Below are 72089 nucleotides of genomic sequence, written 5' to 3'. Positions count from 1 at the left end.
GATTCTGTTGAACAGTGTTGAACTAGATGTTAAAATCCTTGACCTTCTCTTTGGTTTCCATTTTCAAACAGGATAGTTCTAAAACTAAAGTCGCAGGTGTTTTGTCATCACCAAACCTGTCTAAAAAGACCCATTGAAAGGCACCCCATGAGGTGATCAATCCTATTCTAAAGCTAAAGTACCATGTGGAGGCCACACCAATCAGAGTAAAAGGGAATAAGCGACATACTACATCTTCATCGGCTACCCCCAACATGTGCATGGCTAGGAAGAAAGAGTGAATATGGTTATTAGCAGTGTCTCTCCACTCAGGGTCGAATTTAGGCAATACCCTTTCTGCGTTCTTGGGTAAGGCATGCTGCTACCCAAGTATCGCTATGGCATCCTATGCAAGTCAGGGAGGGAGTGCTCCCGGAGGAGGCGATAGAGGCGGATTCCCACCTGGAGGGGGAACATTGGCCATATTATGGATGGGGAGGTTCTGGTTGAAGGTTTCCCCCAAGTGTTCTTTGTTAGGATTTTCCAAATCAATCCAGGGATTACCTTCATAGGGGGAATCCTCAGGAATTTCTTCCCAAGGAGTGTCGATACTTTGCAAAGACTCTAGTACAATATCTTCAAGAGAAGGGGTTGCAGATGTCTCTTCGTTTATGTGATAGATCCTTGGTTTTATTTTCATTTTCGGAGGTAAAGACTGAAAGATGGGGAGATGAGATAGGGAACGAGCATAAGCACAAGTAAGTACTCTGACTGGTTGTTCTTGAGTGACAGGGTACTCCCACAGTCTCTCTTCCTTGGGTGACCCAAACATGGGACTTAGAGGGACCTCTATTTCTTTGAAATGAGGCTTTTCCAAATGGGAGGAAGGATCTTTTTGACCTTTACGATCCATGCATTAATTTTTTTCAAATCCATGCACGACATTTATAGATGAAATTATGAAAAGTTGTGGACAGTGGTTCAGGCCCTCCTTATAGCGCCAATTTTTTGACGCGACAAATTTTCGCTATGCCAACAAGAGCAACTAACCCAATCACAGACCCCATTTAGATCTACTTTCGTTTGGAATGGCTAGTTCCGACAGGTTTTAAAGGACCTCGTAAACTGTTAAAGGTGTTGAAAGATTTCTCCCCGGAGGAAGACTTCCATTAAATCAACAAAAGAAACAACTAACCTATATGTATCAGATCCTATCTATACTGATTCGAACTACTTAAGCTAGTCCTAACTATTCTAATCTATCCTGCAGGAGCATAACAAAAAGATATTAAACATCATGTACAAATTCCAAGTCCTAATGAATCAATTACTGGTTCACAGATGAACAAGGCTGTATTAAATCTTAATTGCAATCTAATTACTCATACAGAAATACACATTCCTTTTCGTACAAATAAAACTTGCAACTGACGTTTAATATAGTTTTGAATCGGGGACCGCTCATGAGTTAACGATGATGAAGAATTACATTCAAGTAAGAAAGACTAGTCATAAGCTATATAGTTATCAATATGCACAAAGAAAACACATTCATATTTATGCTAGCAACAACACCCTGATTCTAAACACATGAAAGAAGAGGAAAATAAATCTGAAAAAAGGCTCCTTCTTGACCCAAACAGTCTTCTTTATTAGCACAATAAATTGAAAATTGTTCTGCCCAAAAAAAGTCCTCCCTCCATCTCTGGGGGTAATACTTATGCAGGAAGAAACTAACCCTATGTATCCCCCTGACCCTCCATCTTCCTGGCTTATTAAATATACAAATTAAAATATACAGATGTAGAACAGTCCATCAAACTGTCGACACATTGAGGCTACATTTGCTGGGGAACTTTTATTTTCTGGGGGTAATGGAAGGATGTCGATTAAAAGAGCATGACTGCGTGTCATCTCTTTGCACCTATATGGAGTGAACATTATTTCCTGAAGGAAACTGAAGACACTGCGCTCATCATCCCACATTTGGCATGATTTAAGGTGTATTGGGAGGTAATAACATCTTGATGGATCAACATTGTCATGTGTGCTTCCTTTGAACATAGAGCATGCCTCCATTATGCACTATGGTAGTTCATATCCCTTTCTTGCAAAGTATGTCTTTGCAATATTGACATTGATGGTGCAGAGGTGTCATTTTGATATAAATCACATTTATCCGTTATTGGGTCCACTTGAACTCTCCTTTCTTCTCTTGGTCCTCACCTATAGAAATAGTTCATATTAGATATGATTATGAGCAATATGACAGACATGCCCACAAACAAACTGTTCCTTCAGTCACAGTTTCCATTTAATCTCACAATGAAGAGCAATCGTAATTACTAAGCCACTAAACCTGGACCATTCATTTTATCATATTTTCCTTTAAAAAACCTGGACCACAACACTATATCAGGACACATGGGAATACACAGGAAAACCCACAACTGAACCATAAGGCCGGACTTCAAATACTATGCACCCAGCTCTATAGTTATTGTTGGGTATGCTCATTACCCCTTCACATATCGCATGTCGCTTTACTATCGCCCACTGCTGATTGCAATTTGCAATTGGGGGAAGCGGACCCGAAAAATATATATGTTGTGCTTAATAGTCCCGGTGGGTCCACCATATCGCATCGTACCTTACGTATAAACCTTGGGTTCTGTCGATTGTGATTTTCGATAGGCCAGACTCAAAAATTATATGCATTATGGTTAATAATTCTGGTGGGTCCGCAAATGTCACAGAGCACCTTATGTACAAACCTTGGGTTCCGCCAATTGCGATATGCGATAGGCCGGACCCGAAAATATATATGCTACGGTTAATGATCCTGACGGGTTTGCCATATCGGAAAATGTTTGAAGCTTGGGTCTATATACTGGTTGAGAGCACTGATTGCGAGATGTGATGCAATCGGAGACTTGATCGCATTGCAGTTATTCATGGGAGTTGGACCTTTAGCCTTTGCCAACGCAAAAATCGATATGCGATGGAGGCATGGACAAGCGATTGTGATAAGTGATGAAGGCATGCATAGAGAGATGTGTAAAGACTGAGGAAGTGCGAAAAGGGTAAGTTATGCATATTTGTATAGTATTTCTATTATCAAAGAATTGATATAGAAATAAGGATGCGATAGAAGGTTTTGAGGGTTGAGTCCATATACACCCATAGTAAAGAGTGGGGGCCAGTTATATGTGCGGGCATAGAGTACCATGAATGTTTATGAGGATTGAGAAAATTCCCGTGAAAGAACATGAATGAAGGGATAGAATGGGTTATAAAAAAGTCATTCCGAAAAGATTTATAAAGGGGGCATGATCATTTAACTTAGAAGACATAATTCCATGTAACAACTCCAGTTAGAAACGAAAGGTCAAACGTCTAGGGGACCCATTCAAATTTTTCACTAGAGCAAGTTTTAATAGGGTGGTGGTTGTGGCCACAACACCGCCTAAGAAGAATGCAGCTTCCATTGGCAACAGCGATCAACCGAAAAAATCTACAGAGAGTTCCAATATGGTTTTGAACATTGAGAAAATTGGTACGGATACATACTGTAGGTTCCACCACAAGCATCATTTGGAAAAGACATGCCCAAAATGGAACCAAGGAATGAGTAGTATTGTTGCGCAGTTGTTTGACATAGTCATGGTTGATGAACAACTTGAGCCTAACGATGAAGAAGAAAAAGAAGATGCTATAGTTGATGAAGCTCCAAGCACCGAGCATGTAGTAAACATGTATCATCATGTTCTTGTAGCTCATGAAAACACTGCTGATAAACAGCCTCTGAGTGATGGTCTGACCCAGAAGCACGATAAAGGGGCCAACCACTATGATTGAGATGCTGAAACAAAAATTTAGGGAAAATCTGTTAAGAAAAATGACTCCTCCAACCAACTCAACACAAAAAACTCAGAGCAAGTCCAGGAAGACAGTCCCAATGAAAATTGTTTCGACTAGAAGTAAAGACAAAACCATTCCACCAGAAACCATAAACTCAGTTCCACCCTGGGACACCTCAATGAGTCTTCCTGTAATAGAATACAACATTGTAGAAGACATGAAGAAGGTTTGTGCAAACATATCTCTGTTTGAGCTTACAAAATCATGAACCAACGAGGCATTCTTCTAAGAGAAATTGGGAAACATTCTACTGGTGATGCTACCTCTTCAAACAAGGGCTCTACTAAGTCTTCTGACACTCTCACATTTGTGCTCAATGCACTCCACTTGGAGGAAAACTCACTCTAGCCACCATTCTAGTTATCATTTTAAATATTTAACTTTAATGTACACAATTGCTTGGTTAATTTCAGTGCATCGGTTAGTGTCATGCCACTCTCTGTGGCTAAGAAGATTAATGCTAAATGGAGTAAGATAGATGCATATATCATCCAACTAAACAAAACTAATGTTCCAATATTTAGTGAACTTAAGGATGTGATCATTAGGTAATCCTCTGATGAACAAGTTCATCAATGCATCAACATTGTAATTTTGGACATCCCGGAAGCATGTACGGTATTACTGAGAAGAGACTGGTCAAGCAAGCTGCAAGGATACTTTTCCATTGAATGGTCACACTTATGGCTTACGTATAAGGGCAGGAAAAATCAAATCCAGCTACTATAAAAAAGATACATGAATCACAACATTACTCCCTTGAATGGACATAACGAGTTTTTGGCTTTCACAGAACTTGTTTTCGGCAATTATTTTCTAGAGACTCAGTTGGGGTGCTATCTTACAGAGCCATCCCCAGTCCCACCAGACACATAGTTGGACCTCCTTCCATGTCCAAATGGAGATAAAGAACTTTGTACAATAAGTAGTAGTAGTAGTACTAGTGCGGTAACCAGTCCTTGTACAGATGATATGTCAACCATCTACTTCAATGGATCCAAAACACAAGAGGGCTCTCGAGCTAGTTGCATTTTAATCGGCCCGTTGTAGATAAAACACTTGATCTCTGGTCGCTTGGAATTCAAGTGCACGAACAACACTATAGAGTATGAAGCACTCGTCAAGTCCCTAACCACCGAAATGGTTGAACTCAAACAGAGGACAAGCGAGACCACCATGAGTAGCAGGCACCCCAGGCACCTACCTAAGAAGAATCCAACTTCCATTAGCAGCAGAAATAAACCGAAAAAAAATATACAAGGAGTTCCAATATGGTTTTGAACATTGAGAAAATTGGCACGGATACATACTCCATGTTCCACCGCGAGCATCATTTGGAAAATACGTGCCCAAAATGGAACCAAGAAATGAGTAGTATTGTTGCGCAACTTATTGACATAGTCATGGTTGATTAACAACCTGAGCCTAATGATGAAGAAGAATAGGCTGCTATAGTTCATGAATCTCCTAGCACTGGGCATGTGGTAAACATGTATCATCATGTTCTTGCAGCCCAATAAAAAACTGTTGATAATGAGCCTCCGAGTGATGGTCCAACTTAGAAGTAGGATAACCCATACAAATTGAGAAGTTAGGGGCCAACCACTATGATTGAGGTGCCGAAACAAAAATTCAGGGAAAATTTGTTAAGAAAAATGACTCCTCCGACCAACTCAACACAGAACACCTGTAGAAAGTCCAGGAAGATAGTCCCAATGAAAAGTGTTTCCACTAGCAGTAAAAACAAAACCATTCCACCGAAAACCATAAACTCAGTTCCACCCTGGGACACCTCGGTGAGTATTCCCGCAATAGAATACAACATTTTAGAAGACATGAAGAAGATTCGTGCAAACATCTCCTTGTTTGAGCTTACAAAATTCATGAACCAGTGGGATATTCTTCTAAGAGCACTTGGGAAAACTTCTACTGGTGATGCTACCTCTTCAGACAAGGGATATAGTAAGTTTGCTAACACTGTCTCATTTGTGCTCAATGCACTCCACTTGGAGGCAAAATCACTCTGCTCACAATTCTTGTTATCATTTGGAATATTTAACTTTAATGTACACAATTTCTTGGTTGATTCCGACGCATCAATTAATGTCATGCCACTCTCCGTGGCTAAGAGGATTAATGCTAAACATCGTAAGACAGATGCAAAAATCATACAAATAGACAAAAATTATGTTACAGCAATTGGTGAACTTAAGGATGTGATCATCAGGTTATCCTCTTATGAAAAAGTTCATCAGTGCATCAACATTGTAATTGTGGATATCCCAGAAGCATGTGGGGTATTGTTGAGAAGAGACTGGTCAAACAAGCTGCAAGGATACTTTGCCATTCACTGGTCACACTTATGGCTTCTGTATAAGGGCAGGAACAATTAGATCTAGCTACTGTCAGAAAGATACATGAAGCACAATGTTACTCCCTTGAATGGACATAATGAGCTGTTGGCTTTCATGGAACTTGTTTTCGGAAATTATTTTTTAGAGAAACAATTTGGGTGCTATCTTGTAGAACCATCCCTGGTCCCACCAGACACACAGTTGGACCTCCTTCCATGTCCATATGGCGATAAAGAACTTTGTAAAATAAGTAGCATCATCAGTAGTAGTAGCCGTACTAGTGTGGTAAGTGGTCCTTGTACAGGTGATATGTCGACCATGTACTTCAATGGATCCAAAACACATGAGGGCTCTTGAGCTAGTTGCGTTTTAATAGACCTGTTGTAGATAAAACACTTGATCTCTAGTCGCTTGGAATTCGAGTGCACGAACAACACCATGGTGTATGAAGCACTTGTCTTGGGCTTACAAAAATCCATTAACCTCAATGTTGCTATCCTAAAAGTGCTAGGTGACTCTAAAATCATTGTGTGTTAGGTACATTACACTATACAATGTGTGTCACCTCATCTTATGGGTTACCAACAAGAGGTATGGAAACTTATTTCTCATTTACATGCTTTCAATATCATTTTAATACTAAGAATGCGTAATGAAGTCGTGAATGCCTTGGAAAACGTAGCTACTAGGATGTTATCATTAAGGGACATATTTACTATTAAAATTTTGTATAAACCATATGTCCCAAACAATGTAACTAATTTAAATGTTTTTTAGGATGACCAACATATACTATACTTTATGGCCAATGTTGGCATATTCAAAGATGCAACAATTGATGAGGACGAGCATGAGCGGAATCTGCAGGACACAACTAGTACAAGCAAAGGAAGCCTGGGTGTGGTATCACTGGAAAAGTTGTATGACCTGCAGAACCGTTTTTGAGGACCTGTGAATGCCAAAACCCTTAGTTCTACATTATCACATGAGAAGATCAATTTGGGGATAGAAAAATATCTGAAGTATGTAAATTTAGGTACTCATTGTACACCACAAGAGCGACAAGATTTCTTTCGCTTATTCAAGCAGTACCATGATGTATTTGTGTGGATGTATGATGATATCAAGTTATATGACACATGACTAATCTAGCATGTGATACCAATCAAGGAAGGAGATTGTTTTGGAGAATTTGATATCTACTGATAAACACTAATTCCCTAGATAAGTAGACATATCTAGAACAATAGTTTAAAGTGTTTTAGTCTTTTCCTATAAGCAATAGATAAGATGAGAAGATGAGAAGACCTGCTTGTAGTTCTGCTTTCCTCTCACCTCCATTGTATCGATCCCATCACCCCTTCTTGTACTTAATACACTTGAGAAGTACCTGTAAACACAACAGAAAACAAAGAATCGATTAAAGCAAAAGATCTATTGAATATAAGTTAATGGAATCAAATACCTTTCACACATATAAGAATTATAAAACAATACAAACATATGGGAGAAAGGTTCAAACACTTTATTGAATATAAGAAGGAATTACAACCATTTGTGTATGATTCAAAGCCATTCCTCCAACTTGGATCCCATCCACATCACATCAAAAGCATGACAAACTTATAGCATTACAATACTTGCTTCAAATCCAAATCTCATAGCAGCATTATCTCCTTACAATTCAACATAATCTAGCCCCTGATCACTTAGATGAGTGGTCAATTTATAGGAAGATGAAGGAGGTTTTTTCATAAATGGTGGCACTGAATGGCCTTCCATACTTATAATTAGTTCCGTGGAGGTAGGAATGAGAGGATAGGATGCACCTTGACTCATTCGTCATCGATTTTCGAGCTCATAGGAGTTGATAAGTGAGGGAACCTTCTAGATGACTCCAAAATATAACAATATTCCCTAAACCCTATGTGAATTTTGCTTAATCTCGCCTAGTGCAGGTGAAAGAAAGCCTAACTTCTCTGCAGAGCACCCTGGCATGGACTTAACTTCTCTGCAACACACCCTTACATGGGCCTACCTACGCTGGTCCCTCTAGAGACCATTTCTGGATGTCTTCAAGTCATGAAACTATCTGGGAAGGAGGCATTCAAAGGGGTGACTTGTTTAGGGCATGTAGCAACTGAAATTAGGGTTTGATGATCCCTAAAACACTAATCTAGATGATGGGATTGATGTGCTCAAATGGATCTATAACCGCTGCCCCCTAAAGCATGAATTTGGAAAAATGCCAATGTTGAATGAAATGATTTACGATGTGATGAGGAGGTATCGAAGTGGAAGGTGACCTGCATCAATTACAATACAAATATCTTGTTTTTTTATTTTTACATGAATCGTTGAGGGAAGGCATACCCATGCTAAGCTTATAAACTTTCATTACATATACATAAATAGTCGTCTATAGGTATAGACCCATGATCGGAATGACTATCAATGTAAATCCATTGTACATATGATTTAGTACACCTGAAATCGCATCCCGGATGGATGAAACTAGATCTGGGGTGTCACACGGAATAAGTCGATCTTGCGGACAAGATAGACCTTCCTAGAATCTAAAGAAGACCTAATGACAAGCAAACCAACCAGACACTATCTTTCTCTAAATATGCTTTGATAAACAATAGCAAACAAGTGTCTTTAGGGCCTACCTTAGGTCCAACGCTAGCTTGTGGATGCCCTCGCTCCTTCGATCCAAATGAGCTCCTTTTCACGAATCTGCAAACACAAACAAGGAAAACAAATTAAATAGCACCTAAAAATCCAATTGCATAAAACATATTTAACATGAAAGTCGAGTCCATGAAACAAATAATATAAGATACTTGTTGAGAAAAATGAGTTTGATTGTATTAATTCAAAAGAAGAAGAACCTTACAACCTTTGCCTTGACGTTGTACAAGCTCCTCCCAGGGTCCAGCAAGAAGTCTCCTCTACTTTGACAAGTTTCACTCACTCCCCAATGAAGCCAAAAAGATGTGTGATATCCCCTCTTAAGCTCAACTAGGAAGTCTTGATTTCACCAACATTTACCCTCAAAAATGTTCAGCTTCTAACCTCCCTAGCAACCAGCCCAATGCCTGTATTTATAGTGCAATGGAGGGAGGTTACTAGGTCCTCCTTCAAAAGGATAAAGCCCTCCTTCAAAGGGATAGCTCCTCTCATCAAGGGATTAGCTCCTTCTCTTTTGGGATGCATGAACCACCTCAGAGCGAACAATCCACGTCAAAATTCCTTCTAGAAACCTCTAGAATTAACCCAAAGTGAGTTTTTTAAGATAAAACTTGCGCCTTTTGACTTTCACAGGGGTCCGCACCTACACCGTTAGGGACAGAGCGGGCAGGTCCGCAGCTTTTGTACACAGAAGGTGCGGGACCGCAGGTGACCATGAGAGAAAGTGCAGAACCAGAGTTACATTGATTTTTAATGTCTTTCCCTCATTTCCATAGCTTGATTTGAAGAGCTGAGGTCTGAGACTTGCTTAGGAGGACAGTACAAGTGATGATAGACCCATACTGACTGCAAATAATCATGGCGACGATATTTTTGTGTAACAGATTGCCCCCTAAAGTGCGAAGTCTGTAGTAGATGAGGATTTATTATCATTTAGGAAGAGTGAAGTACTTTATAATTTCGAGGATCATCTTGTGGAGAACCCGGTTAGAACCTGTAAAAACATTCAATGCAAGATATATATATGAGATCATATCATCGCTAAGGTAGGCATTCCCATACTCAGATAAAAATTGACTAGAAACTAACTACTGTTCTAATACAGGAATGATCTTCTAAAACATCACAAGTATAGACTCATGTGGACATAGTATGGATGCAGCCATCTGTTTATGAATAGTCCATTATATAATGAATACAAAATTCCTCGTAGCCTGGATTGTGGAAACTGGATCCAAGGTCTTCATTTCTATTTCCCAAAACAGTACGATTCTATCCATGCGAATAAATGTGTTGATATCGAACATGGTAGAAACCACTTGATTACCAGTCAATGATGTAAACTGTTAACAAGTGTGAGAGAAACCACCAGTAATGTCAATGGCCCTCAAAGTACCCAGTATAGTCCATGAGATGCGAATAAATGTGTTGATGTCGAGCATGTCACGGAATCCTTTGATCGAAAGTCAATGATGTAAACTATCGTCAAAGGCGAGAAACCTGTCATTGATGCATGCAGATCTCAAGGTACTGACGATTCCTAGATCATCTTTCTAGATAATGAGCTGATGTCGATAGAAAGCGATCCATCGTAGGCAAGCCCACAACACGAAATCATAGATCAAGTTGAAGAAATTTAGTTGCAAGGACTGACTCAGGGATGGTCAAGATGGATGATGGATATTTTGCAAATGAATGGCTTATTGGCAGTGACCTCTTGAACACATAACGACACGACAGAGGGCTTGGTGACAATTGACCCAAAGTTAATACCCAGAAACCGGCTAAAGACTTTCAGTGTGGTTTGATCAACTGTTAGGCAAAGGATTTCCCAACCCAGGTGAATAAAAGTGTCGTGTTCAAGAGTGGTTACAAAGTATGACAAACAGGCTCATTTTTCTCTCTTTTCCCCCACCATTTCTGGCAAGTACCTCTTTATTTTTGACAAGCTTGAGGAGGATAACGTTTGCTTGATTATAAGCTCATCCTTCAGATGATTCCAACTTAGTTTAAATTCTAACACTAAGAAGGAGTGGTTCGTTCCTGTTTGTAATTGAACAGGTCCTTTACTGTGAAATTTTAACGAGTCCAGTATAGGAGAAACTCGGCATTTTTCAATTTTAAAGAGTCTGAAAAAACTTAAGAAGACTCCAGGGTTGACCTTTTTCGTAAATTTGTGTCTCCTAAGCCCGAAAAAGTATAAAATAATACTTGAGAGAACCGCTTGATCTTTTACGACCAAGGAGTACTTTTCGTTATTACTGTCTTTGACCCGAAAAAGTAAAAAAGCGATCAATGACACGTCATTTTATAACCAACATCGAATTTGAAATGACAAAAATACGGAAATCTTTTCATGTTTTTACGGTCGGAAAAGAGTTGTAAGTGGACCGTCTTCTAATTCCGTTTTAACGAGTCTAAAAGAAACACTCAGCAATATTTTCATGTTTTAGGAGTCAGAAAATAGCTTAAAGATGACTCTACATGTTTTTCTGTTGAAAATGATAGATTTCGCCTGAATAATCCTTTATTCTGCACAAAAACACAAACATTACTCATACCTGTTTGAAATGGATAAAAACGTCGCAAAGTACCTTTTCAAAGTGAAACATAAACAAATTTGCGATTTATTTACTCAAAAAACATATAAAAAGGCCCTTTGTCAATTCATTTTTACCGTTTGAGTTTGGGTGAGAAAATAGTGTTTTTGCTCAGAAAACTTCCCGTGAAGATTTCAGAAAGTCCAACCGTCAGAATCGAGCGCCGTCTTCTCCAAGTAATCCACATCATCCTACTCTTCATTTTTAACCGATTAATTTTTTTGTTTTGGTCCTTTATTTTCATTTTTGGGAGGGTTTTTAGGCGCAAAACCCGCGCACGGGGGCCCACAGGTTTACCATTGCGGGCCTGCGGACCCCGACTTTTTCTCCATTGGGAAAAAGCTCGGGGTCCGCACCTTCCGTGTAGACAAAGTGTGGTCCCACGCACTGTGTCTAACGTGGAGGGTGTGTACCCCGCCGCAAGGGTTTTGAACCCAAAAATTCTCAAAAATGGACCAATCAAAATATTTTCTAGCAATTTAATTAATCTTTATACTTGATGCAGAGAGTACATCATGCTAGATTGGCGTGAACGAGAGCATGAGGACGTGTATGTTGCCGCATGGAATCATCAGCCTTCACTTGATGCTTTGAGGGCGTGCGGATTGTACAAATTCTGGGCCATTCCTGGCATGAGGGCTTAGGTGGATTTCTTACAGTGGCTGGTTGACAGATGGAGCATACAGGACCAGTGCTTCTTCATTGGTGGACACCAGCTTGAAATCGAGCTGACGGACATATATTTCTTGACTGGTTTGCCTAAGAGAGGCGAAGACTTGACTCTGCATGGGACTAGGCCAGGTGGCCAGTCTGTCGATAGCCTCCGGCTAGAGTACTGCAACAGCCAGGCTAGAGACAAAGGGATAGACATAAAGATGATATCCCGTCCTGAGCTCATGGTGATTGCATTCACTGTCACCAGACTTTGCGGAGCTGCCGCATTACATATTGCCACCGGATCCCAGATGCGTATGGCAGTTGATTGCTTTCGAGGCACCATCTTCAACTGGTGCGATGCCGTGTTGGCCAATGTGAAAGGCCAACTGACCAGGGCCAAGAACGGACAACTAAAGACCTTTGGTTATAGGGCTTTGGTCGTGAGTTTTGGCCTGGAGAGGGTTCCTATGCTAATCCCACAGCACCTTACTGTTGGAGCTGGGCTTCCTCGAGAGCCCAAACTGATGCGATCGGTCGCAGTCATGGCCCGTCACCCAGACTAGAGGGCAGAGGTTGCTCGATTCAAACCTGAGTATTTCCAATGGCTGGAAAACCAGGTCTTTTCCATTTAGGACTTCCCTTACGCTGGGATAGATTTTCGTGGTGACCGAGACATGGTTCTTCCACCAGGAGAGCAGTGGGACGAGTCAGGTAAAATCTTTTTCAATATTTTTTTTCTATTTAAATTTTTTTTGTTATTTTTCCATCGTCTGAAAACTGATAGTAAAAACTTTGAAATGCAGATGTGGGTCCACAGCGACCAGCCACTCTCCGGCCTTTCGAGAGGAGGCAACCAGTTGCACCCGCGCCAGCCCCGTAGGATGAATCAGCAAAGGTTTTGACCGAGTTGGACGGTCATCTCGAGCGCTTGATAGGAGATATTCCTGAGACCACTATAGACGACATTCGTTGTCGACTTCAGCGCTATGTGATTGGAGTCCCGGGACCTTTTAGGAGGTTCCTTTGCAAGGTGGCCCATGCAGTGGTTTCTTATAGAGATCGTCACCAGTGATAGGATGATCGCCTATTGTGGGCATATGTGACATTTTTGTTTTTTGTACTTATCATTTTTGCCGATCATAAGGTGTTTTTCAACCTATGATCGAAGATGATGTATTTTTGACACACTCCTATATATATATATATATATATATATATATATATATATATATATATATATATATATATATACATATATATCACTCTTACCGGCTTATATTGTAAATCATGTTATGGAATGGTTTTAAATTTACATGTATGATTATTGCAAATGTCTATTTAACATTCGAGAAGCGATTGCATCTGCTAATGTATTTAAAGATCTCGGAATATGCTGATATTCAATGTAATCAAATTCACGTTCCAAGAGACGCACTCTCAAAAATAATCTTAATAACACTGGATTTCTAATGGCATACACTCTATTAAGCTGTAATAAACGAGTTCAGAATCTAACCTCACTATCAAACTCCGAATCCCAAATGAAATAGATTCAAAAAATAACTCAATCACTGCACTGTATTCAGCAATGTTGTTTGTTGTTTGACCGAGGCTTACCCCATGCATAGATACTAACTCGTCAGAGGGCGAATAGATAACCCAAGCTGCGGAAGAGATGTTCCGTGTATTATGACAAGCACCATCAGCGAAACCAATGTATGTTTGGAGAGGCATCGACATCTGCAATATCAAGGGTAAAACCAAGATGAGCAGGAATAATGACGAAAAAACACTCTCTAAGCTAAGCACACTGTTTAAACTAAAACACACTAGCTAGAAAGAAAAACTATCCTAACTAAAAATCTCCATACCCATTCTTTTAAGCATAATACCTCTTCAAGTAAAGGCCATTTTTGGGTTTACCCAAAGAGTCCCCATCAAAGTCTACCAATTCATAAGCCCCTTTGGCTAGCTTTCGCTTGACAACATAGGGACCATGCCACATAGGAACGAATTTTCCAGCGCCTAATTTATCATTAGCTTGATCATAAACTAAGACCAGACCTCCTTCCGAAAAATTTCGAGGGGTCACATTTCGATCATACTGAGCTTTCATTCGTTTTGCATATGTCTCGATCGCCAATGTAGCATCACGTCGATTCTCATCAATTGAGCTAAGTATAACAAACGCTTTTCCTCTTCGGAAGTGGCTGGAAGTAACTCGATGGCCATTTGCAGTGACGGGATTTCACATTCAATGGGTAACACGGCTTCCAAACCATAGACTAGTTGGAAAGGAGTGAACCCTGTTGATGTTTTTACTGAAGTTCGGTACGCCCAAAGCGCTGAAAATAGCATGTTGTGCCAATTCGACCGATGAATCCCAATGATTCGTCGGATCATGATAACTAAAACTTTGTTGATGGACTCAATTAGACCATTCGCTTGTGGATAATAAGGGGTTGAACTATCGTGACGTAAACCAAGCTGGCCTATAAGTTCGGTCATCATAACATGTTGAAAATGACGCCCATGATCAGTGATTATCGCTTGCGGGACACCAAACCTAGCAATTATATGATTGAACACCAAAATTGCAGTTGTCTTGCCATCTGCCTCGAATGTAGGCATCGCCTCGACCCACTTAGTAAAATAATCTACCGCAAGGATGATATACGCATGCCCCCCGGCCGAGTGAGGGTTACATGTAATAAAATCGATACCCCATTTGGCAAAAGGACCAACGGCAATTATAGGGTGGAGAGGAGCAGGTGGAGCGCGCATCTTACGATCAAAAATCTGGCAGTTGTGGCATTTTCCGACCGCCGTGATACAATCTTTAAATAAAGACGGCTAGAAGTAGCCAGCGCGCAATATCTTTTGGGTTGTGGCATACCCAGACATATGACCGCCACACGCTCTAGAGTGACAGTCATTTAGAACACTTTTAGATTCCTCGTGAGTTAGGAAACGTCGAAAAATAGAGTCTGCCCCACGGCGATAAAGAGTATCTCCAATAATCCTGAATTGTTGGGACTGGAATCGAATTTTCCGACGTTCTGACCTTGAAATTTCTAGCCGAAAGGATTGGGTCTGGAGATAAACGATGATATCCCAATACCACGGATCTAAAGTGCTGATTAGAAACAAGGATTTGTCCGCAATGGGCTCCTCCTCCACAGTTTCCGTGTCAGCACGCGGGAAGTCACACATTAACTCCGCAAAAACTAAAGATTTCTTAGACTTAGATTTCTCAAATTCCAAGTCGAACTCTTGTAGGATAACGATCCATTTAGAGTACTTGCCCCCTGACAATTGCTTGGTCAAAATGTAGATCATAGGGTTGCAATCCGAAATTACCGTAGTTCTACGTAGTAAAATGTAGTGACGAAAACGTTGGACAGCTTGAACGGTTGTCAATGCCAATTTCTCCACATGTGAGTATTTTAGCTCAGTTGGATTTAACATTCGACTAAGGTAATATATCACATGTTCAGTGCCGAATTCATCTTCCTGAACTAAGACCATTCCAATGGTGGAATGAGAGGCGGCAAGATACAAGAAGTAATCCTGGTTGTAATTGGGAGGATGCAACAATGGTGCATGGGTCAACGCGTGTTTGAGTGCATCAAAAGATTTCTGAGCTATCTCATCCCAATAGAATTGAGTGTTTTGCTTCAACAACCGGGTAAAACCCTTTGTAACCTCGGCATAGTTAGGAATGAATCGTCGTAAAAAGTTTGCTTTCCCCTGCAAACTTTGGAGTTGGCGAAGACTCGAAGGAGGAGGCAATTTGATGATAGCTTCGACCTTCGAGGGATCAATGCGAATGCCGGCTTTCGAAACTACAAATCCCAGCAATCGACCCATTTCTATACAGAAAACACATTTGTGTGGGTTCAACCGAATCCGATAATGCCTACACCTCATAAAGATTGCTCGTAAATGGACGAGGTGATCAACTCGATGTAAGGAATGAGCAGGCAAATCATCGAGATACGGTTGCACAATGTGCTTGATGTCATGAAACGCATAAGACATCGCCCTTTGAAAAGTTGCTCTGGCATTCTTAAGCCCAAAAGGTAATTTGCAATAAGCAAATGTCCCCCATGGAAAAATGAAAGCCGTTTTTGGTTGATCGGCAGGTAGAATGTTGATTTGATTATATCCGGAAAAACCGTCCATAAAGGAAAATATTTCGCTGCCGGCACAATCATCAATGATTTGATCGATATAGGGGGTTGGGTAATTGTCCTTTGGACAGGCTCGATTAATGTCCCTATAGTCGATGCATATTCTTATTGTTCCCTACTTTTTGTTAACTGGAATAATATTCAATACCCAATCTGTTAACGGGATCGGATAAATGAAACCTGCTTTCAACAATTTTTCAGCTTTTGCTTTAATTGCAGCAGCTTTTCATGGGTGAATCTAACGCAAACGTTGCCGGACGGGTTTAGCGTCTGGGTAAGTCTTGATCTCATGAACAACAATCATGGGATCAATTCCTGGCATTTCCTCATAGGACCAGACAAACACATCACGGAATTCTTGAAATAGGGCCTTATATATTTGAATTTCATCATCTGTACACGAGGCACCTATATGAATGTTCTCAACAATTACGAGCTTAACCGAAATGTCAATAGGAATAGTTCGAGAGATGTTCCCCAAATTTAACTCTGAATCGGGATGTTTCATTGGATTGTGAGGTTCCTTGACATATTCAGTTGTAAAAATTGATGAGAAATCAGTTTCAAAACGATCATCCTCAGGTAAAAATGAAGATCTGTGATGGAGATCTTCCCATGGTAAATCATCTACACATAGGATTTCACGAATTTGCTCATCTGAGTGAACAAGTTCAGAAAACGTGGTTAAATCCGAGGTTGATGTGAAAAGTGATTCCTCACGGACCACATTCATTAAGTCATTTTTGGTTGAACACGGGTCAGTAAAAGACTGCACGGCTTCATAGGCAATTTCATATGGACTCAAAGGCATGGAATTGCCAAATGAGTCTATCTCAGATTCAGAAGGGACGATCCAAGGATCATCATAAACAATGGTGTCTGATGTAATCATATGAATGGTTGCAAATGAAGATGATGCGTTGATTGGAGGAAAAGGAAAAGCTCTCAGTAAACCGACATCTTTAACTAGTCCTACTCCAACATCCTTATATGGGATAGTCATTTTACCAACATGTTGTATACTCTTCGAAGAGGCTGGGTCGAATGAAAAGTAAGCCAGCTGGTCTATTGTTATGATATTTCCATTATGTGGAAACTTTATTACTCGAAAGACCGATGAAACGACCATTGTCATAGCGTAAGACCAACTTCGACCCAAGAGAAGGTTGTAATCTAGAGGGGCATCAACCACCTCCACATCTAGACTAATGGTTTTTCCTTCAACCCCTATAGGCAAATCCTATAGAATGCCAAAAGGAGGAAACCCACGGCCATCAAAGGCCTTTAGAATCGTCAGGGATTGATTTAGTGAAGGAGAACCAAGCAATCTCCAACACTGTATCGACATAATACACGTTGAGGCTCCCTCATCAATTACAGTCCGATGAATAGGCCTGTTTTTGAATATCACTGGAATCTGGAAAGCCATTTGATGAGGCAAATGTGGTGTACTATTTTCTAGATCGAAAATTATTAGGTTCGGGTCCTGAACATCAACAGCTCCTATAGCCGATAAAAGTAATTTACGTTGTGCTGGGCATGATTGTAGCACTTCCAAAGCCGACATTGCCGAGGGTGAAACAACTAAATCCTCAACAATGTTATGATTCTGAGCCGCTCTCACATGTGGATTGAAGCTGACTTTCGAAGTATACCCTTGGTGGGCGGTTTGATTACCAAGTCCGGATTAGGTTTCTCGATCTGTAGTGGATCGGAACCGGGAGCTGAGGTTGATGGATTAGAATGAGAAGATTCTGCTTCTTTACCATCAACAGGACTCTTACTACCATAATCTTGCAATCGAGTCGCAATCCTAACATGGGACATCATTAGTATGGGTTCTTCATTGGCACTCGAGGATGAACCTATCATCTTATTGTCTTGAGCCAGAAAAGGATCCTTCAAAACAGCAGGAGTTTGGGAACCCTTGACAATTTTCGCAACCTCTGCACGATGAGGGCAATCTCTTGTAAAATGTTCATTGTCAAAATGAGACAAGGATAACGAGGTTTGCGCTTTTCATCATTGGATTCCGCCTTTTCAGGTTTCTCCTTTGAACTTTTGTCCGTTTTATTCTTCTTCTTTCCTTTCTTCTTCCCACCGGATTTTGATTTGGCTGTAGATGATTCTACAACGTGAATATCGGCGGAAATCTCTACAAAAGAATCTCCTGTTGGGGAATCAGGCAAGGTTATGATAGGGGAAGAATTCTTGGAAGACTTCTTCTTACTTTTAGTGCTAACCATGCCAATCATACCATCGGCGGCATGAGATCCCGAAGGAGCTGCAGCGATTTGATTTTGCTTGGGAAGATCGGGGATTTTTTCGTGTAACGTACCCGATTGAGTATACACCAAGTCAAGGTACTGTGCTTGAGCAATGACTTGCTCCTTAGTAACCACTCCGGCTTTAGTAACATCTTCAGTGATCTTTGGCAACAAAGATTTTACAAACCACTCAGCCAAGATCTGATCCGGAATAAATACCTTCACTAAACGACGTCGACGTCTCCACTCATGAATATGATCTGAAATGTATGTGGATGTCGATTGTTTTATCGAAGTTAACAATTCCGTGCCATTGTCATATCAGACTGGCAACTGAAAATGAGTTAAAAACGAGGTAGCTAACTGACTAAAATTATAAAAAGTGCCTCGTGGTAACTCAATGTACCACTTGGCCGCGAGACCAATTAGAGTGTGCTGGAAAAGTCTAAGATGGATTGAATCATCTATGATGGAGTTAGACGCACACCAGAGGTGGTAAGTCATCACATGGTTCGACGGGTCCTCTCCTGATTTACCTTCGAACTTGGGAATGTCACTCGGCAACTTATTCGGCATTGGCGGCCAAAATGGAAGATAATTAATGGGATCGTTCATTAGGCGCGACAAGTCAGGCAAGTCCAAAGTTGCGATAAAAGATAACTACCGATTAGGATCCCTGAAACTCTGGGTCATGAGACCAGCCCCAGGAGGAGGATATCCAGGATAACTAGGAATAGGAATCGTGTTCTGGATATTGTATCCTCCCGGAAAACCAGGATTAACCAAACCGTACTAGGGTTGTTGAGGTTGTTGATAAGTGTACCCAGGGTACAGTTGATACTGATAAACTGGCTGCTGGACAGCAGGACTGAATTGGTATTGTCCCTGGTACGGTTGATAGGTGAATTGCGGTTGACTTGTGACAACCGTACTTAAACCAGGTTGTCCTATAGGCATCTGAACCGAAGTTTGAACCGTAGATCCAGACGGTGGTAAAGATGTCTGAGGAGTAGATACAGGAATAGTAGAAATCAGAGCTATTGATACTCCAGAAGTAGGTGAGGTAGATTGAACAGATGTAGCGGCAGTTGTAGCAGTTGTTTGAAGTGGAGTACGAGGTGTACTGGGCCCAGGCTGAGAAACTACCGAAGGTACAGAAGTTTGAATGTTAGACTGGACTGGTTACTGGGGTGTACCAGAAACTAGGGGTTGTCCAGTTTGAGATGACAACTGTACACTTGGCTGCAACACCTATTGGGTTTGCGATGGATCCCACACTATATTCATTCCAGGGTACTGACCCATAACAGGTTGAGAATACTGAGGACCATAACCGGGTTGAGGGTAGGATTGATAATTGAAAGGTACATTTCCCATTCCTTGAACATACGTTTTACCTTGGGGTGGTTGGAAACCTTGGTTTGAGTATTGACCTTGTGGTTGATATCCTTGAGGCACATACTGATACTTGTTGGAAATAATACTGAGAGGGGGGGTGAATCAGTATTATCAAGTTCTTTTAATAAATCTTCCTTATTTATACTTTGAATTATTTTTGCATGTCAGTACCATAAAATAATGAGCATGAACAAAGAAAAACAGATAGTCACACCAAAGAACACCAGATGTAAGGTGGAAACCCAATGTGGGTGAAAACCACCTGCTGCAATATGTCTCTATCTTCTTTCAAATTAGAAACTCCTTTTACAATGGTTTTGTACTGGTGCAGTCCTTTACCAGTACACAGGCTGCAACCTGCAGAGAGCTACAACTCTCTCTCGTTTTCCAGTCTCTCCTGGAAGGGAGCTACAACCCCCTACTTCTATTCTTTCAAGGATCACTTTTCATAAATTTTCAAACTGGATCCATACACATCAAGAGATCATCAAGTACAAGTAAATCACCCAGTCAACTATAGTAACCAGATCAACAATAACAGTAAACTAAACCCAGAACACCTTATCAACAGAGAAAAGTCAGCCAACAAAAGATCTTAAGACAGATACGCAGTTTTTCTTTCTCTGGCCTGCTAGCGTACACACATCACCTTCTTCTCCCCTGCGTATACCTACAGAGACCCTTCTGCCGCACCGCGTACCCACGCATTGTTTCTTCAATCACGCTGCGTACTGTTACTGTAGGCACGCACCCACAGATACTATTGCGCCGCGTACTGCTACTGTAGCCATGCACCCATAGATGCTATCGCGCTGCGTACCCATGCACCTACGGCTTCTGAAGCACCGCGTACTTTCCCTGTGCCCACACACCTGAACCTCTGTCGCGCTGCGTATCCACGCACTGCGCCTTCTTCTGCTCTACGTACCCACGCAATTCTCCTTCTTCTGCTCTGCGTACCCACGTACTTGCACTGTTAATCACCTGCGTACCTCTGGTTAGGGCTGAATTGGCAGTCCACCAGTGTGCTACAGATCGTCAGATGCCCAGATCTGATCATGCGCTCGAGAGATCACCCTTCATAGATTCGCTTTCAACTTCACTTTTATATAGATCAAGATTTTAAAACAATAACCCAATATTTCAGATCTTCAGATATTCAATTTTCAAAAGATGCTTAGCCAAGTGATCTCCTTTGCTTTATATAGGCAAGCTCTTCCTAAAATCATGGATCAATACCATAGATAACCAATACAAGGGGCCCAAAAACATGGGGCTCAATAATAATAATAATATAAAACAATACCACGGGCCAAATCCATAGAATCAAGAACGGCGGGCTAAATACCACGGGCCAAACATATGAAATCCCACGTGAATGCGCTTCTCTGCCTTGAAGTAAGTGAACTGGGGGTACGCACCTTCTGAACAGGTGACCTGCATGTGCGGCCACAGTCCCTTCACGACGTACCTGCGGGTACGCACCTTTTGAACTATTCTCCTGCGTACTTCTTAATTTCCAACATTTTGAGAGCCTGATCAGAGCATTGCCACTTGAGGGTGTTTCCATCAAGTACAACATCTATAACATAGAGCCATACCAGAATCATAATGCCAACAATCTCCCCCTTTGGACTTGATGGCAACCTCAAAATCTTCAACGTCATTCTCCCCCTTTGACATCAAGGGCAAAGGGTTATGCTCCCCCTAAGAACGTGCTCCCCCTGACTATAAATCAGATATGCAAATAAGAACCATAAGCCACCAAAACACCATAAATGACCATGAAAGAGATAGAGACATATTGCAGCAATATTCAGACCAGCATCCATGATGTACTTCCTCCATAATTCCAACAACGCATTATATGCTCCCCCTGAACCTGTGCCATTCGATCTTCAACCAATCCGCGACCCAGCAAATGTATGCATATACCCCAAATGAACCTTGCGTACAACCAACTATCAGAAGAGATTCAACAAGATGATGCATCAACAACCCCCAGCTTTTGCCTGAGGTATTCAAAGGTCTCCCTGGGCAATGGTTTGGTGAGTATATCAGCAACTTGTTCCTTAGAAGGAACATACTCCAACTTGACCTTTTGTTCTAGTACTTGTTCCCGGAGAAAATGATACTTGATCGGTATGTGCTTGGTCTTTGAATGCATGACTGGGTTCTTTGAAATGCTGATTGCACTTGTGTTATCACATAAGATGGAGATAGGTGGTGTACAAGTGATTTGAAAGTCCTGCAAGGTCTGCATCATCCAAAGGAGTTGAGTGCAGCAAGATGCAGCAGCAACATATTCTGCTTCAGCTGTAGACAAGGCAATCGAACTCTGTTTCTTGCTGAACCAAGATAATAATCTGGAACCCATAAAGAACGCACCACCACTTGTGCTCTTCCTGTCATCCACGCTTCCTACCCAATCTGCTTCTGTATAAGCATGAAGTGTGAGATCTGTATCTCTAGGATACCATAAGCCATAATTTTGAGTCCCTTGAAGATATTTAAAGATTCTCTTCACTGCCTGAAGATGAGTTTCCTTCGGATTTGCTTGAAATCTTCCAACTATTCCCACTGCATGCATGATGTCTGGTCGGGTACCTGTCAAATAAAGTAGACTTCCAATCATAGATCTGTAGGTTGGTTGATGCACTGCTGCTGAGTCATCATTTGCACTGAGGCTACATCCTGTGACCATGGGTGTACATACTGGTTTTGCATCTTCCATGCCATATTTCTTCAAAATCTGCTTGAGATACTTGGTTTGAGACAAAAAGATCCCTCCTTCTTTTTGTTGGATTTGCAAACCAAGAAAATATGTCAGTTCTCCCAGCAAGGACATTTCGAATTCTTTCTGCATCACCAAGGTAAAGCTTTGACTCATAGCTTCTTCATTGCTGCCAAAGATAATGCCATCTACATACACAACAAGTATTAGCAATTTGTCATTTTCAACTTTTATGTAAAGATTGTTGTCTGTTGATCCTTTTGAAAAACCTTGTTGATGAAGATATTTGTCCAAACGATAGTACCAAGCCCTTCGAGCTTGTTTGAGACCATAGAGAGCATTTTTCAATCTGCATACAAGATTTGGATCATTTCCAAGAATGAAACCATCTGGCTGCTCAATGTAACTTCTTCTTCAAAGTCTCCATTCAGAAAGGCTGATTTCACGTCCATTTGAAATACTTTGAAGTTTTGAAAGCTTGAGAGAGCAAGGAACATTCGAATGGCCTCAAGTCTTGCAACAGGAGCAAAAGTTTCTTCAAAATATATTCCTTTTTGCTGCGCATACCCTTTACAAACAAGTTTAGCCTTGTTTCTAATTACTTCTCCATTTTCATTCAATTTATTTTTGAAGACCCATTTTTTCCCTATAACATTCTTATCCTTTGGTCTAGGAACCAGCTCCCAAGTGTTCTTTTCGATCTACTCAAGTTCTTGATCCATTGCTTTCACCCAACATTCATCTTTGCATGCCTCTTTCACATTTTGTGGTTCAGTAGAAGAGAGTAATGCCAAATAGCTTGAAGCTTCTGCAACTGTTCTTCTTGTTTGTACACCTGCTTCTTTCTGCCCCAAAATCTGAGATTCTAGATGATTCTTCTGAACATATCTGGATGGAGTCTTCTCTTCTATCCTTATATGCTCCTCTGGTTCTTCTTGTGGTTCTTCTTCTTCATCATTCTGTCTTTGAGGGTAGTTTTCATCTTCTTCGATATCTTCATGATTTACTTGCCTAGGAATGTATCCCTTCTCATCAACCACTACATCAATGTTGTCAACAATTCTTCCAAGTCTTTTATTGTAGCACTTGTATGCTTTGCTGTGTGGAGAATAACCAAGAAGAATGCCTTCATCTGCTCTAGGTTCAACTTTTCCAAGTTGCTCATCAGTATTCTTAATATAGCATTTGCTCCCAAAGATTTTGAAGTGCTTTACCGAAGGAGTCTCACCATACCAGAGCTCATGAGGAGTTTGAGTGTTGTTCACCCGGACATTTGTTTTGTTGAGAATAACCACCGCAACATATGCAGCTTCACCCAAGAAAGTTGCGGGAGTTCCAGACTCATCAAGCATAGCACGAGCCATTTGTTGGACTGTTCTGTTCATTCTTTCAACTACTCCATTTTGCTGAGGAGTTCTAGCTGTAGAGAATTCTCTTCTTATCCCATGTTCTTCACAGAAATCGAAAAATTCATTTGAGGTAAACTCCCCACCTCTGTCGGATCTGAGGCACTTAATTTCGTATCCTGATTCATTTTCAACCAAGGCTTTAAAGGATTTGAATTTTTCGAATGCTTCATCTTTGTGCTTCATAAGTCCTAACCAGACAAACCTGGAGAAATCGTCAATGAATAATATCAAGTATTCTTCTCCTCGAGGTGTCCTTTTCCTTAATGGTCCACATACATCTGTATGTACAAGCTCAACAGGCATGCTAGCTGATCCTTCCTTCTCTGGAAAGTTGGTTCTAGTTTGCTTTCCAAACTGACATGATTTGCATATGGTGTTGTCTGGAATTTTGATATCTGGAAGACCGCGAACTGCCTGATATTTGCATGCTTTCCTTATTTGTGAAAAGCTTAGATGCCCCAACCTCCGGTGCCATAACCAGTGTTCATCATCCTTGCTTAGATAGCATTGTTGTTTTCCTTCTTCAAATATGTATAGATTATTTGGAGTTCTTTTACCTTTGATCACCGTTTTACCTGTATCAAGATCACGAAAAAAACATCCATTTGTTCTAAATATCACCTCGGTTCCTTGATCACACATCTGGCTAAAACTTAGAAGATTATGTTTCAATCCATCAACATACAAAACATTTCCAGCTTTGAGCTTTTCTTTTAACTGAGCAGTGCCTTTTCCTTTTATAGCTGCAAGAGTATCATTTCCAAAAGAAACTTTCTTTCCCTTTTCTAGAGCAGAATATGATTCAAGTTTTTCTTTATCACCTGTCATATGCTTCAAACATCCACTGTCAATGTACCATAGATTTTCCTATCCCTCTGCATAAAATGCTATTCCACATCTTTCTGTTTGTGGTTCCTTTATTCTCCATGTTTTGGTGCTTGAGGCTTGTTCCTTTGTCTGCTGAAACCTGCTCCTGCATTCAGAATCTTCATGACCAAAGTTATTGCAAATAGAACATTCAACTTCATTTTCAAGAACCGAAAAGTTGTTATAGGTCCTCTTTGTAATCCCGGTCATACTTCTTTGTTTTTGAGCTTCTCTAGTCATGATCGTTTTATATGCAACACATTGAGCTGCTTTGTGACCAAAGTTATGGCAAGAAAAGCATTGTCCATTGAAGAAACTTCTGCGGTTATCCAATCTTCCGGCCAAACGATTGTAATTTCTATTGTCATTCATTCTTGAAACAAATTGAGAGGATTTTACCTGTGGCTGGTTGTAGCTTTTGTTCATCCTTAAGACGGATTGCCCATGATTTGCCTGATAGTCTTTATTTGTAATTGGTCCCTGCTTTACCTGGTGATCTCCATTGTGCTTTTGCTCATTCCTTCTTGCTACATCAAGATAACTCTTTGAGGTGGATGCTTGAGAAGTTTCTCCATTATAGCCCAGACCTGTCTTGTTTAGAGGAGAACGTTGTACATTGATGATCTCATCCAAAGTTTCAAATCCTTTGACAAACTTAAGATTAATAGCCTTTGTTTTCTCAATCTCTTTTCTAAGACCAACAATTTCACCTTCTAACTTTTCAAGATATTTTTATTTTTCATCAATTTGAAGTTGTAGAGTATCAATTATCCTATTCTTTTCTTCTATACATGTCTTGAGCCTAGAAATTTCTTCATAAAAACTATCCACATCTATAGCATCCATGTAATCATCATCCTCAAATGCCATTAAAAGTTTATAGTCATTACCTCGTTCATCTTCATCACTATTTGATAGACCATCACTATCTTCATGAGTGTAGTAGCTTTTCTTATTTGCAATCTATTTCTTGTTTCATCTAGCAGGTTCCTTCCCTTTATCCTTATAAGGACATTTCGCAGCATAATGACCTACTCTTCCACAAGCAAAGCATTTAAAAGGTAACTTACCTCTGAACCTTCCAAAACCCCTTTGAAGATTTCTGACAAAATTTGATTCTTCTTCTTCTTCTTCTGGCACGTGACTTGCTTCATAATAGTCTCCTTTGTCTGAAGCCTTGAAAGCAGCTTCTCTTCTGTCTGATGGACCTCCCTTTCTCATTTCATAAGCAGTTAGAATTCCGTGTAGCTGAGACATAGTAAGAATTCGTAGATTTTCCTTTTCTTCTATTGCAGACACTTTAGATTCAAACTTGGGGGACATGATCTTAGAACTTTTTCAACCACAATAGCCTCTTTTATTTCTTCACCCAAGTTTTTCATGCAATTAACAATCTCATCTACCCGAAGAAAATAGTTAGCCACACTCTCATCATTATACATTCTGAGATTCTCATACTGAATCCTGAGGGTTTGAATTTTGGCACGCTTAACCTGTTCATCTCCTTCATAGCTCAAGACAATCTTGTCCCATATTTCCTTTGCGGATTTATATTGCATAACCTTTACGAATTCTGTTTGAGATAGGCATCCTAGCAGAGTATTGACTGCTTTAGCATTTGTTTCATATTTCTTTTTCTCGGCCAAATCTGTAGGAGTAGCTGAAGGAAAAGTGTAGCCTGTATCTATGATATCCCAAACTTCTGTACCAAGAGATTGAAGATAGGCAGTAACTCTTACCTTCCAATAATTGAAGTTTGTCCCATCAAAGATTGGTGGCCTGATTGATGCTTCCCTCTCGTAGTTGCTCATGATGAATGATATTCCTCCAAGCGATCAAGCTTCTCTGAAGGACCTGCTCTGATACCAATTGTTGGAAATAATACTGAGAGGGGGGGTGAATCAGTATTATCAAGTTCTTTTAATAAATCTGCCTTATTTATACTTTGAATTATTTTTGCATGTTAGTACCATAAAATAATGAGCATGAACAAAGAAAAACAGATAGTCACACCAAAGAACACCAGATGTAAGGTGGAAACCCAATGTGGGTGAAAACCACCTGCTGCAATATGTCTCTATCTTCTTTCAAATTAGAAACTCCTTTTACAATGGTTTTGTACTGGTGCAGTCCTTTACCAGTACGCAGGCTGCAACCTGCAGAGAGCTACAACTCTCTCTCGTTTTCCAGTCTCTCCAGGAAGGGAGCTACAACCCCCTACTTCTATTCTTTCAAGGATCACTTTTCATAAATTTTTAAGCTGGATCCATACACATCAAGAGATCATCAAGTACAAGTAAATCACCCAGTCAACTATAGTAACCAGATCAACAATAACAGTAAACTAAACCTAGAACACCTTATCAACAGAGAAAAGTCAGCCAACAAAAGATCTTAAGACAGATACGCAGTTTTTCTTTCTCTGGCCTGCGAGCGTACGCACATCACCTTCTGCTCCCCTGCATATACCCGCAGAGACCCTTCTGCCGCACCGCGTACCCACGCACTGTTTCTTCAATCACGCTGCGTACTATTACTATAGGCACGCACCCACAGATACTATCGCGCCGCGTACTGCTACTGCAGCCACGCACCCACAGATGTTATCGCGCCGCGTACCCACGCACCTGTGGCTTTTGAAGCGCCGCGTACTTTCCCTATGCCCATGCACCTGAACCTCTGTCGCACTGCGTATCCACGCACTGCGCCTTCTTCTGCTCTGCGTACCCACGCAATTCTCCTTCTTCTACTCTGCGTACCCACGCACTTGCACTGTTAATCACCTGCGCACCTCTGGTTAGGGCCGAATTGGCAGTCCACTAGTGTGCTACAGATCGTCAGATGCCCAGATCTGATCATGCGCTCGAGAGATCACCCTTCATAGATTCACTTTCAACTTCACTTTTATATAGATCAAGATTTTAAAACAATAACCCAATATTTCAGATCTTCAGATATTCAATTTGCAAAAGATGCTTAGCCAAGTGATCTCCTTTGCTTTATATAGGCAAGCTCTTCCTAAAATCATGGATCAATACCATAGATAACCAATACAAGGGGCCCAAAAACATGGGGCTCAATAATAATAATAATATAAAACAATACCACGGGCCAAAACCATAGAATCAAGAACGGCGGGCTAAATACCACGGGCCAAACATAGGAAACCCCATGTGAACGCGCTTCTCTGCCTTGAAGTAAGTGAACTGGGGGTATGCACCTTCTGAACGGGTGACCTGCATGTGCGGCCGCAGTCCCTTCACGGCGTACCTGCGGGTACGCACCTTTTGAACTATTCTCCTGCGTACTTCTTAATTTCCAACATTTTGAGAGCCTGATCAGAGCATTGCCACTTGAGGGTCTTGCCATCAAGTACAACATCTGTAACATAGAGCCATACCAGAATCATAATGCCAACAATACTGGGGTTGATCTTGAGGTATAAATTGATACTGGGGTTGACCTTGGGGTACATATTGAGTCTGGGGTTGACCTTGAGGAACGTACTGTCCCGTAGGTATGTACTGTCCTTGAGGTTGCCCCCCAGATGCAAATTGTGTACCTTGAGGTTGCCCCCCAGGCATTAATTGAGGCTGCCCCCCAGGTGGTAACTGGCCACCTTGAGGTTGAGGATTGGGAATAGAACCTGACATCATAAGAATGTCTTCTATGCTCAACGGCTTTGTACCATTGTTTGCAGTTAATAACCCTTGCTCAATGGGTTGAGGAGATGCTCCCAAAAAAATACCAGAAAGAGACTGATACCCGGAGGGAACAGAAGGACCGCCATACAAAAAGGATTTGGGCGATTGAGTAAACATGGATGACTGTCCTGCCATATTGACGGGAGTATAAAAACCTCTAGGTGTTGAGTGATAAGGAGCACGAGGTGGTGAAAAACTTAACCCTGAGTTTTCTAAATAATTAGTCAAAGAAAGATACCAAGAACTACTCCTAGGTGGACTGTAAAAAATTGATTCACGCTCCCTTAGTTCAATGACAGGTTGATTTTCAGGGATAGGGATGCCTACTTCTTCTTCTTCTGAAGCAAGTTCTTCAATAGAAATAAGTCCATAAGGAAGATCTTGAGTGATTACTCTCTCTACCCTAGGTGAACCAGGACCACTAAAAGTTGGAGAAACAAACCCCGATGTCGGATTAGCAGCAAATTCACTTTCAGGCTTGGATATTTTGGGTTCTTCACCTATATCACTAGTAGATGAAAAGCTACCAGCAATTTTGGAGACAGACACTGGCTGTGGATTATATTCTGCTACTGGCGTTTGAAAATCAGGATGTACTATCAAAGAAGATTCTCCTTCTTCCGGTGACCCTACTCTACTGTCTCTAGGAGTTACGAGGACTTTTAAGTCTTCAAGTTGGCTCGGTACTTCCTCAGGAGGTTGGCCCCGAAGTCTACGGGACTTCCTCAATAACTCAGCCATGTTTATAATCTCAGGAGACTGGCCCCGAAGTCTACGGGACTGTCTTGGTAATTCAGGCACAGTTAAAGACTTTTAACTACTTCACACACAAACAAAGTAAAATCTCAATAAAAAGCACCTAAGGTCTCTAAAGAACTAAACAAATTTGAATCACATGCCTAAAGAATCTAGGAGATCAAACACACACAAACAGTAACTTTCCGGACCGAAAACACTAGTTGGTGATGAAATCCAACGTCGCAGAGTTCAGTACAGAAATGGCAGTTGGAACAGTTACCCCGGCAACCTGCTTAATGAATAGACTGGCACAAGTTCCTCCACTTAACTGTCTCGAGTGAAGTGAACCCCCCAGAAAATCCAAGTGAGTCTAGCCGACGTCTGCTCTAGGTCAGTGGGATCTTCCCACCACTGTCACCTCAGGAAGAGTCCTAAAGAATATGGCCACTAAGGTTACCAACTGAGACAAATACACCTGGGGGAGCAGTCTACGATCCGATACGCACGCAAGGGCAGAGTAGCAAGCTCAATCCCCTTGAAGGCTCCTTGACATAATCCAAGGTTTACCAACAAGTGACCCCAGGCTCCTCGACAATGGTTAATCCGAGGTTTACCATTTTTAATACGTGAATATCTGGCGTCGTTCCCAATGAGGAAGGATTGATTCCCACACTGGTTCAGACACGATCTCGTGCTTCTCCTTTAAGAGGAGCTTCCCTAGAGCATAAATGCAACAATTGGATTCTTCCCTACCATAAGATACAGCTACTTGTTTGTTTTTACTGTCTTGGATAGTTAATTACTCTCCTACTCGAAGACACTAGCCTAAGCTAAGTTGGTGTATCAGATCCCTAGAAATAAAAATGTTACTAGGTGAATTTTACTTTAAGCGTTAATTTTAGTGGTTTTTGTTTAAGTCCAAAGGTGCGGAGATGAAACTCGTGGTATGAAGACGACTCAAAATCACTAAAAATGCACCTAAGATGATTTAAACACTCTTTTTCTCTTCGATGAACTTCTAAACTAAGAAAGAGTTTGAGAATGCAAATACTTTGTAAACACAAATCTTTCTCAATTAAACAAATTAAAAGAAGAGCTTTTCCTTTCCAAAGCACTCAAAACGAGACAACTAATTATTTCACAAAAATTTCCCTTTTTCGTTTCAAAGCATTCAAACACTACAAAAAACAAACTTTTTTCAAAAGAGATTTTTTTATATTTTGTAAATAAAACACTCAAAACTAATGAAAATAACTAACCTTGAGAGCTACAAACTATAAAAACCTATTTGAAGTCAAAGCCTACTAAAAGTCCTTTTTAAGGATGTTTTACTCAGCTAGATGCAAGCTAAGGACTAATTTATGCAGAATCACAAATCAGTCAAGAACAACCAATTTCGTTTTCTTTTTGAAAATGAAAATCCAAACTCTCAAACACAAGCTTTTCGAAGTTTTGTAAAGAGAAAACTCAAAGCAGATTCCTCAAACAAGGGGAGATTTCATTAATGGTCAGACTCATAAGAAAGTTGGTAGACACTAAGGTGATCTGAAGTCCCTACAACCTCTAAGCTCAGAGCCACTACACAACCAAAACGAAAAACAAACCCAACAAGCAAAACTCCTAGGAATTTCACCTAAAACCCTAACACTAACGAAATCAATCCAAGGAAAGCTTCTGACAAGTTATATGCGGGTCTAGGCAGTGGATAACAATTTCTAAAGACAAACTAAGCTGACTGATAGAGGAAATTTTAGGGTTTTCAAAATTTTGACAGGGTCCACAAGCCCACAGTTGGCACAGGTGCGGTCCCGCTCTGTGCTAAAAGCCAAGCTGCGGGTAAGTACGCACTGTGTCAAACGGCTAGGGTGCAGTCCTCTCCCAAAGCTATGAAAAACGAAAAATAACCCTGGATCTACAAACTCTACCCAATTTTACACACAACAAGCCAAAAACAGAAACAAAAATAGAGTTTCTCAGGTCAAAGTAAAAACAAGGAAAACAATCAAGTCCCCAGTAGAGTCGCCATTTTGTCACACGGAATAAGTCGATCTTGCGAACAAGATAGACCTTCCTAGAATCTAAAGAAGACCTAATGACAAGCAAACCAACCAGACACTATCTTTCTCTAAATATGCTTTGATAAACAATAGCAAACAAGTGTCTTTAGGGCCTACCTTAGGTCCAACGCTAGCTTGTGGATGCCCTCGCTCCTTCGATCCAAATGAGCTCCTTTTCGCGAATCTGCAAACACAAACAAGGCAAAAAAATTAAATAGCACCTGAAAAGCCAATTGCATAAAACATATTTAACATGAAAGTCAAGGAGTCCATGAAACAAATAACATAAGATACTTGTTGAGGAAAACGAGTTTGATTGTATTAATTCAAAAGAAGAAGAACCTTACAACCTTTGCCTTGACGCTGTACAAGCTCCTCCCAGGGTCCAGCAAGAAGTCTCCTCTACTTTGACAAGTTTCGCTCACTCCCCAATGAAGCCAAAAAGATGTGTTATCTCTCCTCTTAAGCTCAACTAGGAAGACTTGATTTCACCAGCATTTACTCTAAAAAATGTTCAGCTTCTAACCTCCCTAGCAACCAGCCCAATGCCTGTATTTAGAGTGCAATGGAGGGAGGTTACTAGGTCCTCCTTCAAAGGGATAAAGCCCTCCTTCAAAGGGATAGCTCCTCTCATCAAGGGATTAGCTCCTTCTCTTTTGGGATGCATGAACCACCTCAGAGCGAACAATCCACGTCAAAATTCCTTCTAGAAACCTCTAGAATTAACCCAAAGTGAGTTTTTTAAGATAAAACTTGCACCTTTTGACTTTCACAGGGGTCCGCACCTACACCGTTAGGGACAGAGCGGGCAGGTCCACAACTTTTGTACACAGAAGGTGCGGGACCACAGGTGACCATGAGAGAAAGTGCGGAACCAGAGTTACATTGATTTTTAATGTCTTTCTCTCATTTCCAAAGCTTGATTTGAAGAGCTGAGGTCTGAGACTTGCTTAGGAGGACAGTACAAGTGATGATAGACCCATACTGACTGCAAATAATCATGGCGACGATATTTTTGTGTAACATGGGGTCTTCTATTTCATTCAATAGTTCACTCAAGTATGATTCTAACCATGCAAATATGTGATGTGAAGTTGAACATGGCAAGACACCATCTGATTACCAGCCAATGATGTAAGTCATTAACAAATGCGAGATAAGTCACCGATAATGATAATGATCCTCAAGGTACTGCAGTACATTCTGCATGGTGTGAATGGATGATTTGATGTCAAACACCATACAAAGTCTTTCGGTCAAAGTTCATTGATGTTTGCAAGCCTCAAGGTACTGGAAGGGTATTTCTAAGTCAACTTCTTGGATAATGTGTTGATGTCAACAAGAAGAAACATGTCGCAGGAGGGCCTTGATGTATCCCACATCAATGACACGAAATGAGTGTAATGATTTTGGAGACATATTTGACTGAAGACATAAGGTTCAGGAATGGTAGTCATGAAAATGAAGGTTTATGAGTATTGAAAAGGATGAATTTTAACTGAATGACTTCTCTTGAACATGTCGGTGCCACTGAAATGAATTGGTAGCATTGACCCAAAACAAAGTGATGGATGGTATGATAGACCAATGGTATGATAACCATCGAGCTAATAACCCAACCCAAATAGTCATGGTGATGGAGTGAAAGTGTCATGTTCAAGAGCGCCCTGCTACCATAAAGTGGTTTCCCCATTTTCCCATTTTCCCCAATCATTGTTGACTAATACCTCTTTATTTTTATCAAGCTTGAGGAGGATAACATATTCTTGTTGTATAATTGCACCCTTCGGGTGAATCGATCGTTGTTTGATGTTTTAACAAGTCTAGAGAAGGTGAAACTCGGTCTTGTCTAGATGGACAAGTTTGTCGCTATTTGATGTTTTAATGAGTTTAATGACAAAGATAAATTAGTCCTTTTCATGTTTAAAGAGTTTGAAAAGGGACAAAAAGAAAACTCCACAAGTTATTTTTCATAAATTAATCTCTCAAGCCTGAAAAAACATAAAACAATACAAGAGAGATGTCGTTTCCAATCCATTAATGAGCTGGAAAGGACAAGCACTCGGCAATCTTTTCATGTTTAGAGAGTCTGAAAACAGCTTAAAGAGGACTCCAATTTGAGGAACGAGTGGTGTCTAGGATAGAAACTGGTTCCAGTGATGTTGGAACTTCTCAAAACATGTTGATTTAGGTGAAGAGGCTCACTAATAAGACTACTCATTGCAATTGTTCCTCAAAAAGGGTAAAAAAACCAAGTGAAAGCATATGATCAGTTGAAGGGATGGTGGTGATGGGATGAAAACAACCAAGGCTCATCTGAAAAAAAAGGTTGATAGAGTGGAAATCACGAGGGTTAAAAATGGAAATGGGTTCATTTTTACACAATATTGAACCATGTGGAACCATGCTTAGATTCAATTTCATGTTTACACAAGCTTGAAATGAAAATCTATGCTTGAGATTAGTTTACATGCCCCCAACATGATGAAAGGGAGAGTTTCCTGTAACCAGATGGAAGTCGTTGCGATGAAGTAGGATGATTATCCAACACCTTTTTAGCTTCGTCCAAATAGGGACAAAGGTGAATGGGGTGATTCCCTTCACATAACCTACAGGGAAACTTAACTTTACCACTAGGTGCATGCCCCCCAAGCTTCATTACATTCACCTAAGTAGACTACTTCTGCCTATTAGGTGGATGGAATGAAGGTTCTTTTATGAGATCAAGTGAAATACTCGACTGGGATTTTAGGAGATCTAATTAAAGACTCAACTTGGGACTTGGGTCCTTGTTTCATTTTTTAATGAGCTTGACACAAGACAAGGAACTCTACTCAGATTCCTTGTTTCATTTTTTAACGAGGTTGACACAAGACTAGGAACTATCCTCATACTCCTTGTTTCATTTTTTAACGAGGTTGACACAAGACCAGGAACTATCCTCATGGGCATGTTTCATTTTTTAAGGAGGTTGACACAGTAAAAGAACTATCCTTATACTCCTTGTTTCATTTTTTAACGAGCTTGACATGAGACAAGGAACTATGCTCATACCCTTGGTTTCATTTTTTAATGAGGTTGACACAAGACAAGGAACTATCCTCATATCCTTGGTTTCATTTTTTAATGAGTTTGACATAGTAAAAAAACTGTCCTCATAGACCCTTGTTTCATTTTACAACGAGCTTGAGACAAGACAAGGAACTATGCTCATATCCTTTATTTCATTTTTTAATGAGGTTGACACAAGACTAGGAATTATCCTCATATTCCTTTGTTTCATTTTTTAACGAGGTTGACACAAGACAAGGAACTATCCTCATGGGAGCTGTTTCATTTTCTAATAAGGTTGACACAATAAAAGAACTATCCTCATATAATGAGGTTGACACAAGACAATGAACTATCCTCATATTCCTTGATCACGACTCATAAGAGGTCATGACTTCCAAGAGGTTCTCATCAGATGGGAGAACAATGCTTTGGAAGGGATCTGTAGCAAGGAATCCAATAGAGAGATCTGGTTCCAATTCCACCAGTACATAATGTACAACATCACTAAATTGATCGTCAGTTGATGTAGGCATGGAACAGGTTGCCACATAATTAACCCGTGGTGGGGAGGATACCATTGGTACAAAAGGACCATTTAAGGAATATGGTTCACTGGAAGCCATATTTGGACGAGGAAATGAAAGTTGCTCCACGGTGACAATTCTACCTTCATTAGGGAAATAAATCACTCAAAAGAGTGTTGAAACAATAGCTCCCATGTCATAAACATAGTCGCGCCCAAGAAGTGAATTGTAATCTAAAGGGCCTAGGACTACCATCACATTCAGATAAATGATTTTTCCCCCCAAAGTAATAGGAAACTGAGGAAGCATCCCTAATGGATGACTAGTTCCTCTATTAAAAGCCAACAGATTCTAGGTAACAGTCACAAGTGGCAGCGAACCGAGCGCTTTCCAAGCAGTGGAGGAAAGGATACTCACAAATGCACCTTCATCTATAATAGTGCTAGATACAATCATATTACAAACTTGTACTATGATCTGGAAAGGCACATAAGAAGGAAGACAGAATCCTACCAGCTGATTCCAATCAAAGGTGACCACACTACTTGGAGGGTGTATCGTAGAAATGGGAGAATTAACCCCTTGAGTTACAAGAACGGGAGGATTTTCCTCTTGTCTTGATGGAACAAGAGGATTGCCTCCAAGCTCATTTGAATCTGAAGAAACAAAAAGAACCTAGGTGGTATCATATTCACTCTATTTGGGAAAGGTACGATTAATAGAAGGTGAAATCGAGTCAACTGTTTCCTTGACCTGTTGATTTGGGTTAGGTATAGACTCATAGGATTCACTTTCAGAGAGAGTGGGTTTGACCGACGGTTGATTTGAGTCAATCAATTCATCAACTAGTGAAGGATTAAGGGAGAGTCTCCTGTAACCAGATGGAAGTTGTTGCGGTGAGGCAGCATGGTTATCCAACACTTTTTTGGCTTCATCCAAATAGGGACAAAGGTTAATGGGGTGATTCCATTCACATAACCTACAGGGAAACTTAACTTTACCCTTCTTTCCATGAACTTTACTACCACTAATTGATGGTATGTCACCAACATGGTCTCTAGAAGTTGATGACATAGGATGATGTGAACGATAAGACCATTCTTCTAGGATCTAAGGAATATCAGGAAAATTTTGAAGAAGATGGACACCCACGCAAATTTTTCATGGATATCGAATTTTGTGAGGCTTGATGGATAGTTTCTCATCAGATATTGCATTTAAAGCAATGGTTGCTTGGCTGCCCCTCTATTGAATTTGCTTCTTCTTCTTCTTCTTCCCTTTCTTCTTCTTCTTAGCCACCTGGTTACTAGTACCAATACTTTCACCAGGCGAAGAGGAAGAAGGGGAGGAAGAAACGTTTGAGAAAAAAGGCAAAGGGTCAACTTTAGGATCAACTGGAGGTTGATTTTGTCTAGTCAGAGGAGTACTCGGTTGCAGAGAAATCACGAAATTTTGAACCAAGGAGGTTGAAAACAACCATACTAGTAAGCCAATGGTAAATCTCGGAAGGGACAATGTAACCATATAAGGAGCACCAATATTTCCGAAAGTAGGAAAAGGACTAGGATTCCCATCAGAATGAATTCCTTGATTGGTGGACTCTGGATTTTTTGCCATCTGTTTCAACCTAAGATCAACTAAGGAGTGAGCATGGAGGATGTTATCCGTGTTCAATTAATTTTATTTTAATCAAAATAAAATAACAAAACAAAAGAGGGATAATCTAGGCAAAAGGTTTACCAAGCAACTGTGAACTACATAATACCTCCTGGCGAACCAAGAAGTAAGGGCGGGCAATCTCCCTGAATTTTGTGTTCGGTGTATCACAGTTTACAAGGTGTTTGATTCGGTTACCTAAGGATGGATAGAAACGTAGTGTTGTCCTCCCATATATACCCTAAAGCACGTGGAGGCCCAATCCATATTAGCGATGTCTAATGCAAAACCGCACAGTCAGAGCATTCCCATATACTTTACGTACTGTAACACCACCCTATATACCTAAAAGTACGTGGACGAGCTACGATATACTCACATACGTGGAATGAGGTATCACACTCGGGATGTATTGCAGACAAGTTAGCGATAGCTGCTATGTTTTGTGACGCTGGAACACGTCTCTAGCCTACAACCACTAAATGTTTTTCGTTAGGTGACAATGCTCCATTAGGTAAATTCAGATAAATTTTAAGTTGATCTTCTTTAGAATTTTCCTTTCAGGGTTCACCACTTGATGTATGTTTGCAATTCCTAAAATGCAACTAATATGATAAGCATTCTTTCCATTCAATTTAACAATGAAAATCTTAGCTATTAGGGATAGAGGAATCAAATTTCTTTTGATCAAGGAGAAAAGAGCACAATCTAATGCAATTTCCCTACACTATTCCTATGAGCACACACAAATATTTTCAATGCAACATGCATGTATTTCTTTTCGATTTCCTTAATGTGAATATGAACAAAAGTAAATATGTAAATACAATCAATCAATCCTTCATAAGAACGAAGACTTTGACGACAGTTCTGTTTCAAAGGAAAAGAAGACTTTATGACACTTTCTTTTGAACAAAGATTAATAAACTATATTCTAAATTTGACTATAGACTGATAGTGATAAAGAAAAAATTTAAGAAACATTAATCAATTGAGTCAAAGTAGGTCTAGATAAGGAGATAGAAAGTTGTTCTCTAAGACATAACATTCATTGATCAATCAGCAAACAAACAAACAGAGAAAAGTTGGCAAAGACACATTCCAAAGGTGAAAATTTTCCCTAAGGTGGATTAGCGCAAGTCAGAGAGGGCCTAACTGTGCTGCAAAGCACTTTATCTCACTCAAGGGTGCTCTACAGAGCATTATCCCCTGACCAAGCCTGCGCTGATTCCTGAGAGGCCACTCAAGAGTCATCTAACCTCAATTTTTGACTAAAATTCAATGCAAAAGGGCTGAAATACAATCAATGAACACAAGTAAGGTCTACAAGGATGTCCTAGGAGGTGGATAAGATACTAGGAAAGGTGATCTTCCCCAGTGGAGTCTCCAATTCATTTTGGAGAATTTGGTATCTACTAATAAATACTAATTCCCTAGATAAGTAGCCATATCTAGAACAATAGTTTAAAGTGTTTTAGTCTTTTCCTATAACCAATAGATAATATGAGAATATGAGAAGACCTACTTGTAGTTCCTCTTTCCTCTCGTCTCCTTTGTATTGATCCCATCGCTCCTTCCCATACTTAATATGCTTGAGAAGTACCTGTAAACACAACAGAAAACAAAGAATTGATCAAAGCAAAAGATCTATTGAATATAAGTGAATGGAATCAGATACATTTCACACATATAAGCATTATAAAAAAATACAAACATATGGGAGAAATGTTCAAACATTTTATTGAATAGAAGAAGGAATTACAACCATTTATGTTTGATTCAAAGCCATTTCTCCAGCTTGGATCCCATCCACATCACATCAAAAGCATGACAAACTTATAGCATTTCAATACTTACTTCAAAGCCAAATCTCATAGCAGCATTATCTCCTTACAATTTAACATAATCCAGCCCTTGATCACTTAGATGAGTGGTCAATTTATAGGAAGATGAAGGAGGTTTTTTCATAAATGGTGGCATTGAATGGCCTTCAATACTTAGAATTAGTTCCATGGAGGAAGGGATGAGAGGATAGGATGCACCTTAACTCATTCCTCATCCATTTTCGAGCTCATAGGAGTTGATAAGTGAGGGAGCCTTCTAGATGACTCCAAAAGATAAGAATATTCCCTAAACCCTATGTGAATTTCGCTCAATCTCACCCAGAGCAGGTGAAAGGAAGCCTAAGTGCTCTACAGAGCACCCTGGCATGGACTTAACTATTTTGCAGTGCACCCTTGCATGTGCCTACCTGTGTTGGTCCCTCTAGAGGCCATTTTTGGATGTCTTCAAATCATGAAACTGTCTGGGAAGGAGGAATTCAAAGGGTTGACTTGTTTAGGACATGTAACAACTGAAATTAGGGTTTGATGAGCCATAAAACACTGATCTGGATGATGGGATTGATGTGCCCAAATGGATCTGTAATAGGGCTAAGCCGTTTCAGTAGAAATTAAGAAAAGTTCATCCAACACTTGAGCCCCTCATACAAAAGATATTGAGGAAGTTGATAGATGCTTAGATCATTTACAATGTGCGACATTTGACATGGGTATCTAACTTGGTCCTTATGAGGGAGAAGTCTGGGGAGATCTTCCTGTGTGTATATTTCCACAATCTTAACCACGCTTCAAACAAGGATAATTATCCAGTACCATCCATGGAGAAGATATTGCAAATAGTATCTAGGATAAAAAAAAATTCTTTGTTAGATGGTTTCTTGGGCTACAACCATGTTTTGGTAGCAAAGCTTGATATGATAAAGACTACATTATGTACTAAGTGGGGCACATTCGCATTTCACCGAATGTCATTTGGACTCGTCAATGTCGGTGCAACGTTTCAACATGAAATGGACATCACCTTCTATGGGCTTATTGGATAGAGTGTAGTGGTCTACCTCGATGATGTAACAGTGTTTTGCAAACAATGGCAAGACCACTTGTGCCACCTTAAGAAATTTTTTGAGCGATGCTGAGAATACAAGATATTCTTGAATCCCAAGAAAAGTATCTTCGTAGTTTTTGAGGGTAACCTTCGTGGACATATTATTTCTAAAAGTGGGATCAAGGTAGATCCAGACTGGGTTCAAACCATCACGTAGATTTTTCCATCCAGTGAACAAGAAGGCGATGTAGTCTTTCCTGGGGAAGGTCAAATTCCTCAGAAATTTCATCTTCAACTATGCTCAGGTTGTCAAACCCATATAGGAGATGATCAAGAATGATTTAGTATATAAATGGGATAAAATGGAAAAGGACGTGTTCACCCATATTAAGCAAGCGATAACAGAAGCACCAATGTTGTACAATCCAGACTTTAGCAAGGACTTCTTGCTCTACACTTTTGCTTTTGACACTTCTCTTGTAGTTGTGCTCACTCAGAAGGATGAGTTAAACAATGACTAGCCTATCTCCTTCATGGGTGTGAGCCTACAAGGACAAAAAATCAACTACCCTGCTATGGACAAGAAAGCTTATGCAATATACAAGGCGGTGAAGCACTTCATACCCTACCTATTGAAAAATAATTGTATTATCTTTGGTTCACACCCAACAGTCAAATCACTGCTTGTTCAGCAAGAGCTAGGTGAGAGAAGGGCAACCTAGATGACCAGACTACAGGAATATGATCTTGACATCATAACCAATTCACACCATCAAGGGTCATGGTCTTTGCAAGTTAGCAGTAGAAGTAGTCAACGTGCAAGAGGAAGAAGAACAACTCACAAGTTGTGAGCAAGAAATCGAAAACGGTACAATGTTGAGCGAGCCTCTCTCGCTTTAGACAAAAAAATTGGTACGTAGATGTGCAATGGTACCTTGATCATGGCACCATGCCCTCCCATTTCTCTATGTGGTAGAAGAGGGCACTCCAATTCAAAGCATTACCATATCAACTAGGGCATGGGGTTCTTTTCAGAAAGCACCACAACGTGATATTTCTCACGTGTTTGGAGGCACATGACTCAGACAAGTTTTTACATGATCTCCACAATGGACTAGTCAGGGCACACTTCAAAAGAAACACTATAGTACACAAGGTCATGTGGGCCAGATACTGCTAGCCTACATTATTCACGGATGCTCATTCCTATGCCCGCAAGTTTCCGGTTTGTCAAAGGTACGCCAACTGAAATCAGAAGTCAACAACCCCGTTGTAGTGGAAGAATCGTTCCAACAGTGGGGTTTGGATATAATTGGATATATTGACCACTACTGATTATTTCATATGGTGGATGGAGGTAGTTTTTCTAAAACAAGTGAATGATCAAGAAGTCATCAACTTTCCGCAATAGGATATCATCTCCAAGTTCAATGTTCCTACATCACTTATTTTTTACAGTGCAACGTACTTTTCTTCGTTAAAGATTTATGATTTTGCATTGGAAAATGGTATTATTTTCAAAAATTTTGCTAACTATTATCCACATGGGAATGGTCTTTCCGAATCCATGAATAAGAACCTCATCTGTATCATCAAAAGGACCATATTATCTTAGCAACAAAACTGGCACTCCCCTTTGGTGAATGCCTTATGGGTTGAATAAGTCATGCCTAAGCCTTCTCTGAATACCTCCACTTACTTCCTGATGTATGGAAAGGAAGCCATCCTCCCACTAAACATATACTTTCCTGCTCTCCAGTTGTCCCAAGAATCCTAGGGCAAGCCATGTCTCTTAGTTCAGCATAGGATGGACACTTTTCACAAGCTAAAGGAAGAAAGGCTGAAAGAAAAAGAAAACTTTTTGACTCCATCAGAGTCATATCAAGAGATGGTTTGACAGAAATTCTGTAGGGAAGACTAGCTTCAATGTGGGTGACTTAGTCTTAAAGTGGGACAAAGCCCACAAGGAAAAAGGCAAGCACACTAAGTTTCAATCCCTGTGGATTGGTCCTTACACAGTCCATGAGAAGCTTGGCCAATACATGTATTATCTTCAATCACTTGACGGGTGATCCGAATTGGATCCATAGAATATTGTCAAGGAACCGTGATTGTATTAGGAGGGAACAAATCCCTAAGAAACCCAAAACAGTGATCAAAGACACCCTGAACCAGTGGCAATGGCAGCCAACGTGGAACGACAAGGACCTCGGTCAAAGCACGCTGACCGAGGCCCATGGAGATCGCGCATAAGGCCAAAGTAGCCCTTGGGAGCCCCAGAATGGGAAAAGGAGGTGGAATTTGATGCGCGATTAGCCGAACAGGTCTGTGAAAGAAAAGACTGAGCACTTGATCGCGTGGGGAAACCGGAGGATCGCGGGCGGAAAAGGGAAAAGCGCTAAAGTACAAGGCGGGACCCGCGCTCTGGAAAACTGGCAGTTTTGATCGAGGCGCCCTTAAACAGTAAGAGGTTTTGGACGAGAGTAGAGTGATTCCATACACTGATCGACACATAGCAGGCAGAGTTGAGAGAAAACCACTGTTGATCGCACGCTATTGGTCAAGCAAGTCAACCACACGAAACATACGTATGGCGTCGGATCTGGAGGGCCCAGATCAGACGGCTGAGATCGTGCCCGATGGAGGAAGCGGAACCAACAAGGAATTAAGCCGCATTTTAAAAGGGATTTGGAATCTGTTTGACCACCATAGCGAAGGAAGAACGTATCCACGATGTAACTGAAGACATGAACCGATGAAGCAAGCTGGCACCGTTTAGCAGAGGACAAGTGGCCACTCCCTGAGCGTTCATGATGACGCCGAGCAGGGAACTCCAAGTGCAGATGCAAAAGGTGAAGAGACAGAGGCGGAATAGGAACCGAATAGGCATAGGGTTCGAATGACTAAAGCCATGAAGAGAGGAAGAAGATAGTCAGTAGAGAAGTCAAGAAGAGACAGAAGTCGAGAGATGAATAAGTGGAACAGTGAACCCAGAGAGGAGGACTGAACACAGAGAACAGTAAAGCAAAGTAGAAGAGACAGAGGGCCGAGCTGACCAAAGGTGGCATCGAGCACCAAAGAGCTTGAAGATTCAAGCCATCCCATAGGGAAATCTGTCTAGACTTAGCATCAAATTTGGTTCTTTCTGCTGTTGATCCGAATTGGATCCATGAAAGACTGTCAAAGAACCATGACTCTATCAGGTCGAAAAAATCCCTAAATAAATCCAAAACAGCAATCAAAAACACCCTGAACCAGTGGAAATGGCAGCCGACGTGGAATGACGAGGACCTCGGTCAAAGCGCATTCACCGAGGCCCATGGAGACCACGCCGGAGGCCAAAGTAGTCCTTGGGAGCCCTAGAATGGGAAAAGCATGAGGAATAGGGCCATGAAGGAAAAGCCCGAGCACTTGGCCATGCGGGGGAACCAGAGGATAGTGGGCGGAAAAGGGAAAAAGCACCAAACACAAATGTCGGGACCCGCGCTCTGGAAACCAGTGGTTTTGATCGAGGCGCCCTTGAACGGTAAGAGGTTTTGGACGAAAGCGGAGTGATTCCATACATCGATTGAAGTGTGGCAGGCAGAGGTGAAAGAAAACTGCCATTGATCGTGAGCTATCGGTCGAGCAAGTCAACTGCGTGAAACGTGCATATGGTGTCGGATCTGGAGGGCCCAAATCGGATGATTGAGATCGCACCCAATGGAGGAAGTGGAATCGACAGGGAATTAAGCCACATTTTAAAGGGATTTGGAATTCATTTGACCACCATGGTGGAGGAAGAACGCATCCACAGAGTAACTAAAGAAACGAACCGACGAAGCATTACTGGTGCCATTTAGCGGAGGACACGTGGCCACCCCCTGAGCATTCATGATGACACCGAATACAGGGAACTCCAAGCGTGGCTGTAGAAGGTGAATCGACATGTGGAAGAGGAACCGAACAAGCATAGGATTTGAATGGCTAAAGCCAGGAATAGAGGAAGAAGACAGTTCAGTTGGAAGTCAAGTTAGACATAGAGAGACAAAAGTGTAACAGTGAACCTTGAGAGGAGGACTAAACACGGAGAACATTAAAGCAAAAGCAGAAGGGACAGAGGGCCGAGCTGACCAAAGTCGGCATCGAGCACCAAAGAGCTTGAAGACTCAAGCCTTCCCATAGAGGAATCTGTCCGGACTGAGCATCACATTTGGCTCTCTCCACTATAGACCGAAAGGTCACAGAGCTTGTAGGAAGAAGAAGAGTCTGTGTACTCCAAGTGGCTTGGGGAATCCAAGAAACCACCCTGCCAAGCAAAACATGCTTTAGGAGAACTCACATTGAGCCCCTGTATTGTAAATTCTCTGTTTAAAGACACAATAAAACAAGGCCACCACTAAAAGCTGGACCGGAGACGTAGACCTGGAGAATAGGGTGAACTCCTTATTAAAATTGCTTGTGTCTTTATGTTTGCTTACTGTATTTCTCTGCTGTCTTTTCCATTTTAATGTCTGTGTATTGGCAATCTGATCGATCTGTTGCTTCAATAACATAGAACGCACACACTAGCACATGAGTCTGTAATACCTTAGTTTAATAATTCTTTAACTGATGTCACTCATAGAGTGAATATCAGTTCAAGTGGTATCAGAGCTATAGGTTGTAAGGTTAAACAAGCTTGTGTTGGTTTAGATGTGAATTCTCACAAGATCAAAGCTCAAATTAGGAGAAGGAGAGTTGGTGGAAACTAATCCTGAAATGGGAGAGTCTATCCTCAAAGACCATGTCAGAGGAAGGTCCTATAGGGCCAGACCCTCAATTCATAGAGAGTTTCCTAGCTATAAATTCTATGGTTGAAGAAATGTATAGATACTTTAGAAAGCAAAAGGTGGAAGATGCATCAAGCTCTAAGCAAGAGAAAGAAGAAGATGAGTCTCACTTCCATGACAACTCCAAAGGGAAGGGGAAAGAGGAACACTTTCTCACACCTCCTAATAGCCCTGTGCATAATAAGAAAGCATCTTTGGTTAAGTTAGATGTTAAATTTGATTTTCCTATATATGATGGAGAGCTAAATGTTGAAAAGTTGGACAACTGGATTAGACAAATTGATGTGTATTGCAGGGTACAGAACATAAACTCAGACAAGAGTAAGATTTAGCTGGCAAGCCTACGCCTAGGTGGCACTGCCTTGGTTTGGTGGGAAGGTAGAATCCAAGCTGATATGAAAAGACATGGCAAGACCATCTATGTCTGGAGTGAATTTGTTGCTGCAATCAAAAAGAAGTTCTATCCTTTGGCCTACATGCAACAAGCCATGATGAGCTAGCAAACTCTTCAACAGTTGAAAGGGAAAAGTGTGCAAGGGTATACTCAAGAGTTCAGAAAGATAGCATTGATGTTGGGTATCTCATTAGACTCACCAGAGACTCTTTTGAAGTACATTGGTGGTCTACACAGCTACATGAGGCATACCATCCTCATGTTTAATCCCACTAGTATAGATGAGGTATCTATACAAGCTACTCATCTAGAGGCTAGAGGAATGAATGGAAATCCAGAAGTTGGGGAACCATCCCAACCAACTGTAAACAAGAGCAACGAGAAAAGAAAACAGTAGTGGAAAGTAAGGAAGGCTAACATTGCACAGAAAGCCAAAGCTTCATGCACTCACTGTAAAAAGGAGGGGCATGATGATGAGAATTGTTGGATTCTGCATCCAGAGTTGAGACCTAAGAAGTCCAAGGGCAAGAAGAAGAAGACAGCTGCAGCTATTCAGAGAGATTTGGGGTCAGACTCAGGAGATGAAGCAACTATACCAGCCACATGTATAAAAGGTTGTCTGCTTTAGAGAATGTTGAAATCAAGAAGCAGGTGCAATAGTTGCTCAAGAAGGGCTTCATTAGGCCTAGCACATCACCATGTGGGTCACCGATCGTTTTGGTGAGAAAGAAAGATGGCTCGTGGAGAATTTGCATAGACTACCGAGCACTAAATAAGATAAAAATAAAAAATCGTTATCCCCTTCCTCGCATAGATGATCTTCTAGATCAATTGAAAGAAGCTGTTTATTTCACCAAGCTGGATTTGCACAATGGATACCATTAGGTCAGAGTTGCAGAGCAAGATGCATGGAAGACTGCTTTCAAAACAAAGCAGGGATTGTATGAATGGCTGGTTATGGCTTTTGGCTTAACTAATGCCCCTACTACTTTCATGAGATTAATGAATGATGTACTCAGACCTTTTCTTGATGATTTTGTTATTATGTATCTGGATGACATTCTGATTTTTAGTAAAACATGGGAAGAACACTTAAAGCATGTTAAGTAGACATTAGATGTTTTGAAAAGAGAAAAAATTTATGTTAAACTCTCAAAATGTGAATTTGGAAAAACATTTCTAAACTACTTGGGTCATATAGTAGGGGGAGGTGAATTGAAAATAGATCCCTCTAAAGTGGCAGTCATTGTGAACTGGCCTAAACCCAGGTCTACTACCAAAGTGAGAATCTTCCTAGGAGCAACACAATATTGGAGGAAGTTCATTTCTAACTTCTCCTCGATTGCAGCTCCCTTACATGCTTTAACAGGATTGAATAAGGTGTTTCAGTGGGGAGGCAAACATCAGAAAGCCTTCGACACCTTGAAAGAAAAAATAAGTATAGCACCTGTACTAGCACTGCCAGATTTACAAAGACCATTTGAGATCCAAACTGATGCCAGTGACTATGCCATGGGAGCAGTGTTGACACAGCATGGCAAACCCATATGTTATCATTCTGAGACTTTTAATTCTGCAGTAGTTAACTATCCTACATATGATAAAGAATTGTATGCATTAGTTTAGAGTGTGAAAAAGTGGAAACATTACTTAATGGGCAAAGAGATAGTAATACATACTGATCATCAGCCACTTCAATATCTACAGTCCCAAACTAAGTTGCAACACTCAAGGCATTACAGATGGATGGGTTTTCTACAACAGTTTCACTTAGTCATCAGATATAAAAAGGGCATACATAACAAGGTTGCAGTCATGTTATCTAGACCCATTATAAATGCATCTACCATACTTAAGCATAATTCTATGTTACATGAAAGCTACATAGAACAATATGCTCAGGATATGGATTTTAAAGATGTATATGCAACTTTGAGTCAAGGAAAAAGAGTAGAAGAATTTGACTATCATATAAAAGACCGACTCTTATATCATTGTGGGAAACTCTACATTCCACAAACTAAGAGGATATTGCAGTAAACATCCTAAGCTTTGGGATGAACACTTGTGTTATGTGCAGCATGCTTACAACAGAGCCAAACACTCTTCTACACAGATATCTCCTTTTGATACCTGTTTTGGTTTCACACCAAGGTCTCCTTTGGATTTTGTCTTTGGTAAAGATACCATGGTTGATGGCCACAGTGATGTGGACAAGGCAACTGGGTTCATTGAACAGATCCAGGAGATCCATCAGGTAGTACAGGAATAGCCGGAAAAGAGCTAGGCCAAGTATAAGGCTAGGCATGATAAGCGTCGAATGGAGCATAGTTTTCAAGTTGGAGACCAAGTATGGTTGTATACTAACAAGGACAGGATGCAAGGTGAAGAGCTATCAGGTATGGACCTTTTAGGATACTTGAGAAGATTGGTGAAAATTCTTTTCGCCTTGATTTACTAGCTTATATGCACATCTACTCAGTCGTAAATGCAGATTGCTTGAGATTGTTTGAACCTTCAATGATTGAGGACCCTGAAGAGAAAAGTCAATTTCCTTCTATTGATGACCTGCTACCGGAATACCTCAACAAGTTGCAGGAAGACACATTGTTGGACAGAAAGGTGAGGACAACGCACAGGGGAGAAGTCGAGTACCTCAGGATTGGGCTCAGAGGTTCAAAGCCTAGCAATGCAAAGTGGATAGAGATTGGAAAAGTGAAGAAACAATATCCTCACTTAGTCAATGCTTGAAAACCAACTTTTAGTGGTCCAAAATCTTTTTCAGTGGGAAGGCCGTGATCCGAATCAGATCCATGAAAGACTATCAAAGAACCATGACTATATCAGGTCGAACAAATCTCTAAATAAATCCAAAACAACGATCAAAAACACCCTGAACTAGTGGCAATGGCAACCGACGTGGAACAACGAGGACCTCGGTCAAAGCATGTTGACCGAGGCCCATGGAGACCGTGTAGGAGGCCAAAGTAGCCCCTGGGAGCCCCAGAATGGGAAAAGGAAGTGATTTTTGATGTGCGCTTAGCACTAATCACACATCGCTAGGCGAACAGGGCCATGAAGGAAAATCCCGAGCACTCGGTCAAGTGGGGGAACCGGAGGACCATGGGCAGAAAAGGGAAAAAGCACTAAACACAAATAGCGGGACCCGCGCTCTGAAAACCGGCGGTTTTGATTGGGGTGCCCTTGAACAGTAAGAGGTTTTGGACAAAAGCGGAGTGATTCCATACACCAATCGACGCTTGGCAGGCGGAGGTGAGAGAAAACTGTCGTTGATCGCACGCTATCAGTCGAGCAAGTCAACCGCAAAAAATGTGCGTATGGCATCGGATTTGGAGGGCCCAAATCAGACGGCTGAGATTGCACCCGATGGAGGAAGTGGAATTGACAAGGAATTAAGCCGCATTTTAAAGGGATTTGGAATCTGTTTGACCACCACAGTGGAGGAAGAACGCATCCACAAAGTAACTGAAGAAACGAACCGACGAAGCATTACTGGCGCCGTTTAGAGGAGGACACGTGGCTGCCCCCTGAGCGTTCATGATGACGCCGAACACAGGGAACTCCAAGTGCAGCTGCAGAAGGTGAATCAACAGGTGGAAGAGGAACCGAACAGGCATAGGATTCGAATGGCTAAAGCCATGAACAGAGGAAGAAGACTGTTCAATTGGAAGTCAAGTTAGACACAGAGAGACAGAAGTCGAGAGACAAAAGTGTAACAGTGAACCCTGAGAGGAGGACTAAACACAGAGAACAGTAAATCAAAAGTAGAAGGGACAGAAGGCTGAGCTAACCAAAGGCAGCATCGAGCACCAGAGAGCTTGAAGACTCAAGCCTTCCCATAAAGGAATCTATCCGGACTGAGCATCACATTTGGCTCTTTCCACTGTAGACCGAAAGGTCACAGAGCTAGTAGGAAGAAGAAGAGTCTGTGTACTCCAAGTGGCTTTTGGAATCCAAGAAACCACCCTGCCAAGCAAAACCTGCTTCAAGAGAACTCACATTGAGTCCCTGTATTGTAAATTCTCGATTTAAAAACACAATAAAACAAGGCCACCACTGAAATATGGACTGGAGACGTAGCCCTGGAGAATAGGGTGAACTCCTTATTAAAATTGCTTGTGTCTTTATGTTTTCTTACTGTATTTCTCTGCTGTCTTTTCCATTTTAATGTCTGTGTATTGGAAATCTAATCGATCCGTTGCATCAATAACACAGAACACACAAACCAGCACGAGTCTGTAATACCTTAGTTTAATAATTCTTTATCTGATGTCACTCATAGGGTGAATATCAGATCAACTGTAGACTAGAAGGTCACATCACTGGTAGGAAGAAAAAGAGTCTGTGTACTCTAGTGGCTTGGGGAATCCAGTAACCACCCTGCCAAGCAAAACCTACTTCAGGAGAACTCACATTGAGTCCCTGTAATGCAATTTCTTTGCTTAAAGACACAATAAAACAAGGTCATCACTGAAAGTTGGACCGGAGACATAGCCCTGGAGAATAGGTTGAACTCCTTATTAAAAATTGCTTGTGTCTTTGTGTTTGCTTACTGTATTTCTCTGTTGTCTTTCCACATTATTGTCTATGTATTGGCAATCTGATCGATCCATTGCTTCAATAACATAGGACACACACCAGCACATGAGTCTGTAACACCTTAGTTTAGTAACTCTTTAACTGATGTCACTTATAGGGTGAATATCAGATCAAGTGGTATCAGAGCTCTAGGCTGTAAGGTTGGAAAAGCTTGTGTTGGTTAAGCTATGAATGCTCACAAGATCAAAGCTCAAATTAGGAGAAGGAGAGTTGGTGAAAACTAATACTGAAATTGGGAGAGTCTATTCTTGAAAGACAATGTCAGAGGAAGGTTCTGTAGGGCCAGACCCTCAATTCATAGAGTGTTTCCTAGCTATAAAGTCTATGGTTGAAGAAATGTACAGAGACTTTAGAAAGCAAAAGGTGGAAGACGCATCAGGCTCTAAACAAGAAAAATAAGAAGATGAGTCTCACTTCCATGACCACTCCAAAAGAAAGGGGAAAGAGGAAGCTTTCTCACACCTCCTAATAGCCCTGTGCATAATAAGAAAGCATCTCTGATTAAGCTAGATGTTAAATTGATTTGCCTATATATGATGGAGAGATAAATGGTGAAAAGTTGGACAATTGGATTAGACAAATTGATGTGTATTGCAGGGTACATAACATAAACCTAGACAAGAGTAAGATTTAGCTAGCAAGCCTACGCCTAGGAGGCATTGCCTTGGTTTGGTGGGAAGGCAGAACCCAAACTGATATGAAAATACATGGCAAGACCATCTCTGTCTAGAGTGAATTTGTAGCTACAACCAAATAGTAGTTCTATCCATTGGCCTACATGCAACAAGCCATGATGAGTTGGCAAACTCTTCGACAGTTGAAAGGGAAAAGTGTGCAAGGGTATACTCAAGAGTTCAAAAAGAGAGCATTGATGTTGGGTATCTCACTAGACTCACCAGAGACTCTTTTGAAGTACATTGGTGGTCTACACAGCTACATGAGGCATACCATCCTCATGTTTAATCCCACTAGTATAGATGAGGTATCTATACAAGATACTCATCTAGAAGCTAGAGGAAAGAATGGCAATCCAAAAGTTGGGGGACCATCCCAACCCACTGTAAGCAAGAGCAAAGAGAAAAGAAAGCAGAAGTGGAAAGCAAGGAAGGCTAACACTGCACAGAAATCCAAATCTTCATGCACTCAACGTAAAAAGGAGGGGCACGATGATGAGCATTGTTGGATTCTGCATCCAGAGCTGAGACCTAAGAAGTCTGAGGGCAAGAGGAAGAAGGCAGCTGCAGCTATTCAGAGAGATTTGGGGTCAGACTCGAGAGATGAAACAACTATAGCAGCTACAGGTATAAAAGGTAAGAATTCTGAAGCATCTACTAGTAATTCTGCTCAATCTGTTATTGATGAAGAAAATGAGAGAAAAAGACATGAGCTTTTCCATATTCGAGTTATTTCCAAAAATCAAAAGATTGATACTTTGTTTGATAGTGGCTCACAAATAAATTTGATTTCTGAAGCAATTGTAAAGAAATTGGGATTAGAAACTACACCTCACAAGAAACCATACCCATTAGGATGGTTGAATGATAAAGCACAACTACAAGTGACTAGACAATGCAAACTCAAGTTTTCTTTTGGGTCAGCATTTGTAGATGAGGTTGATTTAGACATAATTCCTTTGCATATATGTGGAATTGTTTTAGGAAGTCCTTATTTGTATGATAGAAAGGCTATTTTCTATAGAGCTGAGAACAAGTATATACTTGTTAAAGATGGAATCGAATACTTTTTAAGAGCTCATAAGCTCAAGAATAATTACACTCTCATAAACTCAGGACAGATGAAAAGAATGATAAATTCAAGCAAACAATTCTTACTGATGGTTGAAAAGGAAAAGAAACCTGATAAAACCAATGTATTTGAGGGTTGTAATGTTGAACAGCAAGCTGATATAGAAAAGGTTGTTTCATAGTATGATGTATTGTTTCAGGAGCCTAAAGGTCTGCCACCCAAAAGGGGAATAATACATGATATTATTTTGCAACAAGGTGTTCCTTTGCCTAACATTGGGATGTACAGGTTGTTTGCTTTAGAGAATGTTGAAATCAAGAAGCAAGTGTAGGAGTTGCTCGAGAAGGGCTTCATCAAGCCTAGCACATCACCATGTGGGTCACCAATCATTTTGGTGAGAAAGAAAGATGGCTTGTGGAGAATGTGCATTGACTACCGAGCACTGAATAAGATAACAATCAAGAATTGTTATCCCCTTCCTCGCATCGATGATCTTCTAGATCAATTGAAAGAAGTTGTTTATTTCACCAAGCTGGATTTGCACAATGGATATCGTCAGGTCGGAGTTGCAGAGCAAGATGCATAAAAGACTGATTTCAAAACAAAGCAAGGATTGTATGAATGGCTAGTTATGCCTTTTGGCTTAACTAATGCCCCTACTACTTTCATGAGATTAATGAATGATGTACTCAGACCTTTTCTTGATGATTTTGTTATTGTGTATCTGGATGACATTCTAATTTTTAGTAAAACGTGGGAAGAACATTTAAGGCATGTTAAGCAAACATTAGATGTTTTGAAAAGAGAAAAACTTTATGTTAAACTCTCAAAATGTGAATTTGGCAAAACATCTCTAAACTACTTGGGTCATATAGTAGGGTGAGGTGAATTGAAAATAGATCCCTCTAAAGTGGTAGTCATTGTGAACTGGCCTAGAACCACGTCTGCTACAGAAGTGAGAAGCTTCCTAGGAGTAGCAAAATATTGGAGGAAGTTTATTTCTAGCTTCTCCTCAATTGCAGCTCCCTTACATGCTTTAACAGGATTGAATAAGGTGTTTCAGTGGGGAGGCAAACATCAGAAAGCCTTCGACACCTTGAAACAGAAAATTAGTATAGCACCTGTACTAGCACTGCTAGATCTACAAAGACCATTTGAGATCCAAACTGATGCCAGTGACTATGCCATGGGAGCAGTGTTGACACAACACGGCAAACCCATATGTTTTCATTCTGAGACTTTTAATCCTATAGTAGTTAACTATCCTACATATGATAAAGAATTGTATGCATTAGTTCAGAGTGTGAAAAAGTGGAAACATTACTTAATGGGCAAAGAGACAGTAATACATACTGATCATCAGCCACTTCAATATCTACATTCCCAAACTAAGTTGCAACAATCAAGACATTACAGATGGATGGGTTTTCTACAACTGTTTCACTTAGTCATCAGATATAAAAAGGGTATACATAACAAGGTTGCAGACGTGTTATCTAGACCCATTATAAATGCATCTACCATACTTAAGCATAATTTTGTGTTACATGAAAGCTACATAGAACAATATGCTCAGGACATGGACTTTAAAGATGTATATGCAACTTTGAGTCACGAAAAAAGAGTAGAAGAATTGGACTATCATATAAAGGACTGACTCTTATACCATTGTGGGAAACTCTGCATTCCACAAACTGAGAGGATAAAGATAATTAGGGAAGCACACACTTCTTTGATATCAGGTCACTTTGGGGTAAGTAAAACAGTTACACAGCTACAAAGATTCTGCTATTGGCCGAAAATGAATGAGACAGTTTCTAGATATGTAAGAGGGTGTGCCATATGTGCTAAAATCAAGCCCGGCAATAGAAAACTAGGCTTGTACACTCCATTGCTAGTTCCTTCTCACCCTTGGGAAAGTGTTTCCATGGATTTTGTTGGAGGACTACCTAAATCTAGGAAAGGTCATGATTATCTGTATGTTGTTGTGGATAGGTTCAGCAAAATGTGTGTTTTGATACCTTGTAGTAAACATATTATAGCTGAATAGACTGCAAAATTGTTCTTTGAACATGTATGGGTCCATTTTGGATTACCCACTTCCATTGTATCTAATCGAGACACTTGATTTGTGGGGAAGTTTTGTTCGAGTCTGTGGGAACTGATGGACACCAAATTGAAGAAAAGCACAACTTTTCATCCACAAACAGATGACCATACAGAAGTAGTAAATAGGATAGTGATCCAGTTACTGAGAGGATATTGCAGCAAACATCCTAAGCTTTGGGATGAACACTTTTGTTATGTGCAACATGCTTACAATAGAGCCAAACACTCTTCTACACAGAGATCTCCTTTTGAGACCCATTTTAGTTTCATACCAAGGTCTCCTTTGTATTTTATCTTTGGTAAAGATACCATGGTTGATGGACATAGTGATGTGGTCAAGGCAACTACGTTCATTGAACAGATCCAGCAAATCCACCAGGCAGTACAGGAACAACTAGAAAAGATCCAGGCCAAGTATAAGGCTAGGCATGATAAGCATTGGATGGAGCATAGTTTTCAAGTTGGAGACCAAGTCTGGTTGTATATCAGCAAGGACAGGATGCAAGGTGAAGGTAAAAAGCTAAAGCCCATCAGGTATGGACCTTTTAGGATACTTGAGAAGATTGGTGAAAATGCTTTTTGCCTTGATTTACCAGCTTACATGCACATCTACTCAGTCGTAAATGCAGATTACTTGAGATTTTTTGAACCTTAAATGATTGAGGACCCTGAAGAGCAAAGTCAATTTCCTTCTTTTGATGACCTGCTACCTGAATACCTCAATGAGTTGCAGGAAGACATAGTGCTAGACAGGAAGGTGAGGATGACTCGCAGGGGAGATGTTGAGTACCTTAGGATTGGGCTCAAAGGTTCAAAGCCAAGCAGTGCAAAGTGTATTGGGCAAGTGAAGAGACAGTACCCTCACTTAGTCGATGCTTGAAAACCAACTTTTAGTGGTCCAAAAGCTTTTTCAGTGGGAAGGCCGTGATCCGAATTAGATCCATAGAAGACTGTCAAGGAACCATGACTGTATCAGGAGGGAACAAATCTCTAAGAAATCCAAAATAGCGATCAAAGACACCCTAAACCAGTGGCAATGGCAGCCAACGTGGAACAATAAGGACCTCGGTCAAAGAACACTGACCGAGGCCCATGGAGACCGCGGAGGAGGCCAAAGTATCCCTTGTGAGCCCCAGAATGGGAAAAGGAGGTGGAATTTTAGCGAACAGGGCCATAAAGGAAAAGCTCAAGCACTCGGTCGCGTGGGGAAACCGGAGGACCGCGGGTGGAAAAGGAAAAAGCGCTAAAGTACAAGGTGGGACCCGCGCTCTGGAAAACTGACAGTTTTGATCGAGGCGCCCTTAAACGGTAAGAGGTTTTGTATGAGAGTGGAAAGATTCCATACACCGATCGACGCATGGCTGGTGGAGGTGAGAGAAAACTTCCATTGAGCGCGCGCTATCGGTCGAGCAAGTCAACCGCGTGAAACGTGCATATGTCGTCGGATCTGGAGGGCCCAGATCGGATGGCTGAGATCGTGCCTAATGGAGGAAGCGGAACCGACAGGGAATTAAGTCGCATTTTAAAAGGGATTTGGAATCCATTTGACTGCCACGGTGGAGGAAGAACGTATCCATGACGTAACTAAAGACACAAACTGATGAAGTAGGTTGGCGCCATTTAGCGGAGGACAAGTAGCCACTCCTTGAGTGTTCATGATGATGCCGAACAGGGAACTCCAAGTGCAGCTGCAGAAGGTGAAGAGACAGAGGTGGAAGAGGAATCGAATAGGAATAGGCTTCGAATGGCTAAAGCCATGAACATAGGAAGAAGACAGTCAGTAGAGAAGTCAAGAAGAGATAGAAGTCGAGAGATGAAGAAGTGGAACAGTGAACCCAGAGAGGAGGACTGAACACAGAGAACGGTAAAGTAAAGCAGAAGAGACAAAGGGCTGAGCTGACCAAAGGTGGCATCGAGCACCAGAGAGCTTGAAGATTCAAGCCATCCCATAGGGAAATTTGTCTAGACTGAGCATCACGTTTGGCTCTTTCCACTGTAGACCAAAAGGTCACAAAGCTGGTAGGAAGAAAAAGAGTCTGTGTACTCTAGTGGCTTGGGGAATCCAAGGACCACCCTGCCAAGTGAAACCTACTTCAAGAGAACCCACATTGAGTCCCTGTAATGTAATTTCTCTACTTAAAGACATAATAAAATAAGGCCACCACTGAAAGCTGGACTGGAGACGTAGCCCTGGAGAATAGGGTGAACTTCTTATTAAAAATTGCTTGTGTCTTTGTGTTTTCTTACTATATTTCTCTGCTGTCTTTCCACTTTATTGTCTGTGTATTGGAAATCTGATCGATCCGCTACTTCAATAACACGAGACACACACCAGCACATGAGTCTGTAATACCTTAGTTTAATAAATCTTTAACTGATGTCACTCATAGGGTGAATATTAGATCAACAGGAATATTGACTCCCTCCCTATCAATGGAGAAGACTTAAAACAATATTTTGAATGAAGATCTATGGCTACGCCCCGCGCTATGTACATAGGATTTTATTGTTTGTTGTTATGTTTTCTTTGGTTTTGTGTTGTTTTGCTTATGTAAATAAGTCATGTGCCTTACTACGTTTCAACTTCCAAGTGTGCATGGCTGAAATTCAAAGAGACTTGTTACACCGCAGCCCTTGGGAAATCATGTGTCCATCTTCCTGATATTAGTTGTAGCTTTTGGCCGATGAAGTTCTGATGGAAAATATGATCTATTTGTAAGGAGAGTTTTGGTCCAGCCATGAACCTGTGTCCAGTCTAGGAACCTCATGCCTATACTTTGTTTTCTTTTTTGGTGTTTTCAAGCTTATCCAACTAGTAGAAATTGAGAAGGGGAAATCTAAATGAGAAAAAATAAATCAGAGGTATTTATATGCTTCTTTGAAGGAACAACCTCTTATGTTCTCAATAATTCGGGATCGCTCTCCTACCCCAAAATAAATAACTTTTGATGCACTATTGTTTTTAAATAAATAAATAAAGGCGAAAGAAGAGAAAGGCTTCTTGCACAAAGAGGTGAAGAAGGAAACTCCACCTGCGTACTATTTAGGCTCACTGGTAGTGGAACAATGCTCGTGTTCCTACGTGACTCTGTCGGGGTACTTTCCAGGCCTGTTGGTAGCGGAGCAACACAAGAGATGAAAAATTATACTGTGAAAATCTTAAGCTCATGGGCTAAAATACCCTTCCCAAGTCAAAACACTGTGATCTAGCTGAATCTTATGTTCTGTGAAGGTACCAAGGGGGCCATGTCTATCCATGGGGTAAGTGGGGAAGCCAAAGAAATTCGCACGATGAATCAATACTCCCTAAAGGACAAAGGCCCTGCACTAAAATATAAACGAAGGCAAAGAAGTTGGAATTCAACTAGTGTGTCCGCAAGTGTTGTAGACGCTGCAACACCCTCCAAAATTTTTGCTTACACTCAAATTTCAGAGCCTTCCTAGGTCTTTCCCTTTATTGTTACAAAAACTTGAGCTCATTTTATGAGCTTTCTTAGAGTCTTTTAATCCCTTTTTTCTTGTTTGATCAACTGTCGTCTTTTGGCATGTTTGATTATTTTACCATGCTTGCAGACATTTTCTAGTGTATTGAAAGGTTGGTCTTTATGTATTCAAGTTGTCCTAACTATGTAAACACCCATCACACTCATACACAAAGTGTTAAGCACTATCGCACAAGTGTCGTCATGGTCGTCCTAAAGTCTAACTCAAGTGTTGCACTTGTCACTTCTTGTTATAAGATAGTCTCATAGAGGGTAGTGCTTTGTCTTGTTATTCTGGTGGTCTATGTTGGCATGTCATCAAAGTATGTTAAGTGTGTAATCACAAATTTCAAGTTCCACACAAGTTCACCTTCCTCCTGTACTTAGCCATTTCTCCAAAAAAATTCCCGACCGAGCAACTCAGTTCACCAGACCTCGACTAAAATGTGCTCTACATAGTATCAACCCTTAGTGATGAAACCTTGATGCCTGGAACTATGCAGTGCATAGTCACTGCCCCCCAAGGCAGTTGCACTGTAAAATTCTAGAGCTGAGCAACCTCCCTTCATCCCCATAATTGCACAGTAACTCCTCCCAGCCTGACTACTACACACTCGCAATATTAATCCTCAAGTTTCTCCTCTTGCCTACTAGAACCCCGCAATGCACAAAGAGCCTAGCCTACCTTTCCTCCTAGAATTGCACATAAGTGTGCCAAGTGTCCTCCCTCAACTAGAGCTCATTAACCTAAAGAATAGTGCAGATATGTCCTTCGGGTATCTCTACTGCCCAGACTTCCTTGTCTTTGAAAATTGTGTAGATCTGTCTCCTAGGGTCCCATCCCACATCAACCACTAATTGTCTCAACTACGCAATCCTGTCTCTCAGTGGCTCCTACTTAATTCTTCCCCTCAGTGAGGATTGTGCTCATAAGTTCCTCAATCAAGCTTGAGTGGCACTATGCACAGTCTCAGTGACCAACCTCTCTCCCTGTCACCTAGAACTACAAAATGTGTAGTTACTAGGTCCTCTTTCCCAGCCTGTCACCTATCCTGGGCTCAGTCTATGGATAAAAATGCATCATCTTAGACTAGGGATATTTTGGGTTGATGTCATCCCGTCATGAGTGAATTGCAGGAACAATTACACTGTTAGATCATGGGGAGATGATGAAGAAGGAGAATAAGGAGGAAACATGCTTGAAGACTCACTTACAGATGGATGAAAAAAGAAACCTATCAAGAGAAAGAAAAAGTGGCACATGTATGAAACCAACTTTCAAGACCAAAGATCATTGAAGGCCCTACATCATCAAGCTATGCAGAGGAGAAGAGAAAGCACATCCAAGAACACATATATCACTCAGTAGCAACAATGGCTTGACATTGCCACCTTAGCAAGCCAGTCCATGTCAGCAGTGTCATGTCAAGTTTTTTCATGGGTTTTCAAAGGCCACATCACTATTATGAGCCATGTATATTGTAAATCAAATGTAGTGTAAAGTGGAATTCCAATGGACACACATGAATATGAAGAGTCATGTCAGTTCAAAATCCATAGGAAGTTGAACAGTCATGAGGGTAATCAAAGAGTCACAAGGGTTAAGCATCACCCCTTGGTTATATATACCCGCTCATTGTATGAGAAGAAGAATTTTCACCTTGGCTCTTCCCGCAAAGAATAGAGAGTTTCATTCAATTCTTTGAGGAGAAAGGAGTGTCTCCAATGTCCCACTAATGGGGTTAACGACGTACAATGTAAATATGTGACTTGGAACTTTTGCTTAATTATAGAAGCCTTTTAGGCCAACATGTTTCCATGCATGATTTATGGATGTTTGTAAAACTATTTTGTGAGAATTTATATTTCATGTTTGTTTTCACATGTACTAAGAAAATTGAGCTATTTTGGTTGTTTTAGTTCTTATTGTAGAAATTATGGTTGTAGATTAACCTAATAATGCAATATAACTAATGAAAAATACTTTAATCTACTTCTACAATCAAACTTGCAGAAGCTTAATAGATTTGAGCAAGACCAAGCATAACACATATAACCAGAAGAAGAATCAATGCACATGAAACACAGAAGAATAATCTAGGGAAAGCCTCAGCTAAAAACCCCACTATCTATATTATCATACAAGGTGGAAATACATCAAGATTACACAAAGCTTTTAGCTCTCACAGCTAGCGAGCTCTCATTACAATCCTCCTGGATGCTCATAGCAAACAAGGCTTCTCACAAACCTTCTCCTCATCTCTCCAAGCCTCCTATTTCCTTGTTTTGTTTCTCCTCGGTGATCCTATTGTTACTAAGGGTAACAATGATCACTCACACTGATCTCACACCCTGTAAAACTGTGCAATCCTCAAGGAACCATATTCCTTTTGCATGGATGAGTCTCCTTTATAGGAAAACTCATGCAACTGATAGTAACATGTCCCTGTCTTTAATCTCAACTGGGTCTTTCTCTAAATAGACATGCATGAGTTACTGATGAGAGAATCTTCAGTTATCTAGAGTACAGTAGTTGGATGCATGCATGCATTAACTGACTGAACTCACAATTAGTTCCTCAAACAGTTTGGAACTAATTTAACTGGACTTAACTCAGTAAACTGAGCTAACTAATTACAACTCAAATATAACTCATCCTTATCTCCTGAATTAAGGGATAATCCCCTTGATTTAAGGGATAACTGTTGCATGACTTCACAAAGACTTCTAGCTTGAATTTCTCCAACTAATTAACTCAAGATGAATTAATTAATTATTATTCAAGTAGCTTGTGAGACTAAATTCGAATTTAATTCACAATTTTAATGCAAGGACAAATTAAAATTGGAATATATTGGATTCTATTTTTATAATTTCTTGTTGTTATTTTTAACATATTCCGCAGGATACTAGACAAACCTTTCCTTACTCATCAATTATAACTACTGTCACATTCATTGTGAACTACTCTACTAGATGGTAGAAAAATATTTATGTGTTCATTGGTTGTAATGACTGTCACATCTGTTGTGGACTATTCCACTTTATTTTGGACAAACTTTCTTGGTTCGTGTGTGTCTCTTCCTGGGTGGTACTATTACCTCTCACTCTGAGGCTCACTTTTTCCCCCCTTTTTGTAGTAAGAGAACTTAGACACAATTGTGTTGCACACTCACTAGGCACACTCACCTTGTTGTTTGAAGATACCATTGCATTACTCTCTCTTGCTGACAACTAGAGTTGAGGCAAACCTTTAAGAATTTGGTAATCGAGCCATTATACCGAATGTGACTCCTACACCAAACAGTGTGAGGTCTTATTAGGAATTCATATCGGGGAGGCCCCTGAATGTTGGTGGGTCCAGTACCATCAATAGAATCCAAAGGTTAGACCAACTCCACCCTCAAGCCATAGTGATTTCACCTAATACTAGGTCTAGAAATCACCAAAAAAATACAAGCTTGGATGCCTCAGAATTTCTTCACCATACCTAGAGGAATTTTCCTATCTCCACCCACCTCTCAAGAGCTTCCCAGAAAAAACCATCTCCACCTGAAACCTCAGATTTTCCTAAGACCACCTCAACTATATCCAAATATATTGACATCCAAAGCTCAACCAAATAGGGAACCCACTACATCATGGCTATCTAGGAAATGGCATAGGCAAGGCTATACATCACTATCAATCCAAGAAAATCTCTATTACAATGACAAAACATGACCAATAATCCAATGCACTAGCCATGCATTCAAATCCCAACATGCTAAATCACATATGCACACTGTTATAGGCCATTTTGTCATATCTGGTCGATAGACCTTCAACTGGATCAATCAACGTCCTTTGACCTCATTCTCATCATCCGTGCACAAATCCCTAAGAATGACTCATTATAATCCATGATTTTATGCCTCAAAGCACCTTGTTTCAGTCATTTTAAGGACCAATGCTCCTTGGCCTCCTACTAGACAACGTTGACTACCAGGTTGCTGCACTGTGGACTATGTTAATCACCTACAAGTTGCTGCATTATGAACTTGCATTGGTTCTATAAATTTGGTAAAAATAGAGAGAATACCAAAGACTCTTCTTCCAGAAGCTTCCAGGATCTGTTGTAACCATTTACCTCATATAAAAATCTTGAATCCTATCCTATCCTACCTTGGATTTTTCATCCCTTATCCCTTGATCTCATCCTCCCATCAAGAGTGGATCTCAAGCCCTAATTGGTAAAAAGATAAGAATTCATGAACTACCTCCTTCACCTATATATTTACTGCCATCCATTGGAAGGGGGTTGGCTTTCGGAGAGTTATTCTACCCTTATGCCACTAATGTGAGAGATATATTTCCATGCATTAGGGTGATTAGAGATGCACTTTGTGATAAGGAAAGGACAAGTCAACTTGGAGGAGCTCTTTTATAGGATCAACACCTATTTTTTGTTGTAACTCACTCCATTTCTATTAATGCAAAGATTTATTCATTTTCCTATATATGATGTTATGGTTTCATATGTTTCAATATCATGTTGATCTATTGAATAAAGTTATTAGATGATGCTACATAGATTTTGTGGATCATTGGCTTGTGTTATCTGACTATGCAGGTTCTAATAATAGCGATTGGAGCTAGGATTGGAGCATTCAATCCAAGGAAAGAGAGAAGCATATGACAGATTCCAGGTAGGCTTCATCCTATTATCTATTTATTTTAAGGAAAACATTAGTCCCTTTGTCTTTCTGTTGTTCTAGGTTAATCTATGAGGCTGAGGGAAGATACTTTTATTTGTAGTCATAGATTCTGCATAATAAATTGGAGACCCCACTAGGGAATGGTGTATTCCCTTGGTGGTTTCTTTGTCCATTTTTTTTGTCTTACCTATTTTTTGGACCTTTACTGTCTTATCCAAACAAGAACAGACTAAGGAAGACCTTTCATTGAGTCTCATTTGTAATCCTTGTTCTGAAACTTTGCATCCCTATAACAACACACCTTATGGTTTTCTAACAGAGCGTTGCACTTCCATTGTGCCTTCTCTATGCCCATGTTGCATGGCACTAGTGCCTTCTTTGCACCTGCATTAGCCCTTGTTCATGCACAATTTTTTCTTTTCCTTGATTTTCTCTATGATCCAACCTTGATTTCAGTTGCTCTTCCTTGAGTTTCTAAGTGTCTTATGGTCCCTCTAAAGCCTCCATTTGGTTTGATTTTGTTTTAATACCTTTGGTAAGGATTTGTTTGAATATTTTCCTTTTTTCTTATCATTAGGTTGTTTGCAAAATGATTTTGTTTGATCATTGAGTACTTAGATGAATTGGTGTTTTAGTCATCATTCTGAAACGCTTGTTTGAATAAATGTTTAGACTTTACATCTTAGTTATCTTCATTTGTGAAAATTAAGCGACTTGAAAAGAAAAATATTTGCATTGGCATTTAGGGTTTTGTGTGTGCATTGAAATTGGAACTGTTGCATTGAAAAAGGGAATTGTGTTTTGCATACTGTTTGCTACATATTCTTTGATGCATACTCTTTGTCTCTTCCCTTCGTTAAATATATTTTCATTGAATGAGAAAGATTCCATTTCCTCATGTTAGTTTGAATTTTAGGATATTTGGTGACATTTGTTGTGAGCCCAAAAAGTTAAACTTAATTGAATATAAACAGTGAAATTTATTGAATCAACCTAAGGATAATTTGTAACATTAACACAAACATTTAGAGGTCTAGGCTAGAGACGTGTTCTGATGTCATTAAACGTAGGAGTTATCATTGTTTCCCAGCATTGTATCTCAGGGGTAAAATCTCGTTCAATGTACATGAGTGTATAGGATTGTTCTCCATGTACCTTTGGGTATATTGGATGAATCTCCACGTACATTAAATATATGGGAACACTCTCACTGAATGGTCACACATTAGAAAACACTACTACGGACTGCACTTCCGCATATCGTTGAGTATATTTTGGAAGTCCCCTATAGGTTTGCATCCTTTCTATAGGTAACCAAGTCGGCCGCCTTGTATACCGTGATACACCGAACACAACATTTAGGGATATTTCCTGCACATACATTAAGTCCTTGGTTCACCAAGGTGTATATTTTAGTTCACGGTTGCTTGGTAATCCTTTATGCCTAGATTACCCTCTTTTTGATTTATTTTTGTGTTAATTTCTAAAATTTATTATCTAACGTGGAAGAAAAAAATCCCCCACTCTGTCATTCACGTAGAATGCAAAATAAGCCTCCTCTTCCACCAGAGGATACTCCTAGCCATCATCAGAAGCATAAGAAGACACAAACTACTGAATAAGGAAATTCAGGATACTTGTGAATTTGATCAACCAGAATCATCTTTCCCATTGAGTACTGAGCCTGAGATCACCTCTACTCTTGCTAGTGAATCTGAGACCATTCAAACCTAAGCCCATGAAACCTTATTTCCTGAGTCAGATACTTTACTTTCTTAAATTTTCAAACCTGAGGAACCTCAACCATCTTCATCTATTGCTTCAGGTCCTTCCCTTTCTCTTCCTTTTTCATAGACATAACCTCCAACTATATATTTTGGACCCGATGATGAATCTCTTCCATACGAACTTGTGAGTATTGAAGAGATCCTACAAGAAGAGACTCATTCATCTACTCCTTTTCTTTGGAGTGGACTCCATTTTTATTATATAGATCCTCTTCAAAATCCGACACAAAATCCTTTACCTGATTCTTTGGACTTACCCACGAATTTCTTGCAGCAATCTTCATTGGGATTGTTAACCATGATGAGATTTGATTTTTACCTCCCAATCCATGTCCACCACTATGGTTGAGACATCAAACGTTGCTTCCTCGTCCATTTTTGTAACATCACCATAGGCACATATGTATGGTGGCCCTTCCGTCCCACCTAGTTGTCAGTATTTATTTGGTACCTTCTTTAGTGTAGTTTCCAGTCCTTGGACCTCTCCCATGTCATCCGTTTTAGGAATTCCATTTGGTACTTCTCTTATGAATGATACACAACCTAACCCTTCTTATGTTGGGTGCCCTCCATCTCGATTATAGTTACCTCCAACATCCACTCCTCCTATTGCAAGGGGGAAACATGTTGTTGGTATACCTCAAGTTGGTAATCAACTTTATTATAATCCCCCTTATCCTGGGATGGCTTCTAGTGTTTGGAAAAATAATTTTCCCATCCAACCTAGTTCATTTTGGGACCGATTGTTGAATCCTCAACCTATGCCATCTTCATCTCAAATTCCTACCCATCCATCTATACCTCAATAAGTTCAAATACATGTAAGTCAACCTTCACAGGCTATCATTGCATCTCAACCCATTCCATCGATATTTGGTACTCCTCAGGTTCCACCTACCCAACCTTTACAAGGTACCTTACAGTCTTAACCACTTGGGCAAGGTACCCCTCAAATTTCAATAGGACAAAATATGTATAGTATGGCATAACCCCAATCTAACCCACCTTACACTAGGATGATTCAAAATCCCATTGGAAAACAATATAGACCTTATCAGGGTGTTCCTAAAATCCCTTTTCAAGGCCAACATATCCAAACCCAACCATTCCAGCCTTTGCAAGGTTATCCTGGTGCTCGTCAACAAGGTTACGCGTATGCTAGTTACTAGAATCCTCCTTATTCTGGTGCCCATGTTCCTCTTTATCAGAACCCTCCTTATCTAGGGATGAAAGTACCTATTTCTTAGGCTATCCCTTCTTATCCAGGTTATCGTCCAGTGGATTTTAACTGACAATTATCTTTTGTGGAAACTCCCAAATTTCTAGATTTGACATGCCTTATCAAGATCCTATTGCTCATTCACCTTGGTGTCCGATAATTCCCACCAATTTCCATCCGATATCCAAAAATTCAATGGGAATCCTGGAGAATACCCAACAACCCATGTCATGACGTATCATTTGTCGTGTTCTTTGAACTCCCTTAATGGTGATCCCATATGATTACATCTTTTCCAACGCACTCTTACAAGTACCACAACTAAATGGTATGTCGAGTTACCTAGAGCTTTGTTTCATGATTTCAGTTCCTTGGCTACCACCTTCCTTATGAATTTCCAGTTACCCATCCAATATGAAATTGGAATGGGACTTCTGACCAACATCAAACAAACCAAAGCCACTCACATTTCATATCACATTCATGAGTGGTGGCGTCACCATTGGTTGGTTAAGAACTATGTTCCAAATTAATTACTAGTGGAATGGTTTATTAAATCCCTATTTCCATCTATCACAAAGGATGCAGCTAAAGGCAGAGTCGTGACTGAAGAGAAAGTAATTTCCTGTGCCCATTATTTGTGCCTTGTCAATACCCAATTTGGCACGCTCTATGAAAATATACCAGATTCTCTAAGACCTTCGAATGTTGTTCCTCCCACTCTTGGTAGAGAATCGCATGCTACTGATGTCATCATTGTTTCTGCTAGTTCGCAAATAGTGAGCAAACCTTCTAGTGCTAACCTCACTGCTTCTTCCCAAAACTCTTCATGCAATCCTCCTGTAGCTTCTTCTTCTGAGATAAATGTTGTTTCATATGAAAAAGGAAAATATCAAAAACAACAAAGAAGCAAGAAGAAAGGAAAAGGTAAAAATAAGAAAGATTCTTCACCACGGGAAAAAGAAACAAATCATTCCTCTGATGTGAAACAAAAGATTTTCTACCCATGTTTGATTTGAAACGAGGAGAACTTTACTCGTGATTGTCCTCATAATGTAGAAGTGAATAATTTTTTGAAATATTCCACTTCTCCCACTGTGTTAACTGACCTATTTCCAAATCAGTAGATCCATATGGTTTCTCAGGTCTGATATTCCTCTAACACAATTTTAATGCTCTCATCCATGAAGCATAGATATGATGTTATGGTGACTACTTAGAAGAAGGGCTATGGTAATTTGAATCCTCTGAATGATAAAACTACTGATCAACCAGCCATTTCGGCACCACCTCCATCCAATCCTCCTTTGCCCATGATTCTTACGGAGTTAACTATTAAGCGTCCATAGGTTTTTGTTCATAAGTCTTCTTTCAACCCTCGTGCCAGGGTTGCTCAAAATTATAATGTAGTTGAGGACTTGGCTCAGTCTCCATCAACTATGTCAACCCTCAAGGTGTTGTAAAACTACCCCACCCAGAAAAAGGCTTTGCTTTCAGTTATCAGATGTTTGGATCATTCAGATTCCAACCTATTTGTTTTCAATCATGAAAACTATACCCCTCACCTTCCAGATCAATTGGATTTTATCATTCAGGTCATTGTCTGTGGTAAGAACATTCATCGTTCTATTGTGGATGAGGGAACCTCAACCTGCATTATGTCTATGTCTTGCTAGAAAGTGATTGGTTCACCTCAAATGAGTCAGTCACCTACCACATTGAAGGCTTTTGATGGGAGAACATATAAGCCTTGTGGTATTCTGAATTCCTTTAAAGTAGAATTGGGGGGAAAATTGTATCCATAGAAGTGGAAGATATTGAAGAACCTCTTGATTATAATCTTATATTGGGTCATACATGGGTTTATGCCATGGCCACAGTCATTTTGACTTATTTCCGTATGATCGAATTTCCTCATAAGGACAGAATTGTGGCCATTGACCAACTCACCTTTTTCACCTATGATTCTCATGGTACTAGAAGTGTCCCTCTTGTAGGGGAAACCATACATTATTATCAGCATGTCAGGGTTGAATTGTTGAAGGATTCCTTGCTTATGGGAACCTTTTCTCTTCCTCCTCCTCCTCTTCTTAATAGCTCACCTTTGGTTGCTTACATCAATATGATATCATCTTCTACTTTTCAGGCTGATCCATGGATTGTACTAGATGAAACTAGCATCCATAGTTTTAGCGACCAAATGCCACTTAGCCCTATTGAACTAGATTACAAAGCTATCTATTCATCTTGAGTGGCTCGTACCTTCTCTTCAATCAAATGGGTTTATCGATCATTGGATTATGGCATGTCTTCTGATCCATTCTCTCATGTATTCTCTACTGATGAGAGCATCTTAGAGATCATGATGCCAGATGATACACCATGGGATGATCATCACCATCACTCCTCCTTACCAAATTCCATTGAGGATAATACCTGTGGTGTGCATCTACCCAATTTTGTTGAATCTTTTATGAGTCTTATTTCTATTCACAAATTCAATTCTGAGAAGAATCTCTCGAATATTGAAGAGACGATACCTCTTGATATATCTGTTAAACTAGGTATTATCGAAAATATACACATTGGTGCATCTTGCTCTCCATCTGAGATTGACACTTATAAAGCCTTTTTTCAAGAGTTTTATGATGTCTTTTCCCAGACTTATAAGGAAATTCTAGGTATCAACACAAATATAACAGTGTACGAGATTAAAATGTATCATGATGCTAAACCAATCCGACAATGCCTCCATATGGTCCATCTAAAGAAATCTGTCTTGATAAAGAGTGAAGTTGAAAAACTCCTTCCTGTTGGTTTCATCTACTCCATTCCTCTCACCGATTGGGTATCAAATATTGTCCTTGTCATGAAGAAACAAGGGACAATCCGTGTATGTGTATATTGTCAGGACGTGATTCATGCTTATCCAAAGGACAATGCCCTGATCCAGTTCATCGACCAGATTGTTGATGATTGCACCATTTGCGAAATCTATATAATCAAATCAATTTTTTCTCAGCGGATCAACCTAAGACTGCATTTATTTATCCCTCGGGTATGTTTGCCTACCAAAAACTCCCATTTGTTTTGAATAATGTGGGGACCACATTTCAACGGGCAGTGGATTATGCTTTTCATGATATTAAACATATCATGAAGCCCTATTTGAACGATCTCCCTACTCATTTTGAGTATTCGGTTGATCACTTGATGCATCTTAAGGCCATTTTTATACAGTGTAGACACTATAATATTCAAATGAATCCACACAAATGTGAGTTATGTGTTAGTTCTAGTTGACTTCTTAGTTTTCTTTTATTTTGAAACATGGAATTTGTATTGATCCTCTAAAAGTACAGGCAATCATTGACTTTCCTGCACCTTCTTCACTCGTTAGTTACAATTATTTCAAGGGAAAGCTAACTTCCTGTGATGTTTCATCCCGAATTACGCTGAGTTGACCAAAGGATTCACTCACCTACTTAAGAAAGGGGTTCCCTTATATTGGGACAACTCAGCTTAGAAAGTGTTTAATTCCCTAAAAGATGTTCTGGTATAGGCATCTCTATTATATCATCCTAATTACCAGTGCAACTATTTCCTATATCTCATTGTTGCCATTTCTATTATAGAAATGGTATTGGTCCAAGAAGACGATATAGGAGCCAAACACCCCATATATTATCTGAATCATAATCTAAATTATATTGAAATCAGGTATACCCACATAGAAAAGTTGGCTTTGGCGGCCATTCAAAGGTTACACCATTACATCTTGCTCCGAAAAACTATGGTAGTTTCAAATTGCAAATGACATGCATTTTGTCATGTCAATTGCTGGGGGAGAAATTATCTAAATGGATCATCATCGTACAAGAGTTTGACTGGAATTCATCAAATCCAAGTCAAAGAAATCCTTAGTTTTTGTTGAGCTTATATGCGACCTTCCTTCCCCTAATTCTGAATCAACATCTAACGATTCTATCCTTGACGATACGTTGTTTCTGATTTCATCATATAACCCATGGTATGTATACATTTTGATTTATCTCCAGACCTAGACTTTCTAGTTTGATACCTCTCACTCTGAGAAGTGATGTATTCGATAACAAGCCAAAAATTACATCATCATTGGTGAACTTTATTGACGTGGTATTGATACGATTTTATGAAGGTTCCTCACGCATGAGGAGGCCAAGAAATTCCTTAATGAATTCCACTTTGGGGCATGTGGCAGTCATTTATTTGGCTACGCTACAACGAAGAAGATCTTACATACTGGTTACTTTTGGCCTACCATTTTTTGAGACTATATTCTTGCTGTCCATAAGTGTCATGCATGCCAAATTTATGATCTTAAGACCTATTCTCTGGCCGTTCCATTGCATCCCGTTATCATCGTCAGGCCATTTGCAAAATTGGGTATCAACTTCACAACATGTAACCCTCACCCAGCCGGGGCATGGTTATATCATTGTCACAGCATATTAGTTTACTAAGTGGGCCGAGGTGATGCCTACATATAACAACTTTGGAGAAACGACTGCATACTTCTTTTTCAATCACGTTATCACACGTTTTGGTGTTCCTAAAGCCATAGTTACAGATCATAGAAAGAATTTCTGGAATCATATGATGACCGAACTAACTGTTAAGCTAGGACTTTCCCATGAAAGTTCCACTCCCTAATATCCTCAAGCTAATGGACAAGTTGAGGCCATCAATAAATTTCTTAAAACTATGCTTCAACTTATCTTAGTGGTCCATAAATAGGATTGGAATTTTCTTCTTTATGCGGCCTTTTGGGCCTACCAAGCCTCAGTGAGGACTGCTACTAGATTTACACCCTTTCAGTTGGTTTATGGTCTGGAAGTAATCCTTCCAATCAAATGTGAGATTCCATCACTGAAACTAGTTGTCGAACTTCTTCCTACCACTTTTGTAGAAGAGGAACATCTTTTGCATCTAACCCAATTAGATGAGACACATCGCGATGTCATTATAGCTAATGAATATCATAATAGACATATCAAGGTGTAATAAGACAAAAGTGTCAAGCCTCATATCTTCTCAAAAGGAGACCTTGTTCTTTTACATGACCAAGAATATGATAAGTTAGGCTCAGGAAAGTTCAAACCTATGTGGTCAGGTCCATATATTTTCAAGCATGTCCTTGCAAAAGGGCCTATGAGTTAGTCAATTTCAATGGACTTCCACTGGCACAACCTAGGATTGGGTTATACCTTAAAAAATACTATGCTTGATCTCATGCGTAGTAACACTATGTACATACTGTCTATAGGTGTGTTGTGCGTGTTTGCATTGGGTGTCTTTAGAGTTTCCTAAGGTTTCTGTTGATTCCTTTTACGTCGGTTTACAGATGTGAACATCCCTTGAACTGTATTTTGGTTATGCTGATGGTGCTAGTCATAGTACTTAGAACCTATCCTCCACGGCGTGGGCTATCTTTGCTCCAAATTGTGAGTTAGTGAGTCTGCAAGGGATTTTCATTAGTTTCGCTAACAACAATATTGCTGAGTATAACACAATGGTCGAGCTACTGTCTGATGCTATTTCACATGGTATCTTTCGTTTAGTCATCAAACTAGACTCACAACTTGTGGTACTACAACTTGCTAATGTTTATTCAATTAGAAGTCCTACCATATAGAAAGTTTGTTTTTATAACATCTATGTCTGAGACACATATGGCTACACAACCCATATACAAAACTACGTGCCAATATCTAAGTAGACTAATCAAAGTGCTCATGATAACAAGCCATTGCACGAGCTATCTTATACAGTAGCCAACCAATATGACTAGGAACTTAGATGGTGTGTTGTTAAAGTCACAATGGAACCTGGTCGATTGCGGTCTCATATATCCTATGAATCAACCCCTCCATGTGGCACTCCACCTCAGTTAGGATCTTGACTACATTTAGATTCCTTAGTGCATCCCATCCTACAATAACAACCTGTTCTGGTTCTACTGCTACCTATGGTTGTTCTCCTGCATGAAAGAGATATGAAGCACCTATTAGTCGAACATGCCCAATTTTTGAACGACAAATCAATATTTGAAGCCTCGGAAACATAAAAAACACAAAAAATTGTAAAACTTTCAAAAATTAAAATGGTCAAAATATATTACATATAACATCCCATCGCTCACCCTCGGGATGTATGAGCTCAGGGTAATCATGAAAATTCATCCCTGCGTATGGATAATCATTGACCATAATGAATTGTATGCGTAGCCACACAAAGAAGGCTAGTGAGAATCTGATCACCGATGGATGTGCATGTCACGACATATGATCTATCCACCTCCTCATCCATGGTACGCTCAAATCAACAGGCTCAATCGTAATATGTTGAGGCTGAAGTAATGGAATCTGTTCTAGGGAAAAAGAGACTAAGATGGAACTATATCCAAAGTTTTTCAACTTTCCCTCTCTTTCTTTAGTAAGTTGTTCTTTCATATTGACCAATACCCCTTCACTCTAAATGAAGTTTGTTGACTCTAAGCACTCCACACCGTACTACATGTATGATCTGCTGGCTACATGAAGTGTTGAGCTACCCACCAATCTAGAAATAATGAACAAGATCGTTCTTAAGGGAAAACTAGTTACATATTTTATATTTATCTTTCCATCTCTAGTTGGTTTAGATCAAGGTCTATAGTAAGTAATGATATAGTCTTTCACTATTTCTCCACCCCTTCTCCCACCTAGGAGAGAGATGGGGACACCTCTCCTGGATAAACCGTAAGAAAATATATATCCTCTACTGTGATCTCAAGAAGATGTTCTCCAAATTGGAATGCATGTGCTTGCACATCCCATGCATGAACAAGATACTCTATTAGCTCCATCTGTTGCCTCATACTGAGAATCCAGAAGAATTTCAACAATCCACAATCCTTTATTGCTTGGATGGTAGCAGGATAATTAGCTGCATTTAAATCGTGTTCTTTGTGTTCTCTCCCTCTCCAGATGACAGCAATTTTATGCTAATTAAGACTTGAAACATTAAAGGGAGACTCATTAGGATCCTTTCCATGCAACAAAAATCAAAAAATTTGAAGGGAAATTGGAAAACAAATTTGGGATTTGCGCTCAACGCACCCCCAAGGAAGGAGACAGAGCGTTGCACCCCGACTACAATGTATCTTGACTTAGGTGCAACATATTTTTTGACTCCCTGGGCCTGCGTTGGTCCTAGGGTGAATTTTTAGAACCCCAGGGCCCTAAAAAATACCTAAAACTTGCATAAAATCACAAAATGAGACCATGAATGGAAAGAGAAAGGTCTTAACCCCTGCTTGGAAGTAAAGGCACTAGAAACAATCCACTAGATTGAGTGAAATCAACTGCAAAATATTGAGGGAAAAACCTACTTAGAACTCTCACTGTTGAAGGTAAATGTGAAATGGTAAATATGAATAGTCATTTTGAATTTTTATGGTTTTTTTCCATTATTTTATTCTCACTTAATGTTTTGACTTAGTAACAACCTAT

This window comes from Pinus tabuliformis, chromosome Q, assembly GCF_031772625.1.
Source record: "Pinus tabuliformis cultivar Carrire ecotype Pingquan chromosome Q, CPIR1, whole genome shotgun sequence".
NCBI lineage: Eukaryota > Viridiplantae > Streptophyta > Pinopsida > Pinales > Pinaceae > Pinus > Pinus tabuliformis.
This window is presented reverse-complemented; position numbering follows the sequence as displayed.